The sequence below is a fragment of the Carya illinoinensis genome, chromosome 9 (assembly GCF_018687715.1).
Source record: "Carya illinoinensis cultivar Pawnee chromosome 9, C.illinoinensisPawnee_v1, whole genome shotgun sequence".
NCBI lineage: Eukaryota > Viridiplantae > Streptophyta > Magnoliopsida > Fagales > Juglandaceae > Carya > Carya illinoinensis.
In genome coordinates, this window is record NC_056760.1 from 25,909,311 (window position 1) to 25,981,399 (window position 72,089).

Below are 72,089 nucleotides of genomic sequence, written 5' to 3' on the forward strand. Positions count from 1 at the left end.
TTTCAATTTTTTCCCATCTCATGTCATTTTATCTCATATTATTTTCTTTTTAAATATCTTTTAAACTTAAATACTTTTAAACTAATCATCACAACTTTTTAAAACTATTCATTACACTATCACACTTGTGCTCATTTTTATCATAAAAACAAAATCTAACTTTTCATACACTTTTGGACAATTACAATAGAGAATTGCTTGGTATACAATGAGATTTGACAAAAATAATCTCATAAATTAACACGACATGATGTAATACATTAGATTATAAAACTCTTTTAGTATAAAATAGAGTTGGTGTATTACATTAAGTAAGTCAATTTATAAGTTTACTTTTATAAAACCTCTTTGTTGACCAAACACTTTTTATTGCAATAGATTATAGGTTATACTCGAGTTTTTGACAATTATTCCAATAGTTACATATCCAATTTGACCTATACTAACAATAATAAGCGGAAAAGTCTATGAACCCATTGTGGTATATCAAAATATGAATGCAAATATGGAGACAATTTATTATGATTTCTTTTTTGAAAGAAGCTGGGGATATTACATTGTAATTTTATTAATAATTCTCACTTATGGTAGAAAAATATCATGATAACATTTCCTGGCATTTTGGTAGTTACAAATATTTGAAAATCTAAATGTCATACCTTTAAAACCATTTATAGAAAAAAAAAAAAAAAAACCCTATTAAGAAACATATAATCCTTGCTTTTATTCATTTATTTTTTATATTGTAAGTTAATTCCGACCAAAAACTTATACACAACCAACATTTACCAACCTCAACGACCAGGGAAGGAATGTCCAACTTAACTATCCTGTTTGGATATAAGAAATGTTTCATTTTATTTCATCTCATCTTATTTTATTATTATAATTTTTTTAAATTTTCATAAAAAATATAATAAATAATTCAACTTTTTTAAATTTTTAAATAATAATAATATTAAAAAATAATATTCTAATAATATTTTATTCAATTTTTAATTTTTATCTCAAGTCATTTCATTTCATCTGATCAATAATATCCCTCATCTCTCTTGGATGCTGAACAAAGTTGAAATACTCTTTGATCTTCCCAACTACTATTTTCTTTGCAAACCTAGCTATTACTTCAGTTTCTCTTAACACATGCAAGAATGAGATTCCCATACATACTTTCCAACCAGTAAACGACCGTACCAGATGTGAATTTGATTCCATCTCAATCCTTTCGAAATTCACATTCCTTGAGCTGAGTATATATATATATATATATATTCTTTTCTTGAGGCGTCATAGTGATCGAATAATAAAGGTGAAATTATTTAGATTTTATTCTGATCAAGCAAGAAGCTGGTGTATGAAAAGAACAAAATAAGTGATGAATCATGAATCATCATACACAAAATTAAACTTTGGTCGGAGAAAATGAAACTGGAAATTATAAAATGGTTTTATTTATAATATGAGAATAATAGTGTTGGATTTTAAAAATATAACCGTTGGATGGGGAAAATAAAGAAATAACAAAGAAATTATTATTTTAATAAGTTCGCCAAATTTATAACTAATCTATCTAAAGTAAGATGCATTTGAAACAAGTTAGCTAAAATAACTAATATGCATTCTTTAATTAAAATTTTGCTAAAATTATAGACAAGCCAAAGAGAGTGCTTTTTTCTTAAGCTGTCGTAAAAGACCCATTTTACTGCATTGATTCCACGTGATTTGGTCTGCTAAAAAAAAAAAAAAAAAAAAATTAACAAATAAATTTTTTACAAATTAAGTTTTAATGTATAAAGGTAAAGCAGAGATTTATGTGCCGTTTGAATAGTAAGTTGAGATAAAAATTGAAAAGTTAAATAAAATATTATTAAAATATTATTATTGTTTTGAGATTTAAAAAAAATTAAATTGTTTATTATAATTTGTGTGAGAATTTGAAAAAATTATAATGATAAGATGAGATGAAATGAAATATTTTTACTATCTAAACGAGACTTTATAACTAATTTGAATTTAGAGATTAGATAATTTTAGATAAAAGATGAAAGTTTGAATAAAATATTTTTAAAATATTAATTTTTAATATTATTATTACTTTAAAATTAAAGAAAATTAAATTATTTATTATATTTTATATAAAAATTTAAAATAATTACAAGAAACGGAATGAAAAGCTCTTCAAATCTGAAGGGGGGTTAATCTAATTATATAAACAAAATATTGTTGACAGCAAATAATGAAAGAAAGTAGTGATTGGGTAAACGTCAAATCGCTCTCTCTTAAAGCACTTTGACTTTGCTTTGGAGGAAAAACAGAATCTTTAGAAACGAACGAATGTCGAGAATAAAAAAAGAATGGAACAAAATCTTTAGACAAGGAACAAAGAGGATAGTGGAAGGTTTTTTTTTTCCCTATTTGTTTTTTTTTTAAAAAGAATGAAGGGTGGAACAAGAAAAACCGAGAGCAAAGCACAAACAGAAACGAAAAGATGATGACTGTTTTTGTGGTGAAGGAACAGTCCTTGCAAGTGACACCGAGATTCTCCAGAATTCTTTTCTGGTAGTGGGCGGCGACGGAGCTGAGTGTTTAGACAAGGAATCTACGGAACGAACTCGTTTTAGAACTATTTCCGGGTGGTTTCTCTGAAGAAGTCAAAAGTACGAAAATTTTGGAAGAAAGAATGTAAAATAGAAGTAGAAGCCGTACGGGAACGAACCTACCTACTCGTCAATGACTCGAGAGCTATCAGCCTTCGTTTCAACTAATCTTTTTGATGTTCCATTCTAATTTCTTTGCTATATGAGGGAGCGTTTTTGTGAATGCTATTCTCATCTGTTTTAAGTTCCCAGGGAGATCGGTAGGCTTAAATGGCTGAGATTAGGGAAGTTTTGCTCAATGACAAGAACAGGGTTGATTATTATGAGAACTGCCCCGGTTGTAAGATTGATCAGATGAAAGAAGACACGCATGGCATTCCTTTCAAGCATTTGTTCTTTGTCTTTGTCGTGGTTCTCGCTGCAGGTACTCCCGACTCTCTCCTGCAATGCGTGTGTTTGAAGCTTGTATTGTCAATTTAAGATTAATTGTCGGTTATGGGAGGCTGCAATAATAGCTAATTGGTTTTCTTTTGATAATGTAACGGTGGAATTACAATTTATTCTTGGTTCAGTTTGAACTCCCTATAGCATAAACTATTTATTTGGGTGTCAAACTCGACAGTAAAGTTTCTCATCGTGGTTTAGATGTTTCAGTTTTGTTGCATTATGGAATTGTTGAGGATGACAAGGAATTAGACAGTAGAGTTTCTGTTATTGTCATTTTTTGGGCTAAGGGTTCTATACAAGTTATATTTTGTATGGATATGCATCAATACAAGATATCTTGTTGATCAAGTCACATTTAATGTTGACAAACGTATTTGTGAAGTTCAGCGTTATCCAGACCTGTATAATGTTCTATTTCCTTTCCCAAGATTTTGATGGCTTCATTTGCCTTCAAAATAGCTTACGCGCCAGTTTACTCCTACACTCCTGAAGAAGCTCAGAATCAACATTGCTTGCAAAAAGATAAAATCTTTCTAGGGCATAGAGCACTGTGTGCCTATCTAGTTGCAAGAGCTTTAATGACACTATATAGCTCTTCCCACAAAGTATGTTTCACTCCTGTGTGTGTGTATGTGTATATATGGTTCTTTTCCTTCTAATTCTTTTTCACCTGAATAATTTCACCATTACCTACTGCAATCCTCTGTGTGTGTAAGTGTATATATGGTTCTTTTCGTTCTAATTCTTTCTCACCTTAATAATTTCACCATTACCTACTGCTTTTCTGGTCTAAACTTTTGCAGCTTTGCCAATATCGTCTCTGTTCCCTTTCCTATATTTCATGGTAAGTTTGCTACTTTGTGCTTCTTTTATCTTTATTCTAAAAGCTGGACCCAAGGCAAAATGAACAGTTTTTAACTGTTAATTTTTAGTGAAACCTTGGAAATCTTTGGTTCCCAAATAAAAACAGTTGAATTGAACAAAAAAAATGGTGCTGTAAGTTCAGAGAGTTTGCTTCTTTGAGGGCTGAGACTGATAGTCCATAACTGCTAGTTGCCTTATTGTCTGAGTAGACACATATTGACAAAGCAATCACTTTTGGATCTAGCATGAATCCTCAACACCTACTAACTCAAGGAATTCTTTCTTCTAGGACAAGAGTTACCAAATTTTCAATATTTTTCCAATTCTTTATGCAATGAGGAATTACTTTGCCTCCATACTAAGTAAGGAAACTTAATTAGTAAACTAATTCAAAATAGGAATTTGAGGCAACTTTCAACACTTATTACCTTGTAGACTTTTAAGGGGTGTAACACCGATGAACACCACAATAAGTGGTTGCTTTATTATCAACTTTAGTAACTCCCATGAAATCCCAAAACAGTTTGGGGTTTCAAAAGTGAAACCCCAAAATGAAATAGGTTAGGGCTTTCATAATGAGCCCCTAACCTAATTTAGGGTTTCGGAAACCCTAAAATTGAACCAAAATCGAATGAAAACAATCAAATTTACAAGCATCGAAGTTCAAACACAAACACCAATCAAACTCCACAGCATCCAAAACACAACCCCATCCTCCATAGTCCATTGCCAAAAAAAAAAAAAAAAAAAAAAGAAAAAGAAAAAAAAGAAAAGGGGCTTTGGTCTTGAGATACTTACAGAGATGGAGAGAAAATGGGTTTTGGGCCTCGCCGATGGCGAGTAAGAGAGTTGAGAGAGAGAGGCTGGGAGTCTAGAGTGAGAGGGTTTGAGAGGCTAAGAGAGAGAGCTGAGAGGGCCATGCTGAGACCCAATATTGGGGGGGGGGGGGGAGGGTTTCATTAACCCTATAATGAAACGAAGTCGTTTCATTATAAATCTAATATATATATATATAAATATATATGTATATATTTGTGGGTTGGGTGAATGGGGAAAACTCAGGCGGGCTTGCCGTGTGCGGACTTTTGGGGGGGGGGTGGGCAAGATGCGAGGGCCTGCCGCCCACCCCTACACATTAGGATGACTTTTAAATAAGCGAGAACATCAATTGATCTTTTTTTTGTTGTGCACTTCACATCACCTTTTAACTTCTTGTGTACCCATTAGCCATCTGATAATTTGGTACATTTCATCCCTCGCCATTATATACATATTCTGACTTCTGGCTGGAGAAAGGTTGTTAGGCTCTTGTTATATATCTATACATAAATTTTTCACTTAAGCAAATGCTTTCATACCCTTATATGCTTGTATAAGTTGTTTAGAAGTTCAGGAAACCAACTAAAGACTTCGCTGAGATCGATATGCAGAATTGTATACTACATAATTTCTTGAAATCCCATAAGTATGCAATCTATTGATCAAGTCTCTATATGATACATTAGGAAACAATATGAACTAATTTTAAATGTCAAGTTCCTAGCTTGTATTTAGGTGTTTTCTCTTGTATACTTCTTGTTTTCTTGGGCTATGACTATTTACTTGTCAATAAAATCTTCTTATTACTTATCATGAAAAACAAATGTCAAGTAGTAGTAGAACACAAGAATATTTCCTGTTTGCACTTCGTCTGTAAACAGGCTCATAAAAATTCATTTTGGTTTTTGTTTTTGAGTTAAAATACCAAAACTAGTACATGGAATACTCGAATATGCTTTTTATTTATGTTTTTGGTGCTTTAAACTTGGCAAAGTTCTTTTATGTAATTTTTTCTTCATTAAGGTAATCTTGCTGACTCCAAATCTATTCAAATTAATAGATCTCTTGTACTTTCTACAATCTATTTATCTGTCATTTGTCACTGTTTCGAATTTGAATAAGGTTCTCCTTATTATTATTATTCTATTTTTCCGAATACATGTGTCTGACCTGATTACTTAACAAGGATCCAGAAACAACTCCATTTTTTTTATAGAGTTGAATGTTGTTTCTGTTCTCTATTTTTTTTTTTTTTCGGAACTTAATTTAAGTTTGTCATAGTGAATGCTTCTACATAACATCTGCAGCTTTATTGAACTCACGGCTTAGTTCCTACCAATTAGCGGTATATATATATATATATGCATTTTTTCTTATTTGCTTCTCATTTATTTATTTGGAGGCCGTGCATGTTGACTTTTTACAGATAAAGGATTTCCATGTGGCACAACGGGAGGAAGATATTGGCTATTATGCTGGTTATGTGGGTGAGCATATTTTATATACACATAACATAAATGCTTATGGTTATTTATTCTTAGGAGTTCTGTTTGAGGCCCTTATTTCTTAGTCTAACCCCCTCATTCCTTGAAGGATCTGCATTTATGTTTGGAAGAGCCCTGACTTCTGTGCTCTGGGGGATGATAGCTGATCGATATGGACGAAAGCCTGTAATATTTTTTGGCACTATTTCAGTGTTAGTACTGCCCATCAGAAGCTTCCTATGTTGTAGAATTAATTAATAAAGTTCCGCATGCTTCTGATATAATTTCCTTATATCATTCCCTCTGCTTCTGCTATGACTATTTCAGGGTTATTCTCAATACTCTTTTCGGCCTTAGTACAAACTTTTGGATGGCAGTTTCAACAAGGTTTCTTCTTGGAAGTTTGTGCGGTATTCTTGGCCCAATGAGGGTATGTCACTTGCCTTATTAATAGAAATCATACAAATGTCATCATTCCCAGTAAAATATGGCAAACTCAGCAATGTCTCTACAGCCTCACGCACCATCCATCTGCAGTGAAAGCCTCATCTGTACATCACTATCAAGATCTCGGTTTGGCCTTGTTTTTACTATTTTATAATCATGGGATTCTACTCTGATATTACTTTATTCTGAAGTGCTTTTAGCATTTGCTTGTGGTATGAGCTGTTGCCAGTTTATGGCTGGATGGACTTTGCTACTTCTAAATATATTGGGGCATTCCTAGCTGTTGCATTGTTTTTTAGGCCAGGATGGCCATTAGGCCAGCACTGGTTTTGCTGCTTGGGTGTCTTATGACACAATTAACCATCATGTTCTACATATATATGATAAGCACTGCTATTTATTGTTGTGCAATTTATGTAATTGGATTACATGTTAATATATCAAGTTTTTGTCTATAACAAGGCATACGCTTCAGAAATTTGCCGTAAAGAATATCAAGCTTTGGGAATGTCAATTGTAAGGAATTTTCCCCCTCCTTTGTAGGGTTTTGGACTATGAAGCATAATGGTGAAGGAGTTTTCTTTTTGCTTTTAACAGATTAGCACATCATGGGGCATTGGATTAGTCCTCGGTCCAGCCGTTGGAGGTTTTCTTGCTCAGGTACTTTATTTCATTATTTATTTATTTTATTGATCATCCTTTTGATTATCATCATTTTATTATCACGTGATATGACATCAAATGATTGGCAGGTAATAAAATATAACCAATAGTATTTTCTAATCATTTGATGCCACATCAAGGAACGATAATAGGGTGATTACTAAAAGGATGATCAATTGCATTTCTCATCAGGTATTGCCATAGTTATGACTAACAGCAAATAAGTTTCCAGAATTTGTGTTGTAGCAAGAAACTAACAAAAATTATATGTTGAGTTGAAGGAAAAATTGCATTAAATGGTCAGGGATTGATTTAAAATTTCAGAGTTGTATATGTGTGTCCTGGTAAAATTGCCCAGCCATTTGGAGTGTTTTGTCCTATCAATGAATCCTGGTGGATGCAATTATGCCCAGCCATTTGGATCTATATCATTACAGTTCAAAGCACTGGAAAGTGAGGCATATCTTATAAGCTGTTGTCCTTCAGCTGTTCTCATTTTGTCTTGGCAAGTTATTCGAAAAGCATATGCTGGTTAAAAACATAGAAGTTTGTCATTAATACATTTTTTATGGAAATTGGGATTCATAGATCTAGTATTTGATATTTTTTTGGGTAACTAAAATGGAATCCATATAATAATTTGAAAATCTAAATTCAAAGGTAGTTTAACTTCTGGTTATGTAGAGGTGGGGATAAAGAAATGAGTTGGGCAGGTATGATCAGTTAGGGGAATGCCATGGTGCATTGCAGGAGATTTTCAACATTACCCATTTTTGAGCAAAAGCCCATTGCTCTTTCTTTTGCCCTGGGTACCTATACATGGTCTATAACCAAAATGTGCCTTCTTTTGTCCCCAGTCGATAGAATACTCCTTTCCCCTGACTGGGAGGCGAAGTCCGCTGAAGTGGCCTAATGCAGACTTCCAAAACTTTGTGTGGATCACTTTCCCGTTCTCCATGGTTGCAAGCATTTTCAAAAGATTAAAAGGTACTTTAAGTTAGAGAACATATGGCTGAAATCCAAGGGCTTCATGGAAAGGGTGAAAGGGTGGTGGGCTTCATAATGCTTTTAAGGTTGACCAAGTTGTGTCCTGGATTGCAAACTCAAAACTCTGAAAGCCAATATTGAAAGTTTAGAACGAGCAAGCGTTTGGCCATTTGGGGAGACAAAAGGAAGATCCTTATGAATTCATTGAGCACTTTTGAATCTATTGAGGAGAGAAGTGCATTAGATGTTGAAAAACTTAGAACGGCTTCACTAGTAGTGAGATGAAGAGGCTTACACTTGCAGAAGATATTAGCTGGGGACAAAAATTAAGGGCCTTATGGTTAAATGAGGGTGATAGGTGCACAAAGTTTTTCTACCAGGTGGCTAATTTGCATTGATGAAGCAATTTTATTGAGTTCTTGAGTGGAAATGATGTAGAACTATCCAACCATCATCAGATAATTGATCACATAGTGCAGTTTACTAGAGATTATATACTTAACAGTTCAACTGGAGACCCAAGTTGGATGGCTTGGATTTTAAGGAACTAGAAGCAGAGGCGGCGGTTTAATGGAAAATGCCATTTGAGGAAAAAAAAAAATTCATCAGGTAGTAAAAGAACTGAATTAAGATAAAGCCCCAGAACCGATGGATATTCTATAGCTTTTTTCCAAGATTGTTGGGAGGTGGTGAAAGAAGACTTTATGAGAGTTTTCCATGATTTGCATTCTAAGGGACGATTTTCTAAAAAGCATGATGCAATATTTATAATCCCATATCCCAAAGAAGGCAGGGGCAGTTTATATTAAATACTTAAGACATGCAAGTCTTAATGCGCGGGGCTCTACAAAATCATCAGTAAAGTCCTTGCTAATTGGTTGAAACTGATGGTGGAAAAGGTTATCTCCCTATCTCATAATGATTTCATTAGGGTGAGGCAAATTTTAGACTCATCTCTTATTGCAAAGAAAGCTTGGATAGAAGAATAAGATCAGGGGAATTGGGTGTTCTTTGTAAGTTGAACATATGAAAGGTGTATTATCAAGCCAATTGTGAGTTTCTGTTGTATTATTTGGCTTTGAGAGAAGTGGTGCAGTGGGATCGTTTGATGCATCTCCACAATTTGCATTTTTTGGACAGCTGTCCAAACCATATAGAGTACTTTCATCACCTTTTTTATGACACAGCTTTGTTGCTTTTTTGGTTTCAAGAGGGACATTGACGAAAATTGTTGGAATTCTTATTCAAGGGTGCAGCAAATCTGAAGAAGAAAACTCCTTTCTTGGAATTAGGGTTTTCAGAAACAATAACGAGTCTGGGCAGATTGATACGGAAGATATTCTGCTCTGTTTTTAAGGAATTTAGAAGAGAAAATTGACGAAATTCCTTCGGAATTCTGCTTAGGGTTTGAGAGCAACAGAGGGGCAGCAGATCTAGGCATAGGCTAGGGTTTAATTTTATCACAAAACCTGACTGAAGAAATGCCTAGGCTAGTAGCAGTTTTTGGGATTTCTTTTTGGCTCTATGAACTATTCAATAAATGGCAGAACTTACAAAAATAAGGATCTGTCTGCTAGATTATGCGTTTATGTCTTCTACAGCTCCCAACTGTTCTTCATAGATCTGAAATTTTTGGAAATATTTACGTCCTTTTTTAACTTCTCCACAATCCAAGGCAGGCCAAATCTCTCCCATAATTATCTCCCTCCTTTGTAATTATTCAAACACATCCGTAATAAATAAATCAGCAAATAACTAATGAGAAGATAAAAAATTCAGACATACGCGCATATCACAAAAGGTTCTTACTTAAGGTAGCACATAACCTAATTCTACAAGCCAGAAAACCCTAATTTTCTGGGCGTGATACCCTCCAAAAATCCCTTCTCTTCTATATCCCTGTACTTTTATACCTAAATCTAGTCGCTTATATAGTTTGGATTGCCATTTATTATTTGTTTATTTCTATTTGCAAAGTATCATCTTCAAGTTGCTTTTTTAATGTGTTATTTTATGCCCAAGATTCAATAATATGCTTTTAACTTTTCAAATAGTAGCAAGTTTATAAAAGAGTGTATATGTAGGTGGAGAGATAAGGATGGGGACAAGGACCTGGGGGGAGGGGTGCAGATTAGATATCGCTGTAAATTCCTAACTTGGGGGATGGGGGAAATTTTGCTTTGTTGGGATAGGGTTGGGGGAAATTTTTGTGGTGAAAATTTCGTTGCCTTCTTTTATTTATTTTTTGCCACAAAATCAAACGTACTGAATTTTTTGTGGATCATTGATGTGTCAGCCTGCTGAGAAATTCCCACAGATATTTTCTGAAGAATCTCTGTTTGGGAGGTAAGCAATAGCCTTTCTTCTTTATCATTACTTTTATGCTTCTCTGAAACAATCTTTTTCCATCCTTTTTGCTTAATTGGTGAAGCATAAATTATATTTGTAGGTTTCCATACTTCTTACCTTGCCTTCTCATATCAATATTTGCATTGGGCGTATCTATTCTATGCTTTTGGCTCCCGGTAAGTGATGATATCCCAATTTACAGCCCTTTATCGTTTTCCCACCTTCATAATTGTACTGTAGTTTATTGTTGTTGTTGTTGTTGTCAGTGGTAGTCTTGCTGTTATTCTCACTACTACAACTGCTACAACTAGTATTTAGGGGTAGCGCCATTTAAGATCACATATTTAAAGGGGGCTGGAAACTCATCAGTTTGTGAGAATTATTGTTATTGGGTAATTGCTTGTGCACCAAGGTCTGCCAAAGTCTATTTTGTGCTGACCAGAAAATGAATACCACAAATAGCCATTTGTAATATTTGGGCTTCTGCCATAGGGTAGAGAAGTTGGGTTGAAATGCTAACTGATGTATCATAGAGGTATAAATGTTAGGGAATGTCTTGGTTTTCTACTTCTATGTCAAATGAATAGCTTATCAAGCTCTGTAATTTTGTTTGGTCATGAAACCATCAATTAAGATTATGTGCTTCCTAATTGTCAGCATGTTGATGAACGTGACTGAATTGTGTGAGAGTACCCTAATTTTGGAAGGATATTTCTGATCTATAGAATACTACTGGCCCTGCAATACATTTTGATGATTCTTAGCTTTCTTCTTATCAATGAATAAAAGGGACAGAAGCTGTGCCAGCATTGCATAGGTATTGAAATTAACAAGGCAACAGTTAGACATTACTTATTATGTCATACAATGTGTTGGATAATTCTTTTAGCTAACTAACAACTATGCTGCCAAACTGGTTGGTACATGGAGCATAATGTTGCTGGCACCACAGCAAGTAACAGGCGAACAATATGCCTTTCCTTTCTTAAGGATGTAAAGGGATACTTATGTCAAGAAATGCATATGCCTGGTGGTGAATGCTTAGTCACCTAAATTTTGATTTATGCCATTTAATTTAAAATTATTCTATATTTATAATCCACGCATGTTGCATGCAATTTAAGCGTTTTCTTATTGCTGAGATGTTCCCTTTGTTGTTTAGTCATTGAAGGGTGAATTATAATATGGAATATCAAATTGCGTGGTTAGTGTGAGAAAATTTTCATTAACAATGTGTTCTCTAAGCACATAATTTTTGGCTTTTCAATGATTAAAATTGAAGTCTGAAAATTTCTGGATTATAGGAAACGTTACATATGCATACTAAAGACAACGGAGAGCTTGAGGACTCATATGACGCAGGAGAGGGCATGATTAATGAGCCTGATGGGAAACAAAATATGAAGAAGTCTGAGAAGAATCCAGCTTCTCAACAGAGCCTGCTGAAAAATTGGCCATTGATGTCATCTATCATTGTATACTGTGTTTTCCAACTTCATGATATGGCTTATACAGAGGTAATATTCTCTTCTCGAATTTAGTTTTGATTCTTTTTGGTACTAACTAGATTTTTTCTGGTATTTATCCATCCTGGTCTTCAGATTTTTTCATTATGGGCTGTTAGCCCCAGGAAATATGGGGGACTGAGCTATTCAACTGCAGACATTGGTGAAGTTCTTGCAATTACGGGTAATTTGGGTAGATAGTATGTTACAATCACGTGTCTTTTTCCCTTGGCTGTCCAGTACTTTGTCTCCTAGCCCTCTCAATCATATGAAGAGTTATGATCTCATACTGTTGCTGCAATTTTTGTCCTTCTATTTTCTGTTATCTTTTATTCCTTACAAATATACATAGTCAAATGAAAGTAAGAAAAGAGTGATGCATATAACTTGGTCCTTGAAAATGTCAAAACAAGGAAAAAAAAAACAATAAAAATGATACTATTCAACTTTTACACAGTTGATACAATGAACCTCTAAGGAGGGAATATATAAAGATTGCAATAATACTAGTGTCAGAAACTCTCTCTCTCTCTCTCTCTCTCTCTCTCTCTCTCTCTCTCTATATATATATATATATATGTATATAGATCTATTTGTTGGAATAACCCAAAAATTATATTTTTAGATCCTAGGACTAATACCTCCAAAATGTTATCCACCATTCTACAATAGTCAAATATTGGTGACTCTTCTTATAGTTGAACAAAGGAGAAAAGAAAGAGAAGATAGAAGATTAGCGAAGAAACGAGATGAGTGAGTGAGGGAGGGAGGGAGGGAGGGCTAACTAGCTGAAAGAGATGACCTGAAGTTAGATTCCCGCACCTCTAAGATACTGTTTATACTAGAGAAGGAAAGGTACAGTAACATAAATGCCAACCAATTTGATAAAGACAATTTTGGGAATATCTCTCATCAACACCCCCCCTCAAGTTATGGTAAAGATACCCCACATGGAAATCACTCCATCGACCCTCCCCCTCAAGCATTTACAAGTTGTTCTAGTGTTTAAACAAAATGCCTACGGATTAAGCGCATTCTTGTCATAATGCAATCTCATAGGATCTTTAGCATTGTACCCAAGTTCGTTTAATTGTATTTTCAGTGATAATACCTCACATGTTTTATATTCCATGGCTTTGAACTTAGCTTCTAGAAGGGATCTAGCAACCATATGCATGCGTATAAAGATTCTATTATCAAGTCATTATTTATAGAAAACAACAAACCTTTTGTCAGCTGAGGAATCAAATAAAGTACTTTCATATGAGACTCACACAGTGAATGCTTAAACTGCTAGAATCTTGTAAGACTAATAAGACTGCTCTGATGGTATTTTAGACAATAGAGAAAAGGAAGAGAGAAAGTAAAAGGATGAAGGAGACGAGGAATGAAAGATTAAAACTGTCAAAAAACCAGAGGACCGCAACTATGGTTACCAATCTGCAGCATATTTTTCATGCTAATATGCCAGTGATCTAAGTATCAGAAATTGTAAAACAGAGGGATATGATCAATAGCATAAACACTAATATTGAGCTAGATGAACATTTCATTGAAGAAACCCTCAAAGTAATGTTGCCAAACGTAATTGGCATTGGCAATTAGGGCCGCCATAATAGCCACCTAGTATAGGTGAGTCTCAAGATAGAAAATTCTCTAGTAATCACCAGATCTCTAGCAATCGATGCCTCAAATCACCTCTGTTTTGTAAGAAATAGATGTGAGATTCGTGAAGTAAAAATGGATGGTGGAAATTCTGCCACGTGACTTATTTTTCGTTTGTCTTAAAGGTTGGATCTTAGTCGAGGGTGTAGTTTGAAACAATTTGTAGTTTGGAGTGCGTAATGCAAAATGGATGGTAGTTCAATGGGGCAAAGTATAATTCTTTTCCCAATGATTCACTTAATAATTTAGCATTTCCTTTCACATATGGGCTCAGTCTCTTCTTCAATAAGTAGAGCCAAACAATTAGATATTTTAATTGAAATGAGAAGTGTAGAGTCATTATTTGAATTCAAGGTCATTGCTCGAATACCAAGTCAAACAATGGGGGAAAAAGAAAATGGAGAAGATTGGTGAAAACGAGAGGGAATTAGGGTTCCTACTCCACCAACTAATTATTTGTTTTGAGTAGGAAAGGTACAGAAATATGAACATGCCTCTATGTAATAAAGGAAAATATTGGAAATATTACAACTCATGGAAACTCATGGCATGATTTGTTTCATCTCCGATTGATTTCACTCAGATCTATTTTCCAGTGCTTAAAATTAATTGATCTCCCACAAAATTGGGGTACAAAAATCTTTCCTTATCTTCACTCTGCTTTAACCAGTTGTTCACGAAAAAATTTCCTCCCTTTATTACACTGCCTTCTAAAGCTTTTCATGCACTGACTAATTAGAAAATGTTGCCATATCTCGAGTTATCCGCACTAAAAAAAAACAACTGAAACAGGCAGAAAAGTCTTTGATGTTTACAGTTAGAACTGTCTCTCTCTGTCTCTCTACACTTAACCCACAAATGACAAGGCTTGAGCACAATGTCATGGTATTGTAAAGACTACAGATCTTATTTATGGCCTAAAAAGATTGGCTTTAAAACATCATTGATTGTGCAAGGAAAACCTTCACCCTTTCCTCAAGTCCAATGGGGGACTAACATCCCCGTCAAATACAGTGCTAGAAATAACTCATTTTTCATCTAAACGTTATCTGATTATTTGGTACCTAACATTCAAATGCATATCTGTCATCTTAGTATAGTTTATGTATGAATGGTATTACGCATTAGATATTTAATGGCTGCCTTTTCTTTTGGAAACCATCAGGTTTTGGTCTACTAGTCTTTCAGCTATTTGTATATCCCTTGATGGCGAAAATTTTTGGGCCCATCATGGTATCTCGCATTGGAGCAGTATGTCTTTAACGAACTTTCTTCTTTGTATCATTCTTTTTTGTCTGTGCATGAGGATATCAAGTTCTTGCTAACTGGTACTTGTTGATTTCCTATGAAGGTTATTACCATACCATTGTTGTCAAGTTATCCTTTTATGGCTATGCTTTCTGGCCTCAGCCTCACCATATTGATCAACTGTGCGTCTATAATGAAGAATGTTCTCGCTGTAAGTATATGTTCAAAGTGGAAAGTTTACTTCAGTTTTATGGTCACGCTCAGTAGAAACTTATCTATCAATTTTCCACAGGCTACAATGTAATTTTGGAATGAGTATTACCCATAAAAAAAAAAGAAAAAAATAAATTGGAACGAGTATTGCTACTTGTAACACCACCAGCATAACATCCACATCACACCACTGATGTGGTAGACAATTATTTGAGGTTGTGGTTTGATTTTTGAATTTGAAAGTCTTTGTCTGTTTATGTAATTTATCTTTTTATCCGAGAATGAATAAATAAATATTAAACTATATGGTCAGTGACACAAGCATGAGAGTGATAATGGCTATATATTGAATTATGTATTAGCAGTTGGGTTTATATATATATATATATAAAAATTAAAAAGGGTAATTCCATCCTTCAGATTTTGCAGGACTTTTTTTTACAAGTAACTTTTTTTAACAAGTAACCTTTTTTTTTTTTTTTTTTTTTTTCAGGACTAATGAAATTACATTTTTCAAAGATTTTCTTCAAATGTTTTATTTAGTAGTCAAACATCCAAGCACATGTATTTTTGTATATGTCTTGCTTTATTATATTTAATTAGAATATTTCTCGCTTTCAAACTAGCTGAGATGAATAATGAATATGCATATATATATTCATCCCCCATCTTATGATTACTTATGATTCGTTCTATTACTATAGAAGATTATCCACCAAATTCATGTTGAAGGACCTTAAATATATTATGTTAATGTTAGTATACGTGAGCTTGCACCAACACCATGCATATCCCCAAGCAGGTAGGACCTGGAAATGTAAACATTTATGTGTAGACTTGTGCTTAGCAGCAAATGCATAAGGATGATATGGTACTTTTTCGAATAAAGGAAAAATACTTAAATCTATCTTAAGACTCCAATAAACATTTTATAGTACTTGAGAATTGTATTTTTCTGTTCCTATATATAAAGTTGCTCTTACACATTCAAACATAATCAGGTGTCCATTACTACAGGGTTGTTCCTTCTGCAAAATAGAGCTGTGGTAATCTTGCTTTATTATTGGTGTACTGTTTCTTATTTTTTTCTATCTTATGGTGCATGAGTTGGTAATTGATTGTTGGTTGAATGTTTGCTTTCACTCTATGTATAGGCTCAAAAGCAAAGAGGAGCAGCAAATGGCATATCAATGTCTGCTATGTCTTTATCTAAAGCAATTGGTCCAGCAGGTGGAGGTTCGCTGTGAGTATGATTTTAAATCAGTCCAATGTTTATTGACTTTCACATTATATAATAAGAGGTTATTTTTGGTGCTACCATTTGAATTTAGTGTGGTTCTAGAAGCCACAATTCACATTTTATTTGGGGGATGTAATTACTTGAGTTAATTGTAGGAAGTCGGTTAAATCATCATATGTCCCAAAACTTAAGCTAATGAAAAAATATGAGTTTAGTAATTTGACTAACGTTTCAAAACTCTCCCTCATGCTTCCAAATAATTTGAGCTCAATGTGTGAAATATTTTTCACAAATAGGGCAAAAGTGTAGACTATAGAGTCAAGGTTGAAACTCAAAACCAATACTCTTGAGACCACGTTAATTCATCAGCTTTTTTAAAAGATTAATCTAATGGGAAGATATGAATTTAATTACTTTGTAAATAATTAGTAACCGCGCCAGCAGGCCCAATTCACACCTGGGTCCATACTCCCTAAGGACTACACAAGGTTGCAATTGTTCTTCCTTGGAAACATCATAAAGGGCTTAAAATTTCTCAAATTGAACAGTTGATTTTTTTTTTGTTAAGTAAATTGAACAGTTAATTTAGAACCAAAAAATAGCAAATTCGAAAAGAAAAGAATAGAAAGATAGAAACGGATTTTCCAAGCAGAATGCTGGTCAAAGATGGAAAGTACTGTAAGAATATTTGTATGTAACAGGAACATTTCTGTACTGCTAACATCCATGGCCCTTTCTTAAGGGTTGGGATAACCAACACAAGCAAAGGGTTATAGAAGGCTCTTCATGCATAGAATTCTGAAGTCTTAGTCGAGGTGCGTGCAAGTTGGCCCAGACATCTACGGATATAAAAAAAAATATATATATATATATATATATAGAAGAAGAAGAAGAGAATTCTGAAGTCTTAGAAGTAGACTTTGTATGGTTTAATTGCTGAGTTTGGTCAACGGAAAGTGGTAATATCAATGTTTTAATTGTTAATCTGTAAAGAAAGCCAGAAAGATAAAAGCAAGAGCAGAGATAGCATTTCCATTGTCGACTGACCCATCAATGGGTGTGAATCACTCTAGGATAAACTGTCTTGAGGGCTATTTCAGATGTGCAAATAATTTTGGGTTCAGCATATATGTCTATGTCTTATCACATGCCAAACTTGAGTGTTTTCTGCATGATAGTTTGAGTCGTATTGGTGAAATGGATGAATAACAAATACTATATTATTTCTAGTATCCTCTCTAATGGAACATCATTTCCTTTGATCTCATTTCTGCCCATATAATTTTTCCAGTCCCAGTTCTACTCATAGGTATCTAAGAATGCATTTCCCTCTGCATGAAGGCCTAGTTAGTTTTAATGATCTTCATGAATTCAAAATTTTTCAAAATATTTTTTATTTAATTATCGACGAGTTACAACATTTGCAGATTTTCGTGGGCACAGAAGCGACAGAATGTGTTTTTTCTTCAAGGTAGAGTACTGAACTCAAATCTTATTCTTGTTATAACCAAAGTAAGAATTTCATCATTATATGTTCAGTTTTACTAGGCCATGCTCAATTCCTAGATGGTAATTTACTACTTTGTATTTTTTCAACAGCATTTGGTGTGGTTACTAAAATTCTCTCTTTTTGGGTATGTAATTATTCTTATAATAAACTAGTCCTAACTTCTCTGAGTGGAAGGTGTTGGAGATCTATCAAGAATCTAATGGCCTGCGTGCTTCAAAGGAAGTTAGAAATGTATGCGTTCCTTCTTTGGAGAACTATTTATCGGAAGTGTGATCAAAGATTATATGGTCTTTCTATGCCGTGGAATTCCAGCCTAATTGCCCACAAGGATGGCTGTTGAGGTCGGGCTAAACCCTGGAAATTCCATGCAATTGTTCTAATGAAGACTTGGGGGCATATTCGGGCTTGCCTCCACAACCATTTCTATATCTGCAGATTCAATGCTGAAGATGTCACTAGGGCTTGTTTTCTCTTCTTTGCCAGTTGTCTGGAGTAGAAGATTTCTTATTTATTAAAAAATTTCCTTAGCTGAATGAGTGGTTAAAAGAAAATCCAATATTGTTTTGGTCATTTTGTGGTGCCTGGAGGTGTCAACGGGCTCTATGGAGGTGCTTGCCCCATTTGAAGGGCGATGAACCAGTGCTGAAAATTCAGGGCTCTGAGCTTGTGGTTCCAAAGGGAGGCTAGACTTGTTTTCTTTGGGGAGGATTTGGGAGGGAGAGAACTAGTGGTGAGAAGATTGAGGATGAGAGCTTGAGGTTTAGCTAATGACTCTACCCTAGAGCCTGTGAAGTGATTAGGTTAGGAGTTAGAGGTAGGCTAGGTTTAAGAGAGAAGAAGATTGTTGTGGAAGGTAGAAATAAGGGTGGGCGGTGGGGCCCCACACCCTGTCCGCCAACCCTTCACTGGCCAGCCTAGCCTAGGCAATGCGGGCTACCTGACCGTTAGATGTGGGGGCGGGGGGTGGGTTGGGCCCACCCTGCATAATACCCCGCACCTCGGCCTAGCCCACATAGAAATTATAATTATACATAAATATCTATTTAACTTATATATTAAAAAAATAATTTTTGTTAATAAAACGACATCGTTTTAGATTAGGGTTTTTATTTTATTTTTTATTTTTATTTTTATTTTTTTTAATGAAACACAGTGAACAACATCGTTTAGGGTTAGGTTTTAATTAAACCTAACCCTTGCCCCCCTCCCCTTGTCTCTTTCTCCCCCCCCCCCCCCCCCCCCCCCCTCCCCCCCCTCTCCAGCAGGGGACGAACGGACTCGGGGGCCAATCCGCCCCAGGCCCTAGGGTGCGGGGCCAGATTCCGAGGTGGGAAACCCACCTCCCGCCCATGCTAGGGGCGGAGTGAGGGGAGTCTGGTGGGTGTGGGTAGCACCCCACTAGTCGAGCTGGAATGCAATTGTGGAGGAAGGATTCTAACGTGGGGACAGAATCACTGATTTTAATGGATGAGATTCAGTTCGAGTTGTGGACTTGGGGAAAGCCACCAAGTTTGAATGCTTATTGACACGGGTTGCATGAATCATGTGTTCTTGGTGAGGAGAAACTGAAAGTAAGTTTATCGTTCTCCATTGATGTGGTTTAGATATTGGTCTCTGAAGGACATGCAGCATTGCAAGTTTTGTACTCTTTGCTGAGCAAAAATTTTGTGCAATGCCTTTCCTGAGTTAGGGGGATGCTTGCTAAATTGGTTTTGGAGATCATGCCCTCTTTGGTTCCATATCTATTGCATCCATGGACCGATGTCACCAACCCAGCAGGATAGAGATAAAACACGTGTTGACCTGAGACATGACCAAGATGCCCGCAACAGAAACAAAAATTCCAGACGTCTCATACTGAACTGAAGAAATGTTTGCTGTCACCTCTTATTGGGTCAGATTCATTAGCTTCTATACTGGAGGCCATTCTTGTGGCGCCATTGGAAAGGCCCTGATGTTCTATGGAGTTGTAGACAAGTATGTTTTCTTTATCCCGCTGGTTGCTGGAAAACCAGAAATTTGCTTCAGCTGAATTCTTCTATTCTCATCTTTTCCAGAGATGTTTCAAGTGCGTTGGAGGGGTTGTAACGACCCAAGCAAATCCTAAACCACATATGGGCTCATATTCCAAAGGGAATAGTTAATGTTACGATTGGAGCCCTGTGAAATTTTTATATAGGATAAGACTTCTCCGTCCCAAATAATATGGGATTACATTTACCAACTTTCCATACACAATCTGGGACATTACAATCTTTCCTCTTAACTCTCTAATGTACCTGTCAGGCCATAAGTGGCACAGCTCAAGTTCTACATCATTGGAAAGCTCAAACCAAATACGGTCTATAGCCCTAAAAGAACCTGACTGTTACAACTAGAGCCCTTTATAATTCATTGCATAAGGACAAAAACTTCTCCTTCTAAAGGAATGTTGGATGCCATTCACCACATTTCCATTCGCAATCTGGGGTACCACGTAGATGGTCAAAAGACTGGGTGGTGAGGAACTTTCTGCGTCATTAGTTTACCAAGGTGTGGTGAAAGGCTTAATGGGCTTTTTGAAGAGCATTGTGTAGGCATTTGGGGAGTTCATCCAAAGAAATGTATTGAGTTATTTGCTCGATACTGGGGTTATGGTGGGGTAGACAAGAATATGATGACATCCAGGGTGAAGGAAACGGGGCTAGGGGTGAAGGAAATGTAGCCCTAAAAATATGTAAGGTGCTCATTAATTTTAATCTTTTAAGCATATTAATAAACCCAAGTTCTAGTCAACTTTGCGAAATATACGTGTATGTATGTATGCATTTGTGTGTGTGTATATATATGTTCTTTGATACTTAAAAACTAGTCATAAAAAATATCCTTTTAATCTTTATTTCGTGGAGGGATAAACATTTGATCTTTATTTGATTTGTATTTTGTCTTAGATTGTATTGCTTATAGATTTTAGAATTTATGTTCTCTCTCTCTCTCTCTCTCTCTCTCTCTCTCTCTCTCTCTCTCTCATTTATCTTCTGTAAGTAAGGCTGCATCCTTCTTAGTACGATTGTTTTGTGGAGCAGGTAGCCATATGGTTTTCTTCATCCTGAACATCATTGAGGTGATTGGGTTGCTGATGACTTTCAAACCTTTTCTAGTGGAGCCAGCTAATGACAGTTCGTAGCTCAATTTTAGAGGTTGCCTTCCACCAAAATTTCTAACTTTGATCATTAAAAAGCATTGATGAGTTTTGCATTTTCCAAGTGGTTGGGATATGGGTACTCGATCCCGAACATTCTTCATAAAAGGGGGGCAAATGCCATTAATTGCGAATGGCAAAAGCATTGATCATGAGTTGTATTATTTTTGTTATTTTATTTTTGTAATTTTATTTTTGTAATTATATTTATTCAATGAATAATATAATTAATGTATAGTATAGTAATATTAAAGCAAAAGCCGGGATTCTTTCCCTTCCATCTTCTTTTCCTTATTCTTCACTCTCTCTTCTTTTATCTTCCTTTCCCCTTTTCAACATTTTCAAGCCGGAATCAATGCGATTGAATCCTAAGAAACTCGAAAAACCCACAAAAAGTGTTGAGTAGTGCAGTCATAAATATCACCATAGAAGAAAAAGTCCATGAATTTATTAAGAATCTCATGGGCTTCTTAGGAAAAATGCTACATACAGTCACTTTTGCACACTCCATTGATATGATTCGTTGGATTAATTTTTTTTAATATACAACCGATCATATCACTGGAGTGCACAAAAAAATACGTAAAAGTGATTGCACATAAAATTTTTGTAATTGTAAAGAAGCTCATTCCGAGGACGTGGACCGTTGGCCAATTACAGTACCATTACTATAAAGGTGAAAATGAAGTAGGAAATAAACTGGCTAGATAAATGGCTTGAGCAGTCTCTCAACAGTTTGGCTCAGTAGCTGCCATCATGTTGCTAAGACTCAAAATGGTTTTGGTATAATGCCTCGAGTGGAGTCATGTGGGTAGACATTTACAGGAAGGCATTAACCAACATCCAACTACCAAAGTCTGTTGAACCCAATCCCTACGCTGGTCCCCCACAAAGCACCTTGGATAATTTTCCGCACACATTCATTATCTCAGATTTCCCATCTATTTGAGGATGGTAGGGGTTACTGAATGCCGGTTGCATTCCTTGCACCTCAAACAGTTCTTGTTAAAATTTGTCAATAAAGGTGTCGATAAAAAAATAAAAATAAAAACTTGCCGATAAAGGTAGCATCTCATTTTGACACAACGGAGTTAGGCCCAAAATGAAGTTTAAGGATGTTGTTAAGGAAGAGTTGAGGCATAGTAGTGGTTGAATAGAAGTGTGATAAAGGGGGTGAAGTGGCTGGATTTAATCCCTTTTTGTACAACACCTAAATGTTGTTATAGCCATTAGAGAAGTAAACCCTCAAGTCAATGATAATATGTCACCACAGCCCAAGCTAGGTTCTTGAGGGTTAGATTTGCCTTATTTGGTTACTCAGTTCAAATGATATGAGATGAGATATTTTGAATGGTAGTAAGATTTTTGAGTTGAGATGAGATAAGATGATTTGTAAAAAAATGTGTTTGGATAGTGAAATGGTTTTAACTTCTTAGTGATTTGATAAAGTGGTGGGTCTCATCAATTATTGAAAAGTATTTTTAATTATTAGGTGGAAAATATTATGAATATATTAAAATTAAGTATTATCTATTATTAATTTAAAAATCTAGAAATATTTTGACTTTCCCAAAATATATTTTTTGTAGTTAGTCTTTGGATTACCTTTGACTTTCCCAAAAGTTTGTAGTTGGCATGGGAAGGGGAGGAGTGAAGGAGAGCAATGGGCTGTGAGAAGGGGGTTAAAAGTTTGTTTGGGTAAATCAATGTATGGTGTAGAGATATATAGATGAGTTAAAAACTTTACATTTGGGCGTTTGGATACACAAATAAAACAAGCCGTACAACTCCAATGAGATGGTTTGTGTTTTATCTGTGTATCCAAATCAACCCTTAATTTCTGTTTTGACCTAAGTAGACTTAAGTTTAATAGATTATGAAGATTATAACCATGTGAGTGAAGTAAACCTTGTCTTGTGCTAGTGGGATAGGTGCCCAGGCCCAAGAGGAGGCCTAAGGCTTAGTGAATTTCTACCATAAGGAACTTAGGGTCTTAGAAGAAGCCCATGAGGGTTTTGGGCGCCACTTGGAGATTGACTAGAAGAAAGACCTATTGAATTGCCAAGGCATAATCATGAGGCACATGGGGAAGGGAGTTTTGTCTATTGCAAGGAAAGTGCCACATGGCACACATGCAAATGCCAAAGGAGGTTGCGGAAGGTTTCGATTTGTTAGGACCAAAGGTGGTATTGTATTTTTGTAAGAAGCACTATAGAGATTCAGCCATGGAGGGATGAACTATGCTCAAAGTCTAGATTTGAGTATGGTTAGAACTTAGAGCTTTTCTTCAAAAACTGAGTATTTGATGGCAAGATAAGTAAGGAGGTACCTCTTAGATGTTGTTCGGCCATAACTAGGGTTATATGAGGGGTTTCATCTAGTCACCATTTGAGGAAACACAATCTGGAGTGCCATGCACTTTTCCGCCATTAGGGTTTGTTTGAGTGAAACCCACACTTGTCTTACACACCTTACTTGGGCACGGAGATTTCACACAAGGATAAAAAGAGTTGATGTTAATTGGCCTTAGGGTTTCTCAAGTCATGTGTTTATGTGAGAATCACAAGAAGGGCTTATAGCCGATTAGGGTTTGGAAGTTTAACCCTAGAAGTAGAATCACATGTTTGCTTTAGCATTTTGATTTCGAAGAACCTAATGTTGAATACATACACTTTCTGCTTGCTTGATCGTTGAATAACGTTGGAAATTTTGTAAGTTAGCCTCTAACTTATTCTTGGATAATATATTTATGTTTTTGTGTGTAAACTTTGCATTTGGTCACTTGTTTTAGTTAATGAAATGCTATTTTGTTACATGCCATGATTGGTTTATACCTTGTATTTTCATATGATACTTGCTGGAATTTCTAGTTTAAATGACATGTTGGGAGTTAGGAAAAAAATATATGCCATGATTGAATCTTCACATGTTATGTTCAGGTTTATATCTGTGACGCCCCCAACTCCCACGTACGGCCATGTGGAAATCGAGATGTCAGGATGATGACAACACGGGTCACACATTCCATTGCCAAGTGCCAAGTGTGTGTGTACATGCAATATGTATACAAATAAAATAATGCAGCGAATAATAGAGTTATATAACTAAGTACCAAAATTTTTTGTTTAATTACAAACCAGCTTAAAACACGCGTAAATAAAATATTACATGTTCAACACTATCTCAAACCAAATACATATCATAAAAACAACTACAAATATTATCCATAGATCAGCACTCCAAATCAATACTCAGGCGGAGCTGTGTCCTCGGGCTCAGCCTCCTCATTTTCAATCTCTGTATCAAAAACTACGGTACTAAAAATGGTGCCGTAGGTAAGTAATAATCCAAACGCCATAAGATATAAATATATTAAACTCTACAACAGTATGCATGAAAGATGTCCAATGCACATGTCCCATAAACATATTTTTCCATACACACCAAAATTATCATTTGGCCCAAAAACATAACCTTTCCAAATATCACGCCAAAAGTCACATTTGGCCCATATCCAACTCAAACCATTAACCAATCCGTATGTACCATGACCTCCCCTAGGGGTCATCCGCACACCCTGGCTCCTGTGCCACACCGCAGGTAACGACCACGCGTGTGACACCTAAACGAGCGATGCCCAGTTCCGCGCCCCTCGTATTAGTAGCCAAGCATCCTCTAGCCCTCGCCAGCGAAAGGCCACGGAGTCGGTGCGTAGAGTGATGCCCAGTTTCGGGCCCGGGGCGTTTGTAGCCAAGCATCCTCTAGACCCCGCTCCCGTCGTTGCCCAGCGACAACTCAGGAGACGTTACTCAGTATATTACACTCCAGAGTGACCAGAGGAGCTTCACCGAGATAATAACCCATCCCGGCTTGGGCTCGTGAGACACACGCACCCGAAATCCATTTATGCCAACAAAACATTATTTTCTCACTTAAAATAAAATGCACATGTATGCAATATGTAACGCACGTCTCATGGAACAAATAACCAAGCAATCACAAACAATCAAAACCAAGCACTCTGTTCTCAATCCATCCGACCTCCGAACTCCTCGGACTCAGTCCGGAATCAACCAACCAGCAGATAAATATTTATTGTAAAAGCAAAATACATTTAAATCTAAAAATAGAGTTTAGAAAATACTTACAACGCTATATAATAATTTTCGAAAGATCGACAAGCTGCAAACGGCGAAGAGAAAGTAATGTAACAGTGTAAATTCACTGTGGCCGTGGGTTGTAAAATACCCACTTTTGAACGGGGACAAACCAAGACTCGTGATTTATAGAGAATGACTTAGGGGTATTTATGAAGCTAGTGGAAGTGGAGTTTGGCCGTGGATGGCGGCGAAAATGGCGATAGAAGAGCTTAAACACCCAAATCGGAAACTAGCTCGTGGGAGCTACTTCGGCGACGGATCGAGGCCGAAAATAGGTGGATTAGGATGGCAAGGAGTCGGTGATGAAGTGGTGAAGAGGTGGTGGCTAGAGGTGGAGTGACGGCGGCAAATCGGAGCAAAAGCCGTTCGGCTTGGAGGAGGTATTCCGACTAAACGGCGGCTCCGTTGGCGGTGGAAATTTGTGGGGTGGTTCACCGGAGGGAGAGGAAGAGATTGGTGGTGGTGGTGTGGCTCACGGCGCCGTCGAGCGGTGGTACTGGGCGGTTGGCTGAAACGGCAAAAATGGGTAGGGGAGAGAGAGAGAGAGAGAGAGAGAGAGAGAGAGAGAGAGAGAGAGAGAGAGAGAGAGAGAGAGAGAGAGAGAGAGAGAGAGAGAGAGAGAGAGAGAGAGAGAGAGAGAGAGAGAGAGAGAGAGAGAGAGAGAGAGAGAGAGAGAGAGAGCTCGCACGGGAAGGAAGAAACAGCCGAAGAAAAGAAAGAAAAAAGAAAGAAAAAGAGAAGAAAGAGAAAGGAAAAAGAGGAAAAGAGAAAAAGAAAAGGTGGAAGAAAAGAAATGAGGTCCAATCCTCACCTCTGGAGTCCAACAACTGATCCAACGAAAACAACTTTAAAAACAATAAAACTAAGAAAATATTTTAAACACAACGTAAAGCTAAAATATAATAAATAACTAATAAAAACTAATTACTTAATTTTAAATCTAAAGACTAGCTAAAATAAATTAAACAGCAACTTAAACTCAACAGCAATTAAAATCCAATTAAAATCCGATAATTTAAAATAAAAGAACTATTATTTTAATTAAATTAAAATATTCCTTTAGTGAAAATACATGTAAAAAAGGGGTATCACATTCTCCCCCCTTAAAATAAATTTCGTCCTCGAAATTTGTGAGATCAAACATCAGCGCCAAATAGGATACAATATACAACTCAGATTATACTTGAGAAAATCATACCATCAACCATTTCCACACAAGTATGATTAAAGCTCTCTCCAAATATACTCCTATAAGCAATTCCATCACATTCGCACTAATCTCCTAGCAACGCATCACTTCTAAAACTCTTAAAGTGGCCACGTAAACCGAAATCACCATATCCACAAGAACTTCAAAACCGCACCCAAGTAAATTTCAACAATTAGTATCTTTCCACAATAAACTATGTTAACCTCAATCAACTCCTGTGCTATAACCTCCAAACCTTCATTGTACACTATAACTTGGTAACCTAATAGTCACTTCCAAAATAAACCATCAATCAACATAATTTGTACAACCAAATGATTAACTTCTTACTAAAACTTCAAGTCATCACTAATTTTCCAAAATCAGCACAAGATTTAAACACCTAATTATCTCCAAAATATCACACTTCCGTGTGCACTCTGATAACTCGCCAAAATGCAAAAAGACTAAATCCTCATAAATTAACACCCTTGAGTACAAGCTAACTCTAATACCTGGAAGCAAGAAAATCCTTTACCACACTTTGATAGAAAATATAGTCTCCCAAAATCATGAATTATCACTCCTATCTCTCAATTATCTCTAGCTACCTTAATCAAATCAAAATTCCGCAATAACACCCATGATCATCCACAAAAAAGACGATATCAATCAATTGCAACTTCCAAATTAAAAACAAGTAACATTATCTGAAAATACGCCAATCTCATCTAAGATAAAGAACATAATGCTTGAATCTATCCCGACCAACTAATAAAGCACCTATAACTCCTATCCAACAACTTACACTTTCAAGATCATCACCAAAATTCTGAATATCGTCTAATTTAGAGATGACTAAATTCACTACGAACCATGATTGAATTCACCATAACCTTAATGAACCCTTCTTGAAAACTCACTTACCTACTTCCATTCCCATAACCCTAGTAGTAGCACGACTATTTCCTTCAATTGCATACAAAATTAAATCTCAAAATAGGCCATGCTGTTCAAATCTCCAATCCATCAAAACTATTGCACTACCCTCCTGACTCCTACTGCTTATTACCTCACGTACCTGTTTAGACTAATCACCGTTGATTCCCAAGCTTCCACTTTCAAAATTTTATTATCCACTACACATGGCGACCCAACAATCTTTCTTCAAGTTAAATAAAAATGTCTATAATTCTCCCAACTGGACACTCAAACTCCAAAGGAAAGTATAGCCTCAAAATTTAAATTCCCATGTGACCTCAAGTCACAATTAATTCTTGAAGATAGTCTCAACAATTAATGCCAACCATCACTCCAATTGGTAACCCGCTTCAACTGTTCACTCCGATCCACTCACCAAGAACTCGAAGTTAAGATCTATTGAATTTAATAATATCACATCTAATCCACTTCAGTACTCACCAAAGCCACTTCTCTCAAGCCAAAATGAGACTAGGATTTGTACTCTCTGAAATCCATACACCCTCACCACCACTATAAATGGATCTCATGTACCCTTAGCTAAGACCAATAATCATTCCAACGTATAAGTGATCCATCACTTCCATTTCCAACGTCCGTACCTTATCCTCAAAATAAACAAAATTCATTTCCCAAAACCTGCATCATTTATTATCCTCCACTCGGTATGAATCAATCCTAAAACTTGTCACTATAACCTTGAGCTGTAACAATTATTGCCAACCAATATTCCATTGAGTAACACGCTTCGACTGAACACTCCAATCGATTCACCACTATCACGTGTTGATCTCATACATCCTTAGCCGAAACCAATAGTCATTCCAACGTACAAGTAATCCATTACTACTATTTCCATCATCTAGACTTATATCCGCAAATCAATATGAATAATTCCTATATCTGCTTAACTTATACCCTTAACATCAGCAAATAGTTATCGCTTAAAGCTTTGTACTGAAAATGATCTTAAACCTGCTAATAATCCGTTTCCAAAAGTCTCCGGAACATAAGGTCTCAACTTCAATCGAATTCAATACCAACAATTAAACTATTGTTTCCAAAACCTCGATGGATCTATTTCTTCCGAACCGATAAAAATCATTTCCTAAAATCTATTACTACAACCTCGAGTTAACAATAATCATTTTCTGAACTAAGTCAATATCTACAATCCTCAAAGAAGTATATGAGCTAGATCATTACCTTCCATTCTCAAAGAAATGTACCCCAGAAAAATTTTCATATCAATAACTCAACTCTGATTAACCCCATTTTAATGGTTGCAAGCTAATCACTCTCCAGAGTAGATCAAGCTAGCACACCAAGTTTGTAAAACTAAGAACTCAACTCTTATTATAAATTGGTCCTTCAACTCTGCAATTCTAAAACCTTAAATCAAATAAGAATAATTTCTGGAATTTCTAAGATCAATAAACTTACACCCCCTAATAGAACAATCGACTCCCAAAGCTTTTAAAATCTAAAACATTAACGGATAATAAATCATTTTCTGAAATCCTCAAGATTCATGGCTTTAATCCAAAACATTCACCTTAAAAACTTGTAAATTTTAAAGCCCCAATCGCCACCAAATTGCTCATCCAAATCAGCGAAATTTAAAACTTGAAATTTAATTATTTCCCCCAAAGCTTGTCGAACCTAACACCTTAATTACCAAAATCTTATTTCTTAAAATCTATAAGGCCTCAAACCTTAGATAAAATTCTCTTAAACCAATCCTTAAAGTTCGTTGAACCTACACTCTCCTATTCTATAGCCTCATTACATAAATTCTGCAAAACCTAAGACCTCAATCATCTTAAGCGACTTAAAGCTAACTCCCCTCCTTAATTGCAACTTACATTCCTACTCCCAAGAGATCCCCTAACCCATGTCGTTCCCTTCTAGCCACAATATTATAAAAGTAACCCACCTCTATAAAATTCAACCCTACTACATTAAGTATTTATTCCTACCAACGACATTCTCGATAGTACCGTCCTCTTGCCATAGCATAATCCTCAACCCCACTTTTTAACTCCGGACAAAACAAAACAAAACAACTTAAAACAAAATAAATAAAATAACATACATTGAAATAACTAAAACAAATAAAACAACATACTTTCAATTCAAATAACATCAAATCAAACCAAACCAAATCAAATGGAATTAAATAAAATAAATTCAAATCAAATAAAATCGAATCAAGTTAAAGAAGAACAATTCAAATTAAATAGATAAAATAATTTTAACTCAAGCTTTTAAAACTTTCTGGCACTCCACCTATGGGATATATGGTTTTACCCAGAGTCGAACTGCTCTGATACCATCTATGACACCCCAAACTCCCATGTACGGCCACGTGGAAATCGAGACGTCAGGATGATGACAACACGGGTCATACATCCCATCGCCAAGTGCCAAGTGTGTGTGTACATGCAATATGTGTACAAATAAAATAACGCAGCGGATAATAGAGTCATATAACTAAGTACCAGAATTTTTTGTTTAATTACAAACCAGCTTAAAACACACGTAAATAAAATATTACATGTTCAACACTATCTCAAACCAAATACATATCATAAAAACAACTACAAATATTATCCATAGATCAACATTCCAAATCAATACTCAGGTGGAGTCGCCTCCTCTGGCTCAGCCTCTTCCTTCCCCATCTCTGCATTAAAAACTACGGTACAAAAAATGGTGCCGTAGGTAAGTAATAATCCAAACGCCATAAGATATAAATATATTAAACTCTACAACAGTATGCATGAAAGATGTCCAATACACATGTCCCATAAACATATTTTTCCACACACGCCAAAAGTCTCATTTGGCCCAAAAATATAACCTTTCCAAATATCACGCCAAAAGTCACATTTGGCCCACATCCAACTCAAACCATTAACCAATTAATCTGTATACACCATGACCTCCCCTAGGGGTCATCCGCACACCCTGGATCCTATGCCACACTGCAGGTAATGACCACGCGTGTGACACCTAAACGAGCGATGCCCAGTTCTGCACCCCGCGCATTCGTAGCCAAGCATCCTCTAGCCCTCGTCAGCGAAGGGCCACGGAGTCGGTGCGTAGAGCGATACCCAGTTCCACACCCGGCATGTTCGTAGCCAAGCATCCTCTAGCCCCCGCTCCCGTCGTCGCCCAGCGACAATTCAGGGGACGTCACTCAGTATATTACACTCCTGAGTGACCAGAGGAGCTCCACCGAGATAATAACCCATCCCGGCTTGGGCTCGTGAGACACACGCACCCAAAATCCATTTACGCCAACAAAACATGATTTTCTCACTTAAAATAAAATGCACATGTATGTAATATGTAACGCACGCCTCATGGCACAAATAACCAAGCAATCACAAACAACCAAAACCAAGCACTCCGTCCTCAATCCATCCGACCCCAGAACTCCTCGGACTCGGTCCGGAATCAACCAACCAGAAGATAAATATTTATTGTAAGAGAAAAATACATTTAAATCTAAAAATAGAGTTTAGAAATACTTACAGTGCTATATAATAATTTTTGAAGGATCGACGAGCGGCAAACGGCGAAGAGAAAGCAACGTAACAATGTAAATTCACTGTGGCCATGGGTTGTAAAATACCCACTTTTAAACGGGGATAAACCAAGACTCGAGATTTATAGGGAATGGCTTAGGGGTGTTTATGAAGCTAGTGGAAGTGGAGTTTGGCCGTGGGTGGCGGCGAAAATGGCGATAGAAGAGCTTAAACACCCAAATCGGAAACTAGCTCGTGGGAGCTGCTCCGACGATGGATCGAGGTCGGAAATAGGTGGATTAGGATGGCAAGGAGTCGTTGATGAAGTGGTGAAAAGGTGGTGGCCAGAGGTGGAGCGACGACGGCAAATCGGAGCAAAAGCCGTTCGGCTTGGAGGAGGTATTCCGACTAAACGGCGGCTCCGTTGGCGGTGGAAATTTGTGGGGTGGTTCACCGGAGGGAGGGGAAGAGATTGGTGGTGGTGGTGTGGCTCACGGCACCGTCGAGCAGCGGTACTGGTCGGTTGGCTGAAACGGCGAAAATGGGTAGGGGAGAGAGAGAGAGAGAGAAAGAGCTCGCACGGGAAGGAAGAAACAGCCGAAGAAAAGAAAGAAAAAAGAAAGCAAAAGAGAAGAAAGAGAAAGGAAAAAGAGGAAAAGAGAAAAATAAAAGGTGGAGGAAAAGAAATGAGGTCCAATCCTCACCTCTGGAGTCCAACAACTAATCCAACGAAAACAACTTTAAAAGCAATAAAAACAAGAAAATATTTTAAACACAACATAAAGCTAAAATATAATAAATAACTAATAAAAGCTAATTACTTAATTTTAAATCCAAAGACTAGCTAAAATAAATTAAACAGCAACTTAAACTCAACAGCAATTAAAATCCAATTAAAATCTGATAATTTAAAATAAAAGAACTATTATTTTAATTAAATTAAAATATTCCTTTAGTGAAAATACATGGAAAAATGGGGTATCACAATATATACAAATGTTCTCATTATTTCAAGCAGTTCACATGATATATTCTTGGCATATTGAGTACAAGTACATGACATGGCTACATGAGAAGTTGCATGGTCTTATCATAAGAACATGTCACATGTTTTTGGGTTGTGCATTGTATGAACAAGATTTTTGTCATGACCCTAATGCTAAGATGGAGGAATATCTTTGTGAAACTCCTTTGTCTATTTTGGAGTGTCTAAATTGGAGTGGTAACTCTTGGGTTGACAAAGTACAAGTAATGAACTTTAAATGGATTCTTTTTAAAGGATTTCGGAGTGAAGTAGCCACACCTAATGCTAGTGGGTGCACTGTATTGAAATATAGTGAAGGCGAATTGCGAATTACCGCATCATATTGAATTGAACATACTTACACTCGGTCAGTGGGCTAGCAATGTGATGCGGTAACTAGCAGGGAGCCCACAACGCTTAGGGGAGCCGTGAGGTTTGCACCACATTGTATATTGAATAAGGTTACAAGAGATTAATAAGAAATGGCATTGTCACATGGTTATATGGTTATTTTTTTATATTAGTACAAGATCAAAATTTTTTAAAAAGGAATCTAGATGAGGTGAAAATGTGTTTTTTGTTAAAGTATATGTTCATGTTCATGAATTCATACTCGTGGTTTATCTTACTCATGCTTATGTTATCTTTGTGAATGTTTTTGGTTTAACTTGTTGAGATTTCTTGAATAGTAGTTTCCACTACCATTCCTCTCGAAATAGTAAAAGTTGAGACAGGGTTAGAAGACAGTGATGGGAAGTGCAAGCACGAGGATCCCTTGGTTGTTAAGGAAGAACATAGGAATGAGAACCCTCGAAAGGTCAAGGGAAGTTCAGCATCTAGTTCCTGACCTACAAATGATGATAGTCTTGAAGATGCTGTGATTCCTATAGCAGGAGTACTAGAACAAGTCAAGGAAATCAGACTAGAAGGACAAATGCACTTGGAAGATGCAATGAAACAATGTTATGATACATTTTGATGATACGTTTTGGGAAAGAGTGTTGTGGTTTAGACCCTTACTTTTGTATTGGGGGATTTTGAAACACTTTCTTTGGGATTTATAGATATTTTATTTTGATACCATATTGAAATTGCTCAAACCTTTTGATTAGTTTAAATTTTTTTGCTCCAATTATTGCATACTACTAGAAATATATTAGGTGCATTGTATGTTAACTGTCATGAATGAGGGGTATGTGACCTAGTGTTAAATGTCCTGATGCTTTAGTCTCAGTCAAATCTCAAGCAAAGTTTAATAATATCACATAATATGAGTGCAGGATTGAATAAGACCAAGTAGTAGTAAGCCGCTAGGCAACGGAACTTTATATTCTAGCAAAAGTGACAATTCCTAATGAATTGCTTGGCATTAACCTTCAATCTTGGCTTAAAGAAGTCTCTCTAACTCTATGAATTGTCTTATCCAAACCTTAATGTCCTCCCAAGGGATTGGCATGCGAAGTTTGTAATAGATTCTACTTGAGCTAGTCATCTCAAGAACAAATAGCCACTTTTTATAGAATCACAAACTCATCACAAGAGGTAAAATGATGAGATAATTCCCCTTTCTTAAACTATAGAATAATTATTGAACCTAGCCATCCTTTGTATAGCCTTACTTCAATCCTGCAAGTCATGCTACAGTAGGGAATGAAATCACAGATAGAGTAACTATAGGTTCGTCATACTACTAAGAAAAAGCATCTAATACACGGATGTCTTTTTGTTTTTTTCTCCAGAGCAAATTCATAGCCTAAGAGCTTAGCAACCCATTTTTGCTACATAGAAGTTCCGACCTTTAGATCCAATAGGTATTCTAAGCTCTGGTGGCCAATCTTAACCACACAAAGGAACAACCAAACAAGTAGTGCCTCTACTCCTGCATTGCTGAAACAAGAGCAAATAATACATTTTATATGTTTTTTTTTTTTTTTCAAATGAATCATAAGAGTTCATTGAAATCAAGATAAACAGGACACAAGAATACAATCTGGTCTAACAACCAGTTCAATTGAATCCTCAGCTAGCTCTAAAGAATCCTTAGCTATACATGGAGCAAAATAATTGCCACTTCTACTTACAAACACCACTTTCCATTGACTCAAATTGGATAGCAAAAATTTAGTATCTGTCAAGATCATTCCCACCATATCCCACCTTTCACTATGATGATTGATCCCATTAAAAATCTATAAAGCATCCCCTTTCCAAATAACAGCGTGTAATCCCAGTTCCTTTACCATTGCAGCAGTTTGAAAACCCCCTATTGCTTCAGCCAGGAGAGGATTCATAAGGCCAGATTTCGAGAGTTTCTTGGTAGCCAAAGTGTTATCCTCATGGTTACGAGCCACCAAACCAAAACCAGCTCTATTTTGAGACACATTTAGTGCAACATCCCAATTAATTTTAATAATCCCTACAAGAGGAGGAACCCATATAGAATCCTTAACTTGTGATCCCTGGACACTCTTTATAGGACTACCTTGAGCAGCCTTGAAATCTACTAATGATTGAGTGGCCTGCTTAGCAACCAGATTTGGGTGTAGAAAAGAGCCCTAAAAAACCATCTTGTTTCTTCTAACCCAAATACCTTGAGCTATAACTAAAAACAATTTCATCACCTTCTACTCACTCTGTGCACTGAGGCCCTCATAGATCTCTTTAAAACTGACTGCTCTTAGAGAACTTTTCTAAAAAGCTGGAGGCCCTTGACTCTAAACATCCATGGCTAAGCTGCAGAGCATGTGTAGTAGATTCCTCTTCCCCACAACAAATAGGACATAGAGGAGAATCCACTATCTTTTTCTTGAACAGATTTGGCATTGTGGGAAGGGACTCAAGGCAGTCTCTCTAGATAAAAATCTTTGCAGCATTTGGTACCTGCAGCTTCCAACAAGTCCAGTCTTTCTGCCTTATCACCCCTCTAGAAGATTGACCCTTGGTCATTTCTAGTAGCTCTTTCTGCATGTGATAGGTGCTCTTTATAGTAAACAAACCATCTTTGTTACCTAACCAAATAAGTTTGTCCTTTGCACCAGAATTATTGATAGAGATTCTCTAGAAAAATGTAGCAACATCATGGCCAAGAACATTTGCAACCAACTCTCTATACCATTGCTTAGTCTCAACATTAATAACTTTAGCTACTTTAGCATCTTCATGCAAAATGTGTAGAGGAGATTGAACCTTATAGCTGGAAGGCTGAGGCAGCCACCTGTCTTTCCATATTCTAGTATCCATACCATTACCAATACGCCATAAAAAGCCTCTCTCAATCAGACCCCTTGCAGCACAAATGTTTCTCCAAATGAAAGAAGGCCTAGCTCCCAACTTAACTTAAAAGAAGTCAGCCCAAGGAAAATACTTCATTTTAAGGACCTGAGCTGCTAGAGAATCAGGAAATTGAATAATCCTCCACCCTTGTTTGGTCAGCAGAGCCAAGTTAAAGCTCTCTAGATCTCTAAAACCCAGTCCTCCTACCTCTTTCGATCTCCCCATCTGACCCCAAGACACCCAATGCACCTTTTCTTCATTTTGCAAATAACTCCACCAAAATTGTTGCATGACTTTGTTAATCTCACTCAACAAAGATCTAGGAAATCTAAAAACCCCTATACAATAAGTAGGAAGAGCATGTACCACAGCTTTAAGTAATATTTCCTTACTTTCCTGAGAAAGAAATTTAGTCTTCCAGTACTCACTTTACCTTTAATTTTGTCCAGTATTCCTTTAAATGCAGCATGTTTTGATCTTCCAAGTAGAGTAGGTAGTCCGAGATATTTTCATAGCATGAAGAAGATCTAGTAATAGCAAGACTCAAAATGTATTCCTTAGTTGCTTTCCTTGTATTGGCATTGAAGAAGATGGAAGTTTTGGTCTTGTTAAGCTTTTGCCCTGAGGCTTCTTCATAGAGGGCCAACAGGCTATGGATGGAGGACCACTCCCTCACATTTGCTATACAGAAAAGTAAGCTATCATATGCAAAGAATAAATGGTTAATACTAAGCTTGCCCCTACATATTGGAATTTCATGAATAAGTTTAATAGTTTCAGCATGATTCAGTAAGCTGCTCAGCACCTAAGCAACAAGGATGAACAGATAGGGGGATAGGGGATCCCCATGTCTAATGCCTCTCGATGGAACAAAACTTCCTTATGGAGCCCCATTAATAATAATTGAATATGAGACAGAAGAAATACAACACATAACCAAATTTTTCCACCTGTTATTGAATCCTATCTTCTCCATAACCTTCCTAAAAAAACCCCACTCCACCCTATCATAAACCTTGCTTATATCCAACTTGATAGCCATATAACCTTGCTGCCCCTTCCCTTTAGTAGTCATTAAGTGCAGTGCCTCAAAAACCACAATAACATTATCAAGGATCATCCTCCCAGGGACAAAGCACTTTGAGTGGGTGAGATAATGTGAGGCAGTATCTCCTTGAGCCAATTGAAAAGGACTTTAGAAACCACTTTATAAAGGACATTGCAAACGTATATTGGCCTAAAATCCAACAACGTTTGAGGGTTCTTTATTTTGGGGATCAACACAATATAGGTATCATTAATATGAGAAATATCCCCACCATGATTTAGCACCTCCAAAATAGCTTTTATGACATCAACTCCCACATCTTCCCAATGAGATCGATAAAATAGTGCAGGAAAACCATCTGGACCAGGGGAGCCTATGGGATTCATTTGAAACAAGGCTTCCTTCACTTATTTAGCTGTAAATTGTTTAGAAAGGCTGGCATTCATCTCTCTATCCACTCTATGCTGAACATGACTAAAACATGCTTCAATCCCAGCGGGGTTCAAAGAGGTAAAAAGGTCCTGGTAATACTGGCAAAACATCTTAGAAATTTCTCCCAATTCAGTAATCACTTTGCCATCATCCCTCACTAGCTTTTTAATTTCATTAGTCTTCCTCCTCTGGTTAGCACAGTTGTGAAAATACTGGGAGTTTCTATCACCATCTTTAAGCCAAGCCTGTTTAGCCCTTTGCTGCCATTTAACAGTCTCCTATTCAAGAGCTTTATCCTGTAGAGCCTTAATAGCCACTGAGTTAGAACCAATATTCAAATTCTACATCTTAGATAACTGATTCAACTTGGCCTGAGTCTCCTTTCTTTGTTTTTGAAGAGTAGTCTTACTCTAATGCACTAGAGAATCTTTGCACCTCTCAAGCCTCTTCTGTACTGATCTCAATGGAACGTCCTGCTGAATTGACTGATGAGATCAACTTGAGCTAATGATACTGATGTATTCCTCTTGTAAGTTCCAACTTTCCTTATCTTCATAAGACAACCTTCTCTCCACTTCTCGCAGTTATCACCAAAGGGCAATGATCAGAAGTTTGAGCTGCTAGAGCACAAATGCTGCAATCATAAAACTGATTAGTCCATAACAGATTACCCAAGGCACGATCCAATCTTTCTTTGGTAAATTGGGTTCCCTCTCTATTATTGCACCAGGTGAATTTTGTTCCTTCAAATCCTAAATCACTCAGACCACACTCATCAACAAAAGCTCTGAATGCATCTAGTTGATGGTAAGATCTACTAGCTGCCTTGTACTTTTCATTATGATGCATGATTTCATTAAAATCTCCAAAGCAAAGCCAAGCCTTCTCCTCCTTAGGCCTTAACATCTGCAAAAGATTCCAACTATCACCCATTTTAGTAGTTTTAGTGGATCCATAAAAACCAGTAATTCGGACCTACTGCATACTATCTTTGTGTTTAAAAAGCATAGAAATATGGTGCTAAGAGTAGGATTCTAGATTAAGATCAAGATTACTATTCCACATAAAAGCTAGACCTCTACTTAGACCTCTGCTTTCAACCACAAAACTACAGTCAAAACCCACTTTGTTTCTCACCCCATCCACCTTCCACACTTTGTTTCCATTAAGGAAAAAAAAAAAATCATGCCACTTAGTCTTCACTAAGAAGTGAAGTTCTCGAATTGTACGGGGGTTTCCAAACCCCCTATAGTTCCAACTAAGGCCTATCATTGCTGTCAATGGAGCTACAATGCAACCTCCACCAACTCAGTTTTGCAACTGTTGTCATCTAAGCCTTCATCACTCTTCTTATTTTTCACTGATTTATTAAGGTCCACAGGTGTGCCCATACCCATTTTCTTACGCTCCCTTCTTTCAGTAACCATCTCCATAGGGTCTAGATGATTTACCTCCTTAGCCTCCTTTTCCACATGCCCCCCCTCTTCCTAGTCACGGCACCATTGCCACCTGGCACAACTGAAACTATACTAACTTGATTTTTTTGGGACAAGATAGATACTTGAGGAATATATGTAGAGGATCACTTTCCATAACAGTTAGTGACTCAGGCTCAACATGGGAAGTAATTCCTCAACTGCATTCTCCTTAACTTTCATGAGGTTAAATTTTGTAGGCTGGTTGCTGACAGAATTATCCTCCACAATAGGTACAATCGAGATCTCCCACTTTTGGTAAGTTCCAGGAATAGAGCAATCAGTCTCCAGCTTACACTAAATCCTTGTAGTTGGTCTTTTTTCCATAACGGATGTGTCTGTCTTTGGGAGTTCCTCAATTAAATCTAGGAAGTCCTCTTGACTAGCATTCTTTCCAAAATTGGGCTCACTTCTGCTATCACCAGAATCCGCAGACTGTTGTGGCCTCTGTTGGTGGTTGAAACCAGTTGCACCACCATACCGTTGAGCATAAAAAATCTTAAGAGTTCATAGGTTGAGCACGAAGCCACGAACCAAACTGCAATGGTTTTGAATCATCTCCGTGGAAAATTCCCCTCTACTATTGGCAGCTCTTTCCTTTATGTGATATAATCCTACAATGAAAACAGAAGGCCTATAATCTTTCATACTTCAAAGAAATCCAATACTTTCGATTATTCCACTGCACTCACTTCCCACGTAGTAGAGGTTTATGTAAATCCAATGCAACTCTCACTCTCATACACTTACCCTATGCTATGCCATTAGAGTCAGCATCCACTCTAATCACATGACCAATCGAGGATCCCAACTGCCTACCAACCTTTTCTATCATAGCTGCCCAAGGCAGGCCATGCAGTTGAACCCAGAATAGCTCAAACTAGAAACGAATAGCATTCAAAAGAATTGCTTCATTGACCTCTTGGAGAGACACTAGATTCCTATCAAAGAACCAAGGACATCCCTAGGGGTGAGCATCGGCCGGTCCGGATCGGCAAAACCGACCGGACCGGTACTGTTTGGATCGGACCGAATTGGGACCGGTCTGGTCCAGTCCACTTTTTAAGGGACCGAAAGGATTCGGTCTGGTCCCGGTTCAAGGGGTTTTCACCCCGGACCGGACCGAATAGAAAAAAAAATTATTTATATATATTATTTATATAATAGTTGTATATAATTAATTATATAATTATATATGGTATAAAAAAATATTAATAGTCTAATATAAACTATAGTTATACTAATATAGTTATACTAAATCACTATAACTAATACTTCAACAATAGCTATAGTGACCTATACTAATAGTCTACTATTAATACTATTATACTATTATATAATTTATATAGTTATACTAATCACTATAATAAATACTATGTATAGCTATATAGTATATTTATCACTTTAATTAATATAATTTAAATATCACTATACTAATCATAATAAGTTAATAACTAAATCACTAGAAATATAACTATATATATTTAGTATGAATGTATTATTATATTATTTAATATATAATTATAATATATAGTACTAGTATATATTAATATATTATAAGAGTTATAGTATAAATATAATATATAAATTATAATATACTAAATCACCATAACAGTAACTAATACTAATATATAGTTATACTAATAGTCTACTATTATATAATTATACTAATCACTATAATTAAAACTAATATATAGCTATACAATATACTAATATAGTTGTACTAATACTATTAGTCTATTATATACTCTAAAACTCAATTCTAATATAGGTTATATAGTTATAACTAATACTAATATTTATATTAATACTAATGATGTAGAATATAGTTATACTAACTAATTGATTCAACATAACTAATATTACTAATATAATATAGCCAAATTGAATTATTAATAGTCTAATACTAATACAATTATATAGTTATACTAATCATAAATTCATAATAACTAAATCATTATAAGTCTATAACTATATATATTTAGTATCAATGTATTACTATATTCTTTAATGTATAACTATTAACTATAATATATAGTACTACTATAACCGATCAAAAATATATATATATATATATAATACTAGTATATATATTAATCTATTAACATATTATAAAAGTTATAGAATAAATTATAATATATCATATATTTGTAAATTTATAATAGTATTAGTATAATTAGCTTAATATATAATATGTTAGTATTAAATCACTATAACTACATAGAGTATTAGTAATAAGAGTATTACTATTATTTAATATAGTATTACATATAGTATTACTATCATTACATATAGTTATTAGTTATAGTATTAGTACTAGTATAGTTATTAATACTAGTATAGTTATTAGTACTAATAGACTAATAGTATTAGTTATTAGTATTACATATAGTTACATATCACTATTACTAGTATTACATATAGTTATTAGTTATAGTATAGTTATTATTACATATATTTATTAGTTATAATATTATTACTAATAGACTAATAGTATTAGCATATTACTAATATATATATATAATAGTATACTACATGTATATATATTAAATATATTACAATATAATTACATAAGTATTAAAAAAAATGTCATTAGATAAAAAAAAAAAAATCAACCTTGGACCGACCGGACTAGACCGGACCGGACCTGATGGAGTTCGGTCCGGTCCAGGGTGGGAAAACCCTGGACCGAATAGGTCCGGTCCGGTCCACAAAACCTCCCCGGATCGGACCGAACTCACCCCTAGACATCCCCCAAGAACTTTATCTTTATCACCAAGAAATTGGAATTCAATCAAGAATTTGTGATCACCCAAGTCCTCAAACTTCACCAAACCCTCTAGTCTCCACACTTGGGACATAGTCACTTTAAAGGCTTCACTGTTCATCCCCTTCTCAGCCATCACCTCCCAACAATGTAGAACTTCCCATGTAAACCACCCTCCTTAACACCTTTAGAAGGAACCTTCAAGACTTCACTTCCTTCCACTGACAGATTTACACTCTCCCATCGCCTAGCAAGTTCCTCTTCCTCCATCGCTAAAAACAATGATAGAATACAACTCTCACCAAGAGAGACTTACACCCTTGTGCAAACAAGGATTCTAAAACCTTACTCAGTCTCTAGAAAGAAAGATAAAGGGAAGGACCTTATCTAGCGGTATTAATCTTACTGAGTCAATACCTTTCATATGTTGACAGTAGTTGAGTCAAACAAGGATTCTAAAACCTTACTCAGTCTCTAGAAAGAAAGATAAAGAGAAGGACCTTATCTAGCGGTATTAATCTTACTGAGTCAATACCTTTCATATGTTGACAGTAGTTGAGTCCTTCCCTTAATCACATGACTAAAATATACTATGGGTCATTAGACTTGTGATTAAAACAACACATATGTTTAGCTGACATATTAAAACAGCACCCACAACCACCCCTAAGGCATTAGACTAGTGATGAATGGCTAGTTGACATATGTTATGCAAGCACCAAAGGGTTAGTCATGGCTTCCTTGAGTTTTTGAAAAACACACGAAACAAATGAAAATTTTCTTCTTAGTCAATTCAATCAAAGTTGTTTCAAGTCTCCCATAACCTTTTATAAATCTCTTGTAATACTTGTCAACCCCAAGAAGCCTCTAATTAGTCCCTAGATGCATGTAGGTACAAGCTGCTGATGTAATACCAACAGATTAATTAAGCTTAATAAATAAGTGTCTATTAACCAACTTGATTGAAATCTAGATCTCTATCTTAGATATTATATTAAAACTAGTAACACATATATAGATATATAATAGTTACTCTATAAATTTTAATTGCTGGAACTCAGTACCATTATTTTTATATATAAAACTCCACATTGGAGCGCGGGCTCAGGGAGTGCTCGAAAACCCTGAGCATAATGGTCGGAAAAAGCCAAGCATATTTTCTAAGCATAAGTGCTCAAATATACCAAGCATACTTGCTCGGCAACCTAGCTCACTTGCTTTGCTCGGAAGATGCAAAACACAGGAAGATTAAGCATTTTGGCATAAAAGAATATTGGCATACTTGCTCGAAATGGCCGAGCATACTTGCTTGGGATATTTGCTCATAATGACTGAGCATACTTGCTTGGAAGCACCAAGCATACTCACTAGGAATCTCGAGCAACTTGCTTGGAAACTGAAGATTGTTAACAACATGAGGATTGCGACTGTAGATAAGGGAGCAAGTGAAGGGAGAAGGAGTCTTGAGGAAATAACAGAAATAGTGCATCGAGATTCCACCTAAGTATAGCATCTCAGAGTAGGCACTATAGTATGGCTTAACTTTGTAGACTTTACTCTTAGTTTAGCAATAAGAAACGAGCACTATAAATATGGGGGACTAGTAGTAACCTACGGGCAAGTGAAAAAGAGAAGACACAAACTGAAAAGCGAAAAGCGAGTATCAGTGAAGAAAGAAAAGAGAGTATCAGTGAGAGTTAGCAAGGTAGGAAAGGTAAAAGGTGAGTGGGGTGATAGTAAAGCGAGGAAAAGAGAGAGAGAAAGAAAAAGAGCGAAACGCCCGACAATTGTTAAAATTTATTGATCAATGGAAGTAGGAACTATGTTAGTCTTAGTAACAAACCTGTGGATTATATATTCATTATCTGTTATTATATTATGAGTTTGACAAATTTTATTTTGAATTCATGACTAATTGTTGAAATAATATTTGTTTATATATATAATGGTTAATTATTCTCATTATAGTTTTCATTTTGGATTCATTACTAACTATTGAAATAATATTTCTATTTGTGATGGCTAATTATTCTCAATATGACATATTTGTTTATTATTCAAGTAGCTAAAAATGATCAAATTGCAAACTTGTATCCATTTTTCCATCGCATGTCTCTGTATCAACCTATACGCTCACATAAATTACATTGCTCTAAGCATATCCTTACAACAAACTGATGGAATTATGCCAATTTTTATAATCAATAGACTCAACCAAAGATATTTCAGTCTTGAGATTGGTACCAGATCTGATTATGGGACAGTGCAATACATCCAATGGTTTGGATGTAGTCTTTGGGGGATGCATACCTCGTGCCAAAAGAAATTTTACCTTTTCTTTATCGGAATCGGGACTAACAAGAATGGTTGGTACTAGTGGAGTAAGATTGACCTAACCCATAGGTGTAACCTTTCGCTCAATACTAGAATCTACAATTGAAGCATCTGAGGATGCATTAATCGGGGATACATGACAGAAGGAATTGTTTTATTTACAAACTTCACCTTCACGATAAGCGTAGATTTATTTCAATAATTTTTTTTTTCTTTCTCTCCGAATAATGTATCTTTCTCTGAAGATTGAAAACGGTAAATAAAAAAGAACATCAAATCGCACCATCTCTATAATAGGTGAATGCCTCTTTTTCTCTTGAAGTTGTTGGAATTATTCGTAATAAGATATTGGCTACAATGGAAAAGGTCTTATCAATAAAATTTCTGTTTATCCAAGATCCGGGCATAGGTAGCAATCCATTCTATAATTTCTTTTACTTGCCTCTTGTGAGAAAATGATCCCACAAGCAAAGGAATTATACAGTACGAAATAACATAAAAAATAAAAAAAAAAGAATCATTAAAAAAAAAGGATATGACCTTCTATTCAAATTATTATTATTATTTTTGAAAGGAATCAATAAAAAAAATTAGATTTAATTTAATCCAAATGTAGTAGTATAAGAATAAAAGGAACTATTTTGATTTTATCAAGGTTAAAGAATCAGAGAATTTATCTCACAGATTAGGATAATTAGAGAAATTTTAATTGATATGCTACAAAGAGTAAAAGGGCTCAAATGATCGTTCTATGATGAATCGTCTGTTTTGTGTTGTGTGCATTACATGGTGGGTATACATTATAACAATCAAATATAAAAATTCCTGTGATGATTCATTAATTTGGAATAGATCCATGGGTAAGGAGTTATTATTGAAAAATCTAAAACTGGAAAAGAATTTTAGAAGTTTATGGAATCATAGTCTAAAAAACGAAATATAACCATGATTTATAAATAGAATCATGATCTAAAAGAAAAGTATCCATTAAACATAGTTTAAAAAAAATGAATTGATTGATTCATTCTAACTCATTGATTTAACCTGGTATAAAATTGAATTTATTTAGTAGAAATAAAGAATAACTATTGGAAAAAAATGGGAGCGCCATCTTCACAAAAATGAATAGATATATATCTTTTTTTTTTTAACAGTTTTTCACAAAAAAAAATTGATCTTTATACCCGGAAGGATTTTTCTTTGATGAAAAGTTTGATCAATTTTTTTATATTTAGAATTGATTGTACGTACCTATCCAATAATATGAATGACTCACTATTCACTCGATTTCTGGGCTATAATCATTATGTAGGAGAGAGGACAACCCTATACGATGAAGGGGTTGTAAAGGGCACACAACCCACTAGGGAGATAAAACTATGCATGTAGATTACAGAATACCATGAACAATGAATAATAATAAATATGTGAATTTGGCATAAGATAAGATACAGATGAAAGAATGAGGTTGCTGATGAATGTTGGATTATTTGATGTCTTTTTCATATGATTATGGCTCAGTTATATTCAATCTTGGGTTAATAATTGCGACAAATATCGGTAACATTTCATTGAGATTAAAAGCTCATTTCTACATGTTAATTGTTTATATGTCTATTGTTGCACCATTGTATTTTACCTTTGCTCATTATAATAGCTTGTTGGTTCACAATCCTAGCATTGACTTTCATGTAATGAGTTGGTGAACTCAATCCTTTCATTCATTGTTTTAGATGGAACTGTACAACATAACAACCATTGGGAACTTTAAGAATACAATAGCTAAAATTATTGTAGATAACCATATCTAGTTGCCAAATGTAGGAATGAGAGTCTAGTCTTGGCAGCTGCCCATCCTAGAATAATAAATGACCAATGGCAGGACCTATGGGGAAACCCCTGGTTTCCCACTAATCTCCCAATAGTGGAGTTATACCAGCCTCCAGCCAACCCTACCATAATAATCCCTACCCCTCCACCAGAATATGAGTATCCAGATTTTCCTATGGAGAACTTGTCCCTTGAGGAGGGGGATCTAAATGATATTTATTCATAGGAAGGGTAGAAGTATTTTCGTGGCTGTCCTTGATGGAAAATTTTGTTATGTAATCCTTTTATGTACAAGACAGTTTTGTATCTTTTTTTGGTCATTTTGTCATGCAAGAAGTAATTCACTTTTTGATATTTGGTTCATCCTCTTTACCTGTTATGATATTTCAGACATATTCACGTCCATTAGCCACTTGTGCATAGTGCTTGCCACTAGGCTTGAGTTATGGAATATAAATGTTTGCTACTTGGCGAAAAAACTTAAGGAAGGATATTGCTAGGGTGTTAGGCAAGCATTATGAGACTTAGTTACTTGCTACATAGTGAGCAACATAATGAGTGATAGTGCTCACCATCTCGACGAGGAATGGAAAGTGTGCAGCACTCATGCATTATCTTAGGTAAAGTGCCCGCCTTAAGGCGAGCATCACGAGGTTCAATTGCTCACCTCTTGGTAAGCAACCTACATGGATAAGTTCGTACGGTAGGCGATCAATGCCACAACAAAGTGCTTGCAATTATAAGTGCACCATGAATGCAATTGCTCACCTTTCGGCGAGCAAAAATATAATGGAAGTAAAGTGCTCGTACCTCGAGGAAAAAATGAAAAAAATATTTATTTAGATTGGATGAAAATGATAAGTGATATTATAAATTTTGAAAATTTTTTTAATAATATTATTAGTTTATTTATTTAATTATTTTCTCAAAAAAAGATATGGGTCGTGACAACTCAACCATAACCTTGAGCTTCTCTGGGTCAGCTTTACGCACTATACAAAAATTAAGTCTTGCATACGACGTTCACTATGCACCTGGTCTCCATTGGACACATAGACCTTGTGTAAAGCTGAATGGGCATCACGACAGTGGTACCAACAGAGGGGACAAACAGAGGGTTAGAGAGAGAGAGAGACAGAGAGATGGAGATTGAGAGGCTCATTGACGATTTCATGCAATGTTGTGAGCGGTAGTGACATGGTGTGGAGCTTCAGCTGAGGGAGAGTGCATGGTGCATAATAGAGCTTTGGGATGCATGGCCTGGGCGATGGCGGCAAGTGGCAAAGACGGATGCTGTGACGTGGCAAAGCCAAGCCACTATGCTGGTTGCCGAGTAGTGTAGTGATGAGAGAGAGAGAGAGAGAGAGAGAGAGAGAGAGAGGCCTAGAGAGAGTAGTCAGTGTGAGGGAGAGTGCATCAAAAATATTTAACGGAGGGAAAGAAAGGTTGAGGGGCTTACCAGTGATGGAAGGGCTACAACGATCATGCACATTGTAGTGGAGCAGAGAACAACAGTGAGGCAGAGGGAGAGTCGATAAGGAGAGAACAATATTGAAGCCTAAGCTTTGACTTCCCAGTCTCCATTGCACCTAACACTTTGGTCACCTGTCAGTCTCTTATAATGTTAACCATTAATGACCGTAAATGCGTACTACAACATGATGAACCTCCAATGAAATGTGTATCACAAATTTTAAATTTCTACGTGAGCTCAAGTCAACTAATTCCTACGTGAACCTCCATTAATGAGGTTCCGTTTGTTTACACAGATGAGAAGAGATGAGATGAAATATTTTAAATAGTAATGAATAAAATACTTTTATACTATAATTTTTTAATATTAATTTTGTATTGAAATTTGAAAAAGTAAAATTATTTATTATATTTTATATGGAGATTTGAAAAAATTGTAATGATGAGTTGAGATGAGATGAGATAAGATTTTTAATTTTGTGTAACCAATTTGAGCCTTTGTTCTCACAAATTTACTCTCATTCCAACATATTACTAAAAACTATACTTCCGTTCTGCACTTTGATAAATTCACCAAAACGCCTAAGGCTAAGACCTCATAATTATATCACTATTATGTCTAATCCATTTTAACACCTACCAAGGCAACTCTTACCAAGTTTTGATAAAAGAAAGACTTCTCGTCTCCCAAATTTGTACACACTCACGTATATTCCTAGATGGTATCTTTCATCTTGAGTCGTAATCAATACTCTTTGAATATACATCGGTGATCAATAACTCTATATTTAATACCAAACGACCTAATTACACCAACTTGCATAACAATAATATCACCATATCAATAGGGGTAAAGCTTGACACTAAAAGGGGTGATCTAAAAGGGTCTCTATCCGAAACATCATTTCCATTGCTTTGTTTGAATTGATCCGAGAATCCCGAAAATCTATACACTAAGTCAAACCCTGTAGATGGATAGGATTTAGTGGTTAGAAAAGAGTAGGTTGAAACCAAATAAAAGATCAAGAGCTGGAGTTTACTCGTATGCTTTCTATTGGTGAGAGAAAAATAGAATCCAACGAATGAAGTCACTATTAAAAAAAATCACCTTCGAGCAGCTCATTGTATATCGGTATCAAAGATGTGTTTTGCCCCGTGTAGAATAATAGTATGCCTTCTATGTAGGCTTTGTATAGATTTAAATAGTATACAAGTTAAATGTTTATAGCTGGTATGAAAAGATTACATCTATATGTATCTACTATACATGGGATGCAACAGTTACGTATAGGAAAATGCTCTACCCACAAATGGATTATATAAAAATAATCCCACAAATTGATGTGGCTTGTCAAATTATAAAGTTACTTTTACTGTAAAGTAGATCAAACAGATCAAATGAAACCACATTAATTTATGGACTTGTTTTGTGTAATCTCTTTGTGGATGCAACAATATTCTTATGTATTTATAGATAAATGATTGGGATTATGCAATTACATAATTAAGAGGAAATCAAGGATATGAGCATCATAATTTGACAGCACAATAGCACCATAACAGGATAACATAGAGTGCATATTCATTCCCCCTCAAACTCAAGGAGGTGCTGAACGACCGAAGAGATTACCTTGATTTGGAAGAAACTTGGATACACATAATGGCTTGGTGAAAATATCAACTATTTGTTCAGAACTTGGAATACGCACACGGGAAATTACTCCACAAGATATTTGTTCCAAAACAAAATGAACATCTATTTCAATGTGTTTTGTGCAATGATTAAACACTATATTTCTAGCCATATTGATAGCGCTAATATTATCACAATAGAGTGTGGTTGGAGGAAGTACATATCCCAAGCTAGTATGAAGATATGAGAACCACATAAGCTCGGCAATGGTGGCTACCAAGGTGCGATACTATGCTTCAGTCGTGGACCAAGAAACAGTGGCTTGTTTCTTCGCTCCTCAAGAGATTAAATTATCCCCCATATAAATGGAAAGTACTGTCATGGAGCAGTAGTTGTCTATGGAACCTGCATCACAATAACCATTAAGCCTACTGATTCGGGATTTAACATAATGAAGTCCAAGGCTTATAGTTCCCTTCAAATAACGACAGATACACTTAACTGCAACTAAATGAGGATCTCTAGGACTTTGCATGAATTGGCAAATGAGGTAAACTACATAGGCAATGTTAGGACAAGTTAGAGTTCAAGGGTCAACGAGGCGTGCTCGACCTTACGTGCTGCACGACCTCCACAAAGCTTATGTGCAACTCAACCGCTGGGAAGGATTTCTGGGTGAGCTCGACCTTACATGCCACTTGGCCTAAGGGATGTTCTGCCAAAGTGAAAGTTCATGGGCAAGTAGGCCGCTCGACTTGGTGAGGTACCACCCACGAATCTGCCCTCGTAGCACGCTGGATATTTACTCATAAGAAAGGAATAGAGCCAAGTCCTAAACAAATGATCAGAATACAACCACCCACAAAGGGCTCGCATAGAACCCAAACATACAAGGTGGGAAGGAGTAATAATGATAAGAAGAATGCAAAGGCATAAGCAAAGAACATTTTATTCATTGACTGTCAGAATCATTACTAAGAGGAGGATTACGACATATGCATAAGAAACCATACAAAGAAAAAGAAATCAAAATGATCCGAAGATGGGGTCAAACTTGGAGGGGTATGCGATGGTACCATCGGCAAAAAAAGCGGGTGTTGGTAAGGTTGCCAAAGAGGCACCGACCTATGAGTATATAGGGGGTGAAGACAGGAAGGCATGCCCACCTTGAGCTCGTCAAAATCCACGACACGTGAATAGTCATCAGAGCCACCCCTATTACCTCTTACCAAAGTTCCCGCATGGAAGTAGCTCACTAGGACTTCCAACCCTGCTGGAGACATGGATGAGCCTAAGCAGGCACCCATCCATGATGGCTCCCGACCAAGATAGGCCCAAAGGGGTGAGTCTGGCCCAACTCGCCTCACCAAAAGAGTCAATACTTTGGGACAGGATATGGATTACACGGCAAGTCCGGAGATAGGAAAATCCATTGAACGGTGTGACTGTAAAGTCTGGTTCACACCATCTTTATAGCACTTCTCCAAATAACAAGGAACGGCATAAACCTATATGAACCTGCCCCCCCCCCTCCCTCCCCAGGGGGCCCCCAACCACCCATACAAAAGAGGTGGGGCTAGATCAACAATGCCCAATGACTTGGGACCGACAAATAGTGGCTCCTTCCCCTGAAGAAAAACCCATTCAGCATCCCACAATTGCTTCAACATTGGCCCACAATGAGCCCTCACCCAGAAGGCCCGAAGTGAGGTCAAAAGACCTGCCAAGGTAGAGGCTTTGCATGGGTTCGACTTGCTCGAAGAGAAAAGAAAAGGACTAAGATTTTGAAAAAGTGAAAAGGAAGATGTGGCAAGAACTAGCCACCAAGAGGCACTTTATATAGGCAGCTCGTGGCTTTGTGTTCCCCCCTCCCCGCCCCCCAAAGATTTGGGAAACGTGTGTATCCTACCAACCCATCACATCTGGCAAGAATCTTGCAGGAAAATTATGCAAATCCCATAGTGCCATTAACACCCTACTGCACTATTAAGGCAAAAGGGGTACAACACGAGGACCTCGACATCCAGCTACTCGAGACACATAGGAACCAGAGTGTGGCACACTAGTCGCCACATGGACACCGCGAGTAGTAAGGTCCTTAAAGAATGGACGCCGAAGGATCCAACCGTAGGGGAAGCATAAAGGGCACAGAGGTACATAATGAAGCATGAAAATATAATAACGTGTAAAAGCAAATAATTTTACTAAGATCTAGTCCGTGTGATCGAGAAAATGGAAAAAGAAACACTTTACATTAAATCAAAAATAAGGTAAAAACAAGAATGCAGGGCCAACCTAAAGGGTCTTAGAATCCTCCTCAGACTCAATAGGCTTTCTGGGGTATTCGGGTCTGCCATAGGCACTGCGGGATCAGCTGAAAAAGCATTAGGGACTAGGTCTTCACCTACACAAGCTCCTGTCTCCAGCACCGCTGAGCTATGCAAGACTAAATCGAGATCCAGTAGTTAAAGGTCGATCCTGAAGTTTGATAGCAAGTAGCTCTTTAACCCCTCACGACCTACAGAGAAGTCATGGTACCACGCTTCATCCTAGACCTGCCACACACTTAATAACTCCTGCCGCAGTTGTTGGAGGGTAGCCTCTACCTCGGAGTTTGCGAGCTTCAATGCCTCCCTCTCCGCTCTCATGGCCGTAAGAGACTTCCTTCTCTCTGAAGGAGACTTGGAGATCTCCAAGAACTTATTCTCGATCCACTTGTGAGATATGTCGACAGAGTTATACTTCTTGTTGAGCTCTGAATTTAAGGCTTGAAGCCTTTCAAGCACCTCTAATTGGCGGTTGAACATCTCTTGAAGGCTGTCTCTCACATTTGAATCGTGTCCGAGGTCATGATTGCACAAGGTGGCCTCTTCTTGGGACTTTTGCAAATTGAATTCCAGATAATGCAGAAGTCAGGGTAGGTTTGCAAGGGAACCCTTAAACTCCTCCCTGAGTTTCCTTTTAACTCTTGCGTTATCCGTGGCCACATGGACCAGGGAGCGGGACTCTTGGTTCCTAGTCTCCAACCTCTCCTGACCATCCACAATGAAGGCCGCCAGCCGCTCCACACCCTGTCACAAAAACATTCGTCAGAACCATGAGACAAATGTCAAGATGACAAAGAAAAAAAGGCATAAGCCTTGAGGACAAACCCATGTGATGAATTCCTACAAGTCATGGGCCGCCACTCGAACCTAGTTCATGCAGTCCTTTTTTTCCCCAACTCTTGTCCCCTCACCTGAGATCGAGCTTAGGTTTACTCTAAGCTTGACAGAAACTGCCTCAGCCCCAGCAACGGTAGCAAAAGCTTCAAAAACAAACTTCCCAAACAATGGGATCTCCGAAGTGGCATCATCATCGACACGAGCCCCCACCGGCTGGCGCCCTATGCCTGCTACTTCGGCTATCGCCTCCTCAGCCCATGACATGGCCTGCGCCACCCTTTCTTGAATTTTGACACCATCCCTTAAGGTGGGGCCCGTAGGGTGGACAACAGAAGTACCAGCCTTGGGCACTTGAGAAGACACACCTCGTGACCCTTGGGAAGGCCGCAAGGCGCTACTCGCTGGGTGAGAGTGAAGAAGAACCTCCGACGGTAAGTGGGGTAGAAAAAGGAATAGCTGATGTGGCGTTTGAAAGGCTTGGGATGGCTGGGGAAGAGATGATGCGAACTCATGGTTGGAGGATCTATTTTTCCTAGCCCCATGAATGAGGATCTATTTACCTTCGGCTAGGCTCTTCGACGCTAAGATCTCTCTCCTCCCCATCCAAGGTAGTACAGGCCAGTGAACAAATATCTTTACTAAAGATTGTCCAGAAGGAAGGGCGATGTCATCATTGAAATCCGGTGCCACCGGCGACCTCCCCCAATGTTTCTTTTCCTTCCCCTCCACGGGTTGACTGGTAGGACATTTGTCCTTGGCAACCAGTCGGCTCTAGCGGGATAGAGGTCCCTAGGCAGTGCAATGCCATATGGGCGGGCAAATGCCGCCTCAGGCTATCAATGCTCAACAGAGCATCCATTCAAACTTCTTTTGGATGGGTAGTGGCCTAGCTCCATACAACCTCAACTCGGCAGAGTTCTCCCTGGGTTGCTGGCAACCTTATGAGCTCTTCCTCCTACACAACCCCCCAGTTGGCATGAATAGGAAAGTCATGTCGAGTAGCTTGCCCAGAAGGATACTCTCACCCATCACTTGACACGAAGACGCAGTGGTTGAACCAAGAGACCCTATTGTTGTACTTGATGAGTGTGCGAAAGTGCATTCTAAATGCCCTATTATTGGACTAAAATGCTAAAATCTAACTAGAAATCATAGGAATTAATGTGTATTCTTAAATTGAATTTCTATTTACGTTGAGATATTCCTAGACAGTTTTTATGTTTAATTTCAGAGTTTATAAAAGAGCAATTCAACCCAATCAAATTTAAAGGAGGACATTCATGGGGTTTGTGAGCAATTTGAAAGAAAAGAAAAAGAAAAAGAAATCACAAAATGAAATCACAAGAAGGCCAAGTCCGAAATTCGTTAGGAGATAGTCTGGACATACTTTAGTCTTTTGATTGTATCTTTTTACTCACATATCGGACGGATGCGATTCTTGATGAATTAGAAATCTATCTCAAAGGGCTATAACTTTATCTCGAATAAGGATTTCCAAATTCAAAATCCTAGAGGGCGTACATGGCTGCCAATATAGTCCTAAAATTTAGGCGATTTTTTTATATGAAAATTAAGAGGACATTAGGGTTTCTTTCCTACCCTATATAAGTATATCATTAGCACGAAATAGGAGAGGAGGAGGCACAAGAGACAGATCTGAACAGAGGAGAAAATCACTTCTATGGTTGCCGTTCATTTTAGTTTTCTCTGAAAATTTTTGTCGTCCATTATGTTTATGGGTAACTAAATTCTCAAGTAGGGTTAGGGATGAACTTGCACATTAAATGGTATTTCTAATTTATTTTGAATTCAAGTATTTAATTTTCAATTGTTAAACTCTTTTGTTTTATCATTCTCAATTCATCGTTGATGTTTTCCTCTCCAAATAATCATAGAATTTATTCTGTTTATGGATTCAGTCATGCTTTTTCTATTGAATGGATTAATTCTTTGATTATACTTGGATAAATTATTTATCTATATTGATTTAATTTTTTGCTACAATATCGCTCTCTGAATATATTGTCGTCATTGAATTTTCTCAATAGGGATAGTAATTTATATATTTTAAAAGTGGTGAATGATTTTTCAAAAGGTTACATTTGATTTAATTTTGGTTTATAAATCTATACCTTTCGATTGGAAATTTCATAAATTGAGTTCCTAATTGAGTTATCCAATGAATTAAAAATAATTAAAATATCAGATTGTTGCAAGGGATTCCTGATACTCTACTATTCGTCAAATTTGAGTACTTTTTCCGCTAATCACTTTGCTTCACTATTATTTTGTAGCTAAAATTAATTTTTGTTCTCCATAACTTATTTAATATTTTTCCTTTAGTTTCTTTGTTCCTTCTGCTATTCTCTTAAATTGTCTCCATGTGAAATCGACACCCCAAAGCTGTACTACAACTACCGCGTTATTCTTTGGGCATAATTGAATTTTGGCACTGTTGCCGGGGAGACGGTAGAAGACTTGTGAGATAGTTTTTCTTTTCAACAATTTGTAAAGGCGGTAACTTCATTCCCTCTTTTAGCTTGCTGCATCTTTATTTTATTTTATTTTTCTTTTTATAGTTTTTTTTTAGTGTTACATTTTTCTCTACCTTGCATTTACAAGTATAAAGACGCCTAGGATCGGTTTGCTTGTAGACCTTTGTTAGAGTTAGAGTCAGAGCCTAATTTTTCTAATCATTTGTTTAATAATTTTTATAATTCTGGAGAAATGAGTAAACAAGAAGATCAACCCACTAGGACCCTTCAGGATTACCTCCAAGCTACACGCTCAGCCATACCATCATGCATCATATTTCCAGCTAATACTTGCCAATTGGATTTTAAAACAAAGATGATACATTTACTCCCTACTTTTCATGGCTTAGAAAATGAAAATCCATATGTGCACATTAGAAAGTTTGAGGAAGTAGTTACGGCTTTTCATAGTCAAAATGCAACTGATGACATTGTGAGACTTAAGTTCTTTCCTTTCTCTTTGAAGGATAGAGCTAAGAGTTAGCTATACTCATTGAGATCACGATCTATTGGGTCATGGAATGAGATGACTCAGGTCTTCTTTAATAAATATTTTTCCTAACATAAGACCAATGCATTAAAAAGGTAAATCTTTGCCTTTGCATAAAAGGACAGTGAGACTTTGTATCAGTCTTGGAAGAGATTTAAGGAGTTATTGAATATGCGTTTTTACCATGGGTATGAGAATTAGCGCTTAGTAAGCTATTTTTATGAGGGACTTACACCTAGAGAGCGTCAATTTGTGGAGATGATGTGCAATGATAAGTTCTTACAGAAAGATCCTAATGAGACCATATAGTACCTCAATGAGCTTGCTGAAAAAGCTCACACTTGGACTGGACCTAGTGCTACTGAGAGCACAAATAGGTCACGACCTGCAAGAAACCTAAATAGTGATGAAATTTACCATCTTAGGGAAGAGGATAACCTAAAGGCTAAGGTTAAGATGCTCACTAGGGAGCTAGAGGTGTTGAAGAATAAAGTTTTAAAGCCATCACACGTGGCTAATCATGCAAAGTCTTTTGGAGTGGCGGGGTAGATCACCTTGCCCAAGAGTGTCCCACATTTGCTGAGACGAGAAGGATGTATGAGGAACAATGTAATGCCTTAAGTATGTATAAGAAACCTTTTACACATTTATCTGATGCCTATAATCCGGGGTGTCATAATCACCCCAATTTTAGCTGAAAGTCTGAAAACCAGCCACCTGCACAACCCCTTAAATCATATCCTACACCATACCATGCACCTTCATCTTCTAGGAGTCCCTTAGAAGATACTTTACATGCTTTTATTGAGGCACAGAGTAAAACTAATCAAAAGTTTGAATATTTGATTATGTAGGTTGTTGAAGAAAACAAAGGGATAAAGAATTATATATCCAACATAATGAGCTCCTTGAGTGTGAATGAGCGTGGCAAGTTTCCTTCTCAAGTTCAATCTGCACCCCAATGTCAGCATATGGCACAAAAAAATTTAAAAGAGGTCAATGTCATTGTGACAAGAAGTGGTAAGTCCCTACACATCCCAACAACTAATAAGCCAGAGGATGCTGAAGAGGAACAAAGTAATGATAGTACTGAGTTCCATGAGGAAGCAGAGGTCATCAAGAGTCCAGTTAAGGTACCATTTCCTCAAGTTTTAAAATCTGGTATGCAAACTTTGGATTCTAGTAATGAAATATTGGAGAACCTTAGGCAGGTAAAGATTAACCTTCCTCTTTTGCATGTTATTAAACAAGTTCTCACTTATGCAAAAGTTCTTAAAAATTTATATACAGTTAAGAGGAAGCACCATGTTAAGAAAACAGCATTTCTGACAGAGCAAGTTAGTGCTCTAATTGAGCAGCGAATTCCTCCTAAGTATAAGGATCCTGGTTGTCCAACGATTGCATGTAGTATTAGAAATCATGAGGTTGGAAAAGCCTTGCTAGATTTAGGAACTAGTGTTAATTTGATGCCTTATTCTATTTATTTGCAGCTTGGTTTGGGTGAAAGTAAGCCTACTTCTGTTGTGCTTTAGTTGGCTGATCGTTTAGTTAAGAAACCGAGAGGGATAGTTGAGAATGTTTTGATCCAAATTGACAAGTTTTATTATCTTGTTGATTTCTTAATTTTGGACACTCAATCAGTTTTTGAGTCTAACTCTAAGGTTCCTCTCAGATTAGGTAGACATTTCCTTGCTACGGATAATGCACTTTATAAATTGAAGGAATGGGTTGATGAAGCTATCTTTTGGAAACATGACCATGGACCTCAACATTTTCCATATTGAGAAATAGCCAACAGATGACGAGTGCCACCAAACATACATGATTGACGCACTCATAGACAAGGGAGTTCACACAACTCATATTTTGATCCCCTTGAATACTCTCTTGTGAATTCTGAGTTTGATACTATTAGTGATTCATCTGATCTTATTGATATTTGTGATGTTTTTTATGAAACTCAAGATTATGGCACACAGGCTTGGCAACAGAAATTTGAGGAGTTACCTAAGAAAGGTGGAAAACAAATTTTTGTAAGTATGAAAACACCAAGAGTTAAACTGAAATCTTTGCCTAAGTCTAACGTCTATAAAGTTAAAATGAAAACATTTCATGATAAAAATATTCTTAGGAAGAGGTTTTAACTTAATGACCGAATATACTTATATGATTTTGGATTTCACAAGCAATAAGGAAAACTTCGATTTAGGTGGACTGATCCATTTGTAGTGAAACATATTTTTGAAAACGGGGAGGTAGAAATAGAAGATCTTAAGGATGGTTGGATCTTTAAAGTAAATGGTCAACGCCTTAAAGTATTAATTGATAGACAAGTTCTGAAAATGGAAGACATTCCACTTGTAGATCCAGTCTATCGACCTTGACCACACCACCCATGTATATTTTTCTTTATTTATTTTGTTTTGCTTCATTTTATTTTTGTTTTCTCTTGTTTTTTTCTTCTTTTCCTTTTTGTTTGCTATTATTATTTTTTTTTTTTTTTGTAGGTTAGTTTTATTTTGTCAGTTCAGGTTACCATCTTTGGTGTGTAGCGAGCTACCCAAGTCACTCATCAGGTATATTCTACCATTTTCAGTTACTCCCCATTTAATTTTGATTATTAAACATTGAGGACAATGTTTCATTTAAGTTGAAGGGTAGTGGTGCAAATTTAGTATTTAAAATGCTTGTTGGAACTTTGTGGCATATTTTCATGTGTCAGTTTTTTTTAATTTACATCACACGTGCATCATTTTCACTACTCATTCTCATTCATAGTCATTTTCGTGAATTCGCCAAACCCACCATAATCATTTTTGCTAAAGCATTCACAGAACCCTAATGCACTTATCCAAGTTTTGTGGTAAGATGATGGTTTGACACATGTAGCTAGAGAACTCTTTTATTTAAGTATTCATGTGAGTTTGGAGAGGATTGAGAGCATATAAATGCAGTAAATTGAGATAAGCATTTATTGATATGTTAAATTGGGCACTTCTTTTGAAAATATCATTACATGGTTTGTGGTACGGTGGTACGATGGTAGATATACTTGGAATATGACGAAGGTCAACTTAGGATTAACGTTTGAGCCTTTCAAGCTATCCCTTTCCATCATAGACCCCTAGTAGCCAACTTTGAGCTAATAAACACATGTAGCCTTTTCTTTTCTTATGCCCATATCATCCGTGTCTCTCCACATTGGAGTATAACTTATATATTGATTTTCTTACCCTTTTCACTTCCAAATGTATACTAGGTATGGAATTTGCATTCTCTTTATTTTATTTTATCATTTTCAATTAAAAAGAAGAAGAAGAAGACGACAAAAAAAAAAAGAGAGAGAGAAGAGTACAAGTTGTAAAGTATTCAATTGAGTGAGCTCTGAAAAACAGAAGAGGAAGAAGAAGGAAAAACATTATTATTTGATGATCTGAAAAGTTGGAGAGTACATCAAGTGAGAAGTGTGGTCTATTGAGATATTTAATAAAATTTCCTTTGTATGTACTTGGAAGTTTTTGAATCCCTTTCATCTTTTTTTTTTCATATAGCCCCAAACCCAAGCCACATTATAACATTTTGTGTTGACCGTTCTGATCCTAAGTAAGCTGTTGGAAAGACTGGTGGAAGTCTCATTTGTTAGTGATCCTATCATAAGATCAATGTTTGCTTGTTGCTTGTACATAATTGCCTAATTTTCCATGAAAGTGTGTGTACACCCATTGTCAACTCCATAGAGAGCCCTTTTACATAAAACACTATTATACCCGTGAGTTATGGAGTTGAACCTTTTGCTTGAGACGTTCTTGATGCTGCATGTGTCAAAGTTAGTGGTATGATGGTTATGGCTTAGAGAACACACACACACTTTGTGGATTGCTATAGGTGGATTGATCTTGATGGGTTATTGGATTCCTTAGATTGTTTTGATATGTGAATCTAAAAAGTGTGACTTGCTGGCTTTTATGTGTGATTTTCTTTGATCTCTTTCATTGTTTTGACATGAAAATTACTAAGGACTAGCAATGAGTAAGTTGGGGGGTGGGATGAGTGTGCAAAAGTACACTCTAAATACCCTATTATTGGACTAAAATGCTAAAATGTGAATAGAAATCATAGGAATTAATGTGTATTCTTAAATTGAGTTTTTATTTACGTTGAGATATTCCTAAATAGTTTTTATGTTTAATTTCAGAGTTTATAAAAGAGCAAGTCAACCCAGTCAAATTTAAAGGAGGGCATGCATGGGGTTTGTGATCAATTTGAAAGAAAAGAACAAGAAAAAAATTCACAAAATGAAATCACAAGAAGGCCAAGTCCGAAATTCGCTAGGAGACAGTCTGGACATACTTTAGTCTTTTGATTGTATCTTTTTACTCACATTTTAGATTGATGCGATTCTTAATGAATTAGAAATCTATCTTAAAGGGCTATAACTTTATCTCTAATAAGAATTTTCAAATTCAAACTCCAGAAGGGCATACCTGGCTGCTAAGATAAGTCCTAAAATTTAGGCGATTTTTTTATAAGGAAATTAAGAGGACATTAGGGTTTCTTTCCTACCCTGTATAAGCATATCATTAGCATGAAATAGGAGAGGAGAATGCATAAAAGACAGATCTGAAGGGAGGAGAAAATCATTTCCATGACCGTCATTCGCTTCAGTTTTCTCTATAAATTTTTGTCGTCCATTAGATAGTATTTCTAATTTATTTTTAATTCATGTATTTGATTTTCAATTGCTAAAATTCTTTTGTTTTATCATTTTCAATTCATCGTTGATGTTTTCTTCTCCGAATAATCATATAATTTATTCTGTTTATGGATTCAGTCATGCTTTTTTTATTGAATGGATTAGTTCTTTGATTATGTTTGGATATATTATTTATCTATATTGATTTAATTTTTTACTACAATATCGCTCCTTGAGTATATTGTCGTCATTGGATTTTCTCAATAGGGATAGTAATTTACGTATTTTAAAAGTGGTAAATGATTTTTTAAAGGGTTACATTTGATTTAATTTTGGTTTATCAATCTATACCTTCCGATTAGGAATTTCGTAAATTGAGTTCCTAATTGAGTTATCCAATGAATTAAAAATAATTAAAATACCACATTTGTGCAAGGGATTTCTAACACTCTGCTGTTCGTCAAATTTGAGTACTTTTTCCGTTAATCACTTTGCTTCACTATTATTTTGCAGTTAAAATTAATCTTTGTTCTCCATAACTTATTTAATATTTTTCCTTTTAATTTCTTTGTTCTTTCTGCTATTCTTTTAAATTGTTTCCCTGTGGAATCGACATCCCAAAAATGTACTACAACTACCACATTATTCTTTGGGCGTAATCAGTACTTCTGCTACAGGTTATCCAATACCTGGGTAGAATGAAAGCTGCAAGTGTGATGACCCGCTTTTAAGTGTATTTTCGCTGAAATAATTGTTTTTATTTTAATTAATATATTAGTTATTTATTTTAATTTATTTGCGTTTTAAAATTGGTTTTTAATTTAATTTAATTTATTTGATGTTGTGTTTTATTTCTTTAAGTTGTTTTGTGGTTTTTAATCTTTTTGGCGGTTTAGTTTTGTTTTCCGGATGAGGATTAGATCTCCTCTTTTCCCTACACTTCTTTTCTTTTTTCCTTTCTTTTTTTTCTTTTTCCTCTTTCTTTTTCCTTCTTCTTTTCTTTTTCCTTTCTTTTTCTTTTTTTTCTTTTTTTTCTTTTTCTTTTTCTCTCTTCTCTCTCCCCGCGTTTGGACCCCCCCGAGCTCTCTCTCTCTCTCTCCTCCCTCTCCCTCACGCCGGCGTCCCCTTCAACAACTCAGACCGCCGCCGTCCGGCCACCGTTCGGCCCCCCACCGGTCCCATTCTCTTCCCCTCCCTCCGGTGCACCACCCCACCCAAGCTCACCCCCAACCGGCCGGCCATTTGGCCGGAAAAAGCCCAACAAAGCCGCACGGTTTTGGCTCCGATCCGCCGCCGTCGCTCCACCTCCGGCCACCACTTCTTCACCACTTCATCACCGACTCCTTGCCGTCCTAACCCACCCATTTCCGGCCTCCAACGACCACCGGAACAGCTCCTACGAGCTAGCTTTCCGTTTTGGGTAATCCGGCCATTTTCCGGCGATTCCGCCGCCACCCACGGCCAACCACCACTTCCAATAGCTTCACAACCATCCCTAAACCATTCCCTATCAATTTCGTGTCCTAGTTTGTCCCCGTTCAAAAGTGGGTTTTTCAAACCCACGGCCACAGTGAATTTTCACTGTGACATTGCTGTTTTTCCGCCGTTTGCAACGCCGCTTGTTTTCTAAAATTGCCATATAGCGCTGTAAGTATTTTCCAAACCCTATTTTCAGATTTTAATATATATTGCTCATTCAATTATTTACTGTTGTTGGTTGTTAATTCCGGACTGAGTCCGAGGAGTTTCGGGGGTCGGATGGATGGAGGACGGAGTTGCCTGTTTATTTGATTTATGATTTGTTGGATTATTTTATTATGCATTGTTATGGCATTACATGGTGCATGCATGTGTGTTTGAGGATTTATGTGAAAAGCCTGTGTATTGGCGTGAGTGGTTTTACGGGTGCGTGTGTATCACGAGCCCAAGCCGGGATGGGTTATTATCTCGGTGGAGCTCCTCTGGTCACTCGGGAGCGGAATAAACTGAGTGATGTCCCCTGAGTTGTCGAGAGCGATGACGGGAGCGGGGCTAGGGGATGCTTGGCTACGAACGCGCCGGGCGCAGAACCGGGCATCGCCCTACTCACCGACTCCGTGGCCCTTCGCTGGCGAGGGCTAGAGGATGCTTGGCTACGCACGCGCGGGGTGCGGAACTGGGCATCGCTCGTTAGGTGTCACATGTGTGGTGGTACTCTACGGTGTGACACTGGAGCCACGGTGTGCGGATGACCCCTAGGGGAGGTCATGGTGCATACGGTTAAAATTGGATAATGGTTTATGAGGCCAAATGAGACTTTTGGCATGGGCCAGATGGACTTCTGGCGAGATATTGGGACGGATGGACTTCTGGCGAGATATTGGGCCAAATGGACTTTTGGCGGCCAAATGTGACTTTTGGCGTGTTTTTCGGTAAGGATGTGCTTTTGGGCCAAACGGGTTTTTGGCGTGTGTGGAAAACGGGTGTTTTATGGGCTTTGTGCATTGGGCATGGTTCATGCATCTTGTTTGAGTTTTATGTGTTCTTATCTGGTAGTATTTGGGTTTTACTTACCTGCGGTACCATTCGTGGTTCCGTAGCTTTTGGTGCAGAGTTAGAGGACGAAGAGGAGGAGGCTGAGCCCAAGGATGCGGCTCCGCCGGGTTGCTGATGCTATCTTTTATATTTGTTAAAACTGTATTTGTGTTTTGTAATATTTTATCTATGTACGTTAAACAGCTTGTATTACGTTAAGAAAAATTCTGGTACTTAGTTATGACTTTAGTTATCCGCTGCGTGTTTCTCTGTACACATCTGTTGCCTTGCACACACTCGGCACCCGTCGATGGGATGGTGACCCGGGTTGTCACCATCCGGACGTCTCAATTTCCCCGTGTTCGGGCGTGGGGATTTGGGGGCGTCACAGGTGGTATCAGAGCGGTTTGGCTCTGGGTAAAACCACATGTCCCGTAGGTAGTACCAGAATGTTTTTTAAGTTGTGTTTTGAAAATTATGTTAAGTATAGTTGTTTTATTTGTTTTATTGTTTGGGCTTGTTTGCTTGTTTTTATTTTATTTAGTTATGTTTTGGCATGCTGGTTCCTTTTGTTTCTTGCTGTGTAGTTCTGTTTTTTTTTTTTGTTTTTGTTGGTTTTATGATGGTTTTATTTGTTTTCTTAAAGGAGGGTCAAGAGTGGTGTTGTGACAGGAAAATGGGGAGACCAAGGAAAAATACTCACCACAGGACAATACCTCCAGGGATGACTCCATAGCCGAAGCAATTCGACAGATGACGGAGTTTATGCAACAGAGTGCGAGGTCTCAACAGGCAGGGCCTTGGCCACCACAAGGACCTTGGCCACCACAAGGGGGTCCTTGGCCACCATCAGGAGGGCCTTGTCCACCATCAGGAGGGCCTTATCCACCGTCAGGAGAGCCTTGTCCGCAACAAGGAGGGTATTGGCCACAACCAGGAGGTCCCTGGCCATATCAGGAGGGCCTTGGATGTATCCAGGAGGGTCCAGTAGCATGGTGCAAGCCGGATGCACCTATGAGCGCTTCCTAGCGCATCGGACTCCACACTTCACTGGAAATGAGGATCCACTTCAGGCTGGAAAGTGGATCAAGGATCTGGAGAAGACTTTTGAGGTGTGTGGGTGCACTGAGGCACAGCAAGCACTTTACGCCAGCTACCTCTTGCAAGGCACTGCTTCTGATTGGTGGGATACCAAGAGGGTGCTGTTGGAATCTGAACTAGGATCTTTCGCTGCGGTGACCTGGCAGCGTTTCAAGAAGGAGTTCAATGACCGCTTCTTTCCCGCATCGGTAAGGAAGCAAAAGGCAAGAGAGTTCTCCAATCTGGTCCAAGGGGGCGCGACAGTGGAGCTGTACGCCCGGAGGTTCATAGAACTTGAGCGGTTTGCTCCTCACCTTGTCGCCACTGAGGAGATGCGAGCAGATCGTTTCCAGGAGGGGCTGCGTCATGACATACGCCGTATGGTGGTCAGCCATCGGATATCCACTTTTCAGGAGTTAGTGGATGTGGCCACCCTTATAGAGCGGGAAAATAATCTGAGTATGGGCTCCCCTCCAGGGCAAAAGAGGCGGAGTTTCTCTGGTGAAGGAAGCAGCTCGGATTCGCCTCAGAAGTTTGTTCAGCGGACCGGAACTCGACCTCAAGCATCCTCAAGTGTTCGCATGGGAGGACGTATGCCTGTTTGTGGAGCTTGTAATAGAGCTCATGAGGGCGAGTGTCGGACGAGTAGCGGACCCCAGTGTTATCGGTGCGGCCAAGTGGGACATATTGCTCGGGATTGCCCCGTCAGAGTTCAAGGAAGCCGTGGAGGTAGGTAGGCACGGTGGAAGAACCAACCCGAGACAAGCAGTGCAAGCCCGGGTTTATGCTGTCACACCCGAAGAGGTGGATGATGAGGCACCAGCGACCCATGATGCTGGAGTAATCACAGGTATGGATTAATTTAATTTTTAAGTTGGATTTAATTTTTTGTGCATTTGGTTTCTTCATTGTTTTTTTTGGATTTCATGGGTTGTGTGTTTGGTTCAGGAAGAGTCCGTTTGTATGAGTTTTATGCTTGTACTTTGTTTGATTCAGGTGCTTCACGATCGTTTGTGTCTTCCACGTTTGCTCGGGTGTGTAATTTGGTCACGGAACCGTTGCCGAAGGCTATGGTAGTGGCTCTACCCGATGGCGAGATGGTGTGGTGTTCCAAGGTTGCTTTGGGATGCCCGTTAAATTTTGAGGGAAGATTCTTGGATGCGGATTTGGTGGTGTTCAAGCTGTTGGGTTTTGATATTATCCTCGGAATGGATTGACTATACCGATATTCTGCGAGTATTAATTGCAGAAGTCGGATAATTAGCTTTCAGCTTCCAGATGGTGATTGTCTGGAATTTGTGGGGAGTAGATTAAAAGAGAAACCGATAATTATATCGGCGATTCAGGCAAGACGAGAGATTGCATGGGGAGCAGATGCATTCTTGGTGCAGATGGTGTCCACGCCGTCTGAGAAGAAGTCTTTGGCAGACATTCCAGTTGTGGAAGAATTCCCCGATGTGTTTGTGGATGACTTGCCCGGACTACCTCCGGTTCGGGAGATGGAGTTTGTTATAGACTTGGAACCTGGAGCGGCTCCTGTGCATAAAGCTCCTTATCGCATGGCACCGGCTGAATTGAAAGAGTTGAAGACTCAGTTGCAAGAACTGGTAGAGAAGGGATTTATTCAGCCTAGTACGTCGCCGTGGGGTGCACCAGTTTTATTTGTTAAGAAGAAAGATGGAACCCTCCGTATGTGCATTGACTATCGGGAATTGAATAAGGTGACCATCAAAAATAAATACCCTCTCCCGCGGATTGATGATTTGTTTGACCAGCTTCAAGGAGCAGCCGTGTTCTCTAAGATTGATCTGAGGTCGGGATACTACCAGCTGAGAATCAGAGACCAGGATGTGCCTAGAACTGCTTTCAGGTCGAGGTATGGGCATTATGAATTTAAGGTGATGCCGTTTGGGTTAGCTAATGCCCCTGCAGCGTTCATGGATTTGATGAATAGGGTGTTTCAACCTTACCTGGATTCCTTTGTGGTAGTATTTATTGATGATATACTGATTTATTCCCGAGATGTTGAAGAGCATGTGTATCATCTTAGTCTAGTACTTGAGAGATTGAGAGAACACCAGCTATACGCCAAGCTCAGCAAGTGTGAGTTCTGGTTGGAAGAAGTTAAATTTCTTGGGCATGTAATTTCCCGGGGCGGAGTGGCAGTTGATCCTAGTAATGTAGAAGCCATTTTGTCATGGCCACGCCCAACTACAGTACGTGAGATCAGGAGTTTCTTGGGGCTCGCCGGATACTACCGAAGGTTTGTAGAGGGTTTTGCTCGCCTATCCGGACCTCTCACATCTTTGACTCAGAAGAATACAGAATTTGTTTGGTCAGAGAAATGTGAGAGAAGCTTCCAGGAATTGAAGAACAGGTTGACAACGGCACCAGTGTTAGCACTCCCAGAGCCGCATAAGCCATTCGTAGTCTTCAGTGATGCGTCTAAGTTTGGTTTGGGTTGTGTCCTTATGCAGGAAGGACGGGTTGTAGCCTATGCATCTCGTCAGCTTAAGGACCATGAGAAGAATTATCCAACGCATGATCTAGAATTGGCTGCGATTGTCTTTGCCCTTAAGATCTGGCGGCACTTCTTGTATGGGGAAGCTTGCGAGGTATTTACCGATCACAAGAGCTTGAAGCATTTGTTTTCCCAGAAAAATCTGAATATGAGGCAGAGGCGATGGCTGGAGCTAATCAGTGACTATCAGTGTGAGATCAAGTACCACCCGGGGAAGGCTAATATAGTTGCTGATGCTTTGAGCCGGAAGTCACATTTGGAGGATGAAGCCGAACCGTCAGAAATGGATTTGTTACTTTATGGGATGAGAAGGCTCCTTATAGAGAGTTCGCAGCAAGTAGAGATTTTGTCTTCAGTTCTTGATATTCGGGTAACTGATTTTGAAGAATTGAAAGCTCTCCAAAGAAAGGATCCGAAGCTGCTGAACACCAGGAAAAGAGTCCGAAAATCTCGAGGGCCGTTGCACTATAGCATGGATAGTGATGGGGTACTTCGGTTCCGAGATCGCAGAGTGGTCCCAAAGGACTCGGATTTCAAAGAACGGATCATGGCGGAAGCTCATGCGGCCCCGTATTCAGTTCATCCCGGCAGTACAAAGATGTATCGAGACTTGAAGAAAACTTACTGGTGGGATGGAATGAAGAAGGACGTTGCCTTATATGTGGAGAAATGTCACACGTGCCGTCAGGTAAAGGCCGAGCATCAGAGACCTGCAGGTATGCTCCAACCCCTCCCAATTCCTGAGTGGAAATAGGATGACATCACGATGGACTTCGTAGTGGGTTTGCCGAGAACACCTAGTGGGAAGAATTCTGTTTGGGTGATTGTGGACCGGTTAACGAAGAGCGCTCATTTTCTGCCTGTTAATAACACCGACTCTTTGGGTAAGTTGACCCGTTTGTATGTCAAGGAGATAGTGCGGCTACATGGCATACCAAAGAGTATAGTGTCGGATCGAGACTCGAGGTTCACATCGCAGTTCTGGAAGAGTTTGCAGGCAGCTTTGGGTACTAAGTTGAAGTTCAGTACTGCTTATCACCCGCAGACAGACGGCCAGTCAGAGCGCACCATACAGACCCTGGAAGACATGTTGCGAGCATGTGTCCTGGAATTCCAAGGGAGTTGGGAAAATCATTTGCCGCTCATTGAGTTTGCCTACAATAACAGCTTCCATGCGACCATTCAGATGGCTCCCTATGAAGCTCTTTATGGGAGAAAGTGTAGGTCGCCCTTGTGTTAGGATGAAGTTGGGGAGAGTAGGGTAATTGGACCCGAAATAATTCAAGAAATGCAAAGCCAAGTCCGGATCATTAGAGATAAAATGGCGGCAGCTCAGAGTCGCCAGAAAAGCTACGCTGATACCAGGAGGAGAGAATTGTCATTTGAAGTTGGTGACTAGGTTTATCTTAAAGTCTCTCCCATGAGAGGTGTTAAGCGTTTTGGTAAGAAGAGGAAACTAGATCCGAGGTACGTCGGCCCTTTTCAGATTCTGGAGAGAGTAGGGTCCGTCGCCTATAGAGTTGCTTTGCCAGATTATTTTGGAGATGTTCATGATGTCTTCCACGTATCATCCCTGAAGAAGAGCTTTGGACAGCAAGAGCCACGTTTCGTCGACCCAACAGGTATTCAGTTGCAACCGGATCTCACTTACGAAGTTGTTTCGTCGCAGATTTTGGATTGGAAGGAGCAACAGTTGAGGTCCAAGACGATACCTTTAGTTAAAGTGGCTTGGGGAGATCCGTTAGCTCAAGACTTCTCTTGGGAGCGAGCAGCGGACATGAGGGAGCAGTACCCGTATTTGTTCGAAGGATGAAGGTATGTATTTTAATCTTGATCTCAGTTGGTTTATGAGCGTTTATGTGGCTTGCTTTAAGTTGGTGGTTGATTTGCAGTTTCGAGGACGAAATTGTTTTTAAGGAGGGGAGGATGTGATGACCCGCTTTTAAGTGTATTTTCGCTGAAATAATTGTTTTTATTTTAATTAATATATTAGTTATTTATTTTAATTTATTTGCGTTTTAAAATTGGTTTTTAATTTAATTTAATTTATTTGATGTTGTGTTTTATTTCTTTAAGTTGTTTTGTGGTTTTTAATCTTTTTGGCGGTTTAGTTTTGTTTTCCGGATGAGGATTAGATCTCCTCTTTTCCCTACACTTCTTTTCTTTTTTCCTTTCTTTTTTTTCTTTTTCCTCTTTCTTTTTCCTTCTTCTTTTCTTTTTCCTTTCTTTTTCTTTTTTTTCTTTTTTTTCTTTTTCTTTTTCTCTCTTCTCTCTCCCCGCGTTCGGACCCCCTCCCCGAGAGCTCTCTCTCTCCTCCCTCTCCCTCACGCCGGCGTCCCCTTCAACAGCTCAGACCGCCGCCGTCCGGCCACCGTTCGGCCCCCCACCGGTCCCATTCTCTTCCTCTCCCTCCGGTGCACTACCCCACCCAAGCTCACCCCCAACCGGCCGGCCATTTGGCCTGAAAAAGCCCAACAAAGCCGCACGGTTTTGGCTCCGATCCGCCGCCGTCGCTCCACCTCCGGCCACCACTTCTTCACCACTTCATCACCGACTCCTTGCCGTCCTAACCCACCCATTTCCGGCCTCCAACGACCACCGGAACAGCTCCTACGAGCTAGCTTTCTGTTTTGGGTAATCCGGCCATTTTCCGGCGATTCCGCCGCCACCCACGGCCAACCACCACTTCCAATAGCTTCACAACCATCCCTAGACCATTCCCTATCAATTTCGTGTCCTAGTTTGTCCCCGTTCAAAAGTGGGTTTTTCAAACCCACGGCCACAATGAATTTTCTCTGTGACGTTGCTGTTTTTCCGCCGTTTGCAACGCCGCTTGTTTTCTAAAATTGCCATATAGCGCTGTAAGTATTTTTCAAACCCTATTTTCAGATTTTAATATATATTGCTCATTCAATTATTTACTGTTGTTGGTTGTTGATTCCGGATTGAGTCCGAGGAGTTTCGGGGGTCGGATGGATGGAGGACGGAGTTGCCTGTTTATTTGATTTATGATTTGTTGGATTATTTTATTATGCATTGTTATGGCATTACATGGTGCATGCACGTGTGTTTGAGGATTTATGTGAAAAGCCTGTGTATTGGCGTGAGTGGTTTTACGGGTGCGTGTGTATCACGAGCCCAAGCCGGGATGGGTTATTATCTCGGTGGAGCTCCTCTGGTCACTCGGGAGCGGAATAAACTGAGTGATGTCCCCTGAGTTGTCGAGAGCGATGACGGGAGCGGGGCTAGGGGATGCTTGGCTACGAACGCGCCGGGCGCGGAGCCGGGCATCGCCCTACTCACGGACTCCGTGGCCCTTCGCTGGCGAGGGCTAGAGGATGCTTGGCTACGCACGCGCGGGGCGCGGAACTGGACATCGCTCGTTAGGTGTCACATGCGTGGTGGTACTCTACGGTATGACACTGGAGCCACGGTGTGCGGATGACCCCTAGGGGAGGTCATGGTGCATACGGTTAAAATTGGATAATGGTTTATGAGGTCAAATGGGACTTTTGGCGTGGGCCAGATGGACTTCTGGCGAGATATTGGGACGGATGGACTTCTGGCGAGATATTGGGCCAAATGGACTTTTGGCGGCCAAATGTGACTTTTGGCGTGTTTTTCGGTAAGGATGTGCTTTTGGGCCAAACGGGTTTTTGGCGTGTGTGGAAAACGGGTGTTTTATGGGCTTTGTGCATTGGGCATGGTTCATGCATCTTGTTTGAGTTTTATGTGTTCTTATCTGGTAGTGTTTGAGTTTTACTTACCTGTGGTACCATTCGTAGTTCCGTAGCTTTTGGTGCAGAGTTAGAGGACGAAGAGGAGGAGGCTAAGCCCGAGGATGCGGCTCCGCCGGGTTGCTGATGCTATCTTTTATATTTGTTAAAACTGTATTTGTGTTTTGTAATATTTTATCTATGTACGTTAAACAGCTTGTATTACGTTAAGAAAAATTCTGGTATTTAGTTATGACTTTTGTTATCCGCTGCGTGTTTCTCTGTACACATCTGTTGCCTTGCACACACTCGGCACCCGTCGATGGGATGGTGACCCGGGTTGTCACCATCCGGACGTCTCAATTTCCCCGTGTTCGGGCGTGGGGATTTGGGGGCGTCACAGCAAGTATTCCCAGTCCTCTTCAAGACATGGTGAGTGAGAAAGAACTCTCAACAGGTGAGATCCAGCCAAGCCTCCTCGGCCTCCTCCATGGCATGCTACCAAATAACACAACACCCCACAGGATCCTCCAAGAGTTGGGGTGGAGCTAGGCCAATGCCACGCCTGCCATGTCCAGCACATCGTGAATTGGGTGACAAAACGATCTGAAAACATAGTGGGAAACAATGCAACTTTGTAAGCGTACCTCTCAAGATCCACAACCCCCTCATCTGGCCATGGTACCTCGAAATCTATGCTTCATGGTACATCGTACTCTCGCCTTAGCACATTCAAGTCTTGGAGAGTCACTAATGACCGCCACAAGGAACTTGCATACCTCTGGACCTCTGTGGGTGTCTCTAAAGGTCCCGCCCCCATTGGGGCGCGAAAAGGGTTAGGGGGTCTAGCAGGTATAGGGCCCTCTGATCCTTTTGGGGCTGCTTGGGAAGAATTCTTCGGTGTCATCAAAGGGAAGAAGGAAGGATATAAGTACCATAAATGAAAACGTTCGACAACACACAACAGAAAATGGGATGGTAGAATAGAGTGGTCTGCCCCCCAGGGATTATATACGCACCAAGAGGAACGGTTTGGATTCCGAAATTATGAGAACCCCCAAGCCGCATTACATCAGCTAATCCGGAATGCAAGGTGAGGACGTGACCGGAGTCGCCTGAGACCATCAATGTAGATGAGACAAAACCTGCACCATGAAGTACCTGATTACAAAGGGAGTGCGAACCATGACGTTGCATCAACAACAAGTAAAAAACCAATTATAGTAGGACATGCACAGGAGCCGATGAACGTGCGCATTGGCCATGTAGAAGATAAGAGTAACAACGATTGGTCAAGTGGAAGAGTGAGAAACGAGTGTATGAAGAATTTCCCACCGAACTAGTTCAATAGGAATTGGTGAGGTAACTATTAGGAGGATTTTTTTCGGGGCCTCGGGCCCAAAGGGATAGGCCAAACCCAATAATGGAGGGAATCCTCAAAAATCACAAGGGGCTGGCTCCCAAAGACCTACACCCGCCAAGCCAAGCTGCCCATTCATGGGTTCTCAACCCATATAAGTAAGGTTCGAGATCTCGGGTCAAGGATGGGTCGATGCTATCCCAACGAAGAAGGAAAGGGACACGCCATCTCGATGGGATTTAGACTTTAAACGTATTCACCAAAAATACCACGCTATATTAAATGAAGTCTAGCATAAGGGGTTCCTAGAGAATGTCCCTCCACCTAGCTGCAGGGCATGGGCTTCTGACCCTAAACCTAGGTATAAAAACAACCCCCAAGCTTTAACCCTTTAATGAGATCTCTATTCTAAATTTAGTTATTCTTTCATTGAAGAAAATGGTTTAATTACTTTGGATTCACCATAATCCTCTTGTAAATTATAATTTTCGAGATCATATCCATAACTTTTCAAATAAAAAAAATTAAGTGTAATATGATGGATGTCAATTTATGTAAAGAGTTATGCTATTTACAAGTTGATCCATGAACATAATCAACGTGTTTGATTTATCAATACAGAAAAGCTATTGTCACTAACAATGGGTCTTGATTGTTTTATTTTTTTAAAAAAAATTTTATTTTTATTCTGTGATTAAGGAAGTGTATTTTAAGTGATGTTGTGAAATGTTTTTAAAAAATATTTAAGAATATAAAAATATGATTGAAAAACATAAAAAATAATTTTATTTTGTCTTCTCGAGATGAGTCTCGTGCTACATCCTCGACTCTTATCAATAACTAGACTTATAAACTTCTTTCTTATACAAAGTGCCCTTTTTAATTTGTTATTAAAAGTAAAATTATATTTTGCTATATAAAAAATGAAAAATACTATTTGAATAAATAAAAATGATCGACTGAATTTTTTATTTTTTTATTTAATAATTAAGAAAGTAAATATAGATGAATTGATCTTTTTTATTTTTTAAAAATATTTATATATATATATATAAATATTTTTAAAAAATGAATTTAATATTTTCGATTAATACATCGGTCCATGGTCCATAAGAAATCGAGCAACAGAAAAGGATACGTTCGGTATTTATTAGGGGCCGAGTCCTGACGACGGCCAGACAAACAGACATAGATACACCCACACATGGGCACGGCGAGGGGGCAGCGAGAGAGAGAAAGATGATGCTGGCAAACCCCAGGAGGAACTCATATCCATCTGGTCAGAGCTCAGAGGGCCCAATGTTTCAAAGCTCCTCACATTCACACTCAATCTCATCCTTTGTTCTACACTTCCTTAAGAAGCCCCATGCCTTTCCTTTTCTTCTCTCCATCTTCCTCTTCCTTACATGGCTCTCTCTCAGACTCCAGCACGCTTCCCATTTCTCCCCCACTTCTTACGAACTCAAGTCCAGCCAAGATGATGACAATGCTGCCAATTTGGTCAGATTCAGTTCTGGGTTTCCTTCCCCGCTGGCAAAAGACAAGCGCGGTTGGTTGCTCGACCCCGTCTCTCTTGCCCTTCATTCTGGGATTTTGGGTATATTCATACACTCGCACATATCCATTGTTATTTTATATTCTGTTTG

The 72,089-nt window shown here is 38.0% G+C and overlaps 2 protein-coding genes across 5 annotated transcripts in view; both read left to right on the top strand.

Moving 5' to 3' along the window:
- Nucleotides 1-2,345: 2,345 nt before the first annotated feature.
- On the top strand, nt 2,346-21,499 carry LOC122276168 (protein ZINC INDUCED FACILITATOR 1-like). The gene is made up of 17 exons (XM_043085720.1): nt 2,346-3,021; nt 3,848-3,888; nt 6,154-6,214; nt 6,321-6,423; nt 6,539-6,641; nt 7,121-7,174; nt 7,256-7,318; nt 10,605-10,654; nt 10,758-10,833; nt 11,962-12,174; nt 12,259-12,346; nt 14,993-15,078; nt 15,179-15,286; nt 16,290-16,334; nt 16,443-16,531; nt 17,956-17,999; nt 21,104-21,499. The coding sequence occupies exons 1-17, from the start codon at nt 2,868-2,870 to the stop codon at nt 21,202-21,204; spliced, it is 1,479 nt and encodes a 492-aa protein (XP_042941654.1). The 5' UTR covers nt 2,346-2,867; the 3' UTR covers nt 21,205-21,499.
- A 50,079-nt stretch (nt 21,500-71,578) lies between these two features.
- The window catches only part of LOC122275086, a 2,311-nt gene continuing 1,800 nt past the window's right edge, over nt 71,579-72,089 (top strand). Inside the window, exon 1 of one of the 4 annotated variants that reach the window (XM_043084028.1) lies at nt 71,579-71,992. In XM_043084028.1, coding sequence (XP_042939962.1) covers nt 71,683-71,992 — 310 coding nt within the window. In that variant the 5' untranslated portion in view covers nt 71,579-71,682. Of the gene's footprint in view, nt 72,041-72,089 lie in introns of all 4 variants that reach the window. The other 3 variants (XM_043084027.1, XM_043084025.1, XM_043084024.1) reach the window with 3 other exon arrangements.

Bases quoted from the DNA above. Each gene is read 5' to 3' on its own strand.
- LOC122276168 (XM_043085720.1), top strand. From the start codon at position 2,868: ATGGCTGAGATTAGGGAAGTTTTGCTCAATGACAAGAACAGGGTTGAT. The intron at 10,655-10,757 runs GTAAGCAATAGC...TTATATTTGTAG, and splicing joins GAAGAATCTCTGTTTGGGAG to GTTTCCATACTTCTTACCTT. The intron at 10,834-11,961 runs GTAAGTGATGAT...TCTGGATTATAG, and splicing joins TTCTATGCTTTTGGCTCCCG to GAAACGTTACATATGCATAC.